At 30.7% G+C, this 60,948-nt stretch overlaps 1 protein-coding gene and 2 long non-coding RNA genes across 3 annotated transcripts; 2 read left to right on the forward strand and 1 right to left on the reverse strand.

Moving 5' to 3' along the window:
• Positions 1-24,418: 24,418 nt before the first annotated feature.
• Positions 24,419-25,719, forward strand: LOC140036999 (uncharacterized). Its single transcript, XR_011840756.1, has 2 exons — positions 24,419-25,097; positions 25,271-25,719. It is a non-coding gene; the product is annotated as an uncharacterized lncRNA (long non-coding RNA).
• A 13,561-nt stretch (positions 25,720-39,280) lies between these two features.
• LOC113732470 (cytochrome P450 87A3-like) lies at positions 39,281-42,368 on the reverse strand. Its single transcript, XM_027258246.2, has 9 exons — positions 42,088-42,368; positions 41,488-41,812; positions 41,230-41,379; positions 40,792-41,049; positions 40,507-40,596; positions 40,332-40,410; positions 39,975-40,081; positions 39,722-39,849; positions 39,281-39,548 (listed from the first exon to the last, which is right to left on the reverse strand). The coding sequence occupies exons 1-9, from the start codon at positions 42,282-42,284 to the stop codon at positions 39,455-39,457; spliced, it is 1,428 nt and encodes a 475-aa protein (XP_027114047.1). The 5' UTR covers positions 42,285-42,368; the 3' UTR covers positions 39,281-39,454.
• A 3,606-nt stretch (positions 42,369-45,974) lies between these two features.
• Positions 45,975-49,565, forward strand: LOC140037000 (uncharacterized). The gene is made up of 3 exons (XR_011840757.1): positions 45,975-46,249; positions 46,360-46,402; positions 47,191-49,565. It is a non-coding gene; the product is annotated as an uncharacterized lncRNA (long non-coding RNA).
• The last annotated feature ends 11,383 nt before the right edge of the window (positions 49,566-60,948 follow it).

Below are 60,948 nucleotides of genomic sequence, written 5' to 3' on the forward strand. Positions count from 1 at the left end.
GATGTCTCTCAATACTCAAAACTCCGATTCCTGTTCCATCTATTGTGTTTTAAACTTTGATTGTAACTCTAATTGAGTTCCAAATTTTAGAGGCTAGTTCGCATTGTGTGAATTTTGCCGAATTTCCAAACTTTGCCGAAAATCAACCCAAAACTGTCTTAATGGTCCAAAACAGCCATTTTGAACCACATTTCGAATGTCATCCATTTGGAATCATGGAAAAGTTCTTCTTGAAATTTTTAGTACTTTGGAAGTAGTTTCCAACGGTACCAAGTTTTCCAATTTTGGACTTGTAGAGAGTGAGATACGATTTTTCAAAGTACGTGTAAGAAATCTGAAAATTCCTAATTTAAAGGAAATGGAGTTTTTCAAACTCTCTCTTTTCCTTTGATATCACTTGATCATTTTACACTTGATTTCAAAGATGAAAACCAGATCTCTCTTGTGTTTTAAAACCCCACCTTTGAGCCTCAATTTACGATTAATTAAGGCTCACTTTCATGAGATTTTCGTAGATTGTACTCTAGTACAATCTTCTTCGATAAATGGGGTTTCTAAGTGATAGTTCAATATTAATTACTCAGGCATTCAAGAGAACATTCAAAAGGATCCCACAGTGGACACCTGAACCCTCAAGTGAACACTACTCCTTTGTTTTTGATTGGTGAGTGTCAAGTGTATGTAAACTTGATATGTGCTTAATTGTTATTAGTGATTGGAGATTTTGAAAATACTGAGTCGAGTGTGTATCTTACCACACTCGATCTCATTTGAATGATTCATGAATGACTTGATTGAATTGAAATAAATAAATCATGAATGACTTGATTGATGAAATGACTGAATCATGAATGACTTGATTGAAATGAAATGAATGATTAAATGTATTGAATGATTGAATGAAATGATAAATTATGCTATGGCTGTATAAGTCGATTGGAGCGATGCCTCATCGACCACTGAACGATTGTAAGTACCACACCGATTTGGTGGGAGGTAGCTCTCGAGTCGTCTCAGTATCCTTAACCTTTGAACGATAGCAAGTACCATTCGGGTGAGAGGTACCTCTCGAATCGTCTCAGAACCATTAAGCATTCTAAATCGATTGGAGCGGTATCTCATCGACCTCTGAACGATAGCAAGTACCACACCGATTTGGTGGGAGGTACCTCTCGAATCGTTTCAGACCTATAAACTGAGCGATAGTAAGTACCACACCGATTCGGATAGGAGGTACCTCTCGAATCGTCTCAGAACCATTAAGCATTCTAAGTCGATTGGAGCGGTGTCTCATCGACCTCTGAACGATAGCAAGTACCACACCGATTTGGTGGGAGGTACCTCTCGAATCGTCTCAAACCTATAAACTGAGCGATAGTAAGTACCACACCGATTTGGGTGGGAGGTGCCTCTCAAGTCGTCTCAGAAACATAAATGGAATATGTAAAGTGGTATGAATTTAATTATCTACCCGGGTGACGGGGTGTTGTCACGAGAAGGTATTGGATTGAACTTGGGCAAAGTAAACAAAGATTTAACTCTTGAGAGCTCCTACATCCTACTCAAGGGGGTTTATTATAAATTGTGAATTTCTTAAATGTTATAGTTTTCACTATTGTGTAAGTGCTATTGCTATTGAATTACTTGTCTTGCATGTTTTCTTGGCCTCACGAGCATCCGCTCACCCCGTTAGATTTGTTTTCCTTAACAGGAGCTGAAATGGGAGGAATTCTGGAGAAGCTTACTTGATGCTTCATTTGATTAGAATTGTGACTGTATTTGTTTAGAATTTGATTTTGGAAGCTGTATATTTTGGGAATGTAAAGTAATTGGGTAGATTATGATGTAAGACTTGAACGTTTATGGAGGAATTGACCTTCCTTTATCTCTTCGATTTTTAGTATCGATTGGTTATTATTGAGTGTAAATTAAATTAGTACCGAATCCTGGTGAGAGTTGGGCAGGCGTTCCGCCGATACCCTTGGATTCGCCCTTGGGAGAAGTGGGGGCGTCTTAAAATCTATTTGTTCTCTGAAATCTCAATGTGCAATCCCTCGGGGAAACGAATACCAGTAGGTGTCTGGATTCTCTCTGCTCCATTGGTAACTCTCCAGCTGAAAACTCAAATTAGACAAGCTTTTTGATCAGTTATCACTTTTTTCTTGCAATCATGCATATTAAAAAACCCTACAAACTATTTCATCACCAAATTCTCAAACCCTACAAACTATTTCAAGGTTCTCAAAGGGACCCCTTGGTTCTTAAATAAGACCTTCGTCATGGTTCAAATCTACCAACCTATTTTTATTGTCAATTAAAACACCTCTCGCTTGACTTCTACTTGGGTCAAACTGTCGCAACTCGCAACTACTGGTGGAATACTATGACTTCGAAGTCCTAGCACTAGTAAAGATTTCACTAGGTACGCTGATCAAAATTGATGCAAAAATAGCAAACTCATAAGATGAAAGATATGCCAGGCTATGCATCCAAATTGATCTCAGCAAATCTTTGAAGCATTCAATCAAGATTGATCATATTACCCAATCTCTTCAATATGAAGGACTTAATTTCTGTTTCTATTGTGGCTTAGTGTGTCCGATGAAGGCAAATATTGGAACCTAACCTTTGATCAGTCCAACTGCTATGATCAAAAACCCAAATATGGATCCTAGATGCTGGCCCCCAAATTTCCTCTAAAGTCCAGCAAAAAGATTTCTGTCTAGGCAGGCCAAACTTGGGCCTCAATCTCAAACAACGTTTCAATACCCCCAAATTCAAATTTCAAGTCCCCTGCCCATTCCTCCAAACTTGCTCTTAGTCAACCTAATGCCAGGACAACATCTCATACTTGTCAAACCTCATTATTTCCGATCTCTAACCTTTCAACCATCCTAGGAAAAACACCATGCAAAAAAAAAAAAAAAAAATTGCTTTCAATGCGGCTCCCTTCTCAACCTTGCCACATATAGGAACTAGCTTGCATCCAAGTGGAAAACATCCGTCCTGCAATTCCTAAAGTAAAGTCTCCTCATCCTCGAGAGCAACCCAAGATTCTAATAATAGGGTTAAAAACAAAAAAACCTTCTGTGATATACCTAATACACAGAAAAATCCTCCGTGATTTCAAATTATACAAAACGATATCTCATATTTTGAACTAAATTGTAAACTAACGGAATTCGTTAGACTTAATAGAATTCGGTAAATTTAACGAAAAACTTAACAGAATTTGGTAAATTTAACAGTAAACTTAACGGAATCCGGTAAGTTTAACGGCTGTGACGTCATTTTCATTAAGTTTAACGAATTCTATTAAATTACAATTTAGTTCAAAACATGAACTGTCGTTTTGTATGTTTTGAAACCATTTGGAGCTTTTCTGTACATTAGGTATACCACAGGAGACTTTTTTGTTCTTAACCCCTAATAATATGACGCCTCTCTCTTCACGCAATGTATCAAGGCTTGTCAACTGGTCGGATCCGGGTTGGAATTCATTATTCCGGATCCGGGCCTACCATACCATACCGGACCCAGGCCTGACCCGTTTACCCGACGGGTCTTTTACTCTATGTTCCGGATCCGGAACCGACGGGCCTCGGATCCGGGTAGGGTCTACTCGAAAAAATTTATCAAAATTTACAATTTCTAATAAAAATGAGAAAAAATATATATTTGTAAACTAATTTCTAACTAATACAAAAAAAACCAAATAAGAAAAGAAATCAAATTAAGTTTACTCAAATACATCACCCTAATCAAATTATATTAATAAATAAATATATTTTAAATTATTAATCCATTTATATCCGAATCCGGGTATAATACGGGTCGGAATACTATATTTCGTATCCGACCCGTTTTTTGTTTGACAAAACGGATTCGGATCCGGGTCCGGGTAACAGAATTAAATCCCTACCCGTACCCGCAATAATTTCATGGATCCGGTCTGGGGACCGGACCGTTGACAGGCCTAAATGTCCCACACCAACCCCTACTCACAAGCCAAATTACCAAAAAATTTCCAACCAAGAGAAAACCATCCCCACCCAAAAACTGACCTTCTTGCATGCTTATCACTGCCTTGGCCATAGAAACTGGACAGCAAATATTTGTTGGAGCCCACTGCCAGATCGATACTCAACATCTCGCCCCCAAAGAAGAAGCTCCAAAGGCAAGATGGGAGCCCCAAACTCACCTATTTTTTACCAAAGGAGGAGATGGATTCCTCTCTCACATCTCATCCCTGATCAATTAGTTCATCAGCAGTGGATCTCGAGATCCCAACTCTCAAAAGAGGACCCCCTCCCCGATGAGAGGAGGTTCTAAACCCCGCCCCTCCCCTTCAGAAAACCCCGCCCTCTTTAATAGCTAATTGTATTACTTTTGAATATATTTAACTTGTAATTTTTAGATGTTCTTAAGTTTCTTTATATTTGACATATTAATGTGAATTTAGTATTTTTATCATTATTATTATTTTCAATTAAATTGGTGCCACGATTCTTTTGTTCATTTTGAGTATAAATAGGGCAATTTGACTTCCATTTAGTCACCACTTCAAAAGAGAGGTACCCCTATTATTATTTAAATGTCAATTACATGCTCTTATGTGTTTATATATTTTTATATGTTTTGTTATTTGTTTGATTCAAATGTTTATTCCAATTTTCTTAAGTTTGTTTAGTTAAGTTTTTAATTATTTGAGAGGTGTTTAAATACCTCAAGATGTAATTGATAGGTAATATTTTTTACAAAAATTGTAATTAGATAGACCAATGTAATAGATAGAATATGTAGCTTTATCTCATACTTTACCCCATTTAGATTGTAGTTAGGCTTTCCGATGTAATAGGTAAGTTGTGTGTTTATGTGGCTTATGTGTTATATGCTTTATCCACTTTCCTTAGGATTTTTGCATCTAGATATTATGTTTACGTGTTACGTGCTATATGCTCTTATGTGTTTATTTGTTTTAATTTATACCTTATTCATTTTACTATGTATTATTAATGCATGATGTTACTACACTAGTCCAACGCTAGTTGTGGTTTCTCCCTCCGTTTACTTGCTAGTCCAACGCTAGTAAGGATTTTTTAGAAATGGACTAGTCCAACGCTAGACCCTTAGATTGTTCATGCGTTAGATTCATTTTTGTGTGATATTCATTACATTTTCATGCATATTTTCATTTTTAGGATCTTTTCTCATTTGTATAATATTCCCTATTATTTTACCCCCTATCCTCTATATGTGTTAATCATATCATTTAGAATTGTATCTTATTTAAGAAATTGTAGAATAAGTTAGTTCATTTGCTTGTTCATATAAGGAGAATTATTCTTTGAACATGGATATGGGTGATTATAACTTTTTAGTTTAAATACCCCATCGATCCCTGTATAAGAGAATTATGTCACGAGTTTTTGTCTACCGTACCCATTATATTGCATTCCAATTCTTTGGCCACTTATATCTATATATAATTTAATTTTCTTTTCTTTTTAATTTCATCATTTGCATACTCGTGACACCTTCAAGAAATTATTTTGGCTTTCGCAATTAATGCAATTGGTATCAATTAAACTCTTGAATGGATATTTTGCTCCTTTCGATATTTTATAAATTTAGATTTGCATCCATATAGGAAACATCAAAATGTGATAAATTTAAGGGTTAGATTAAGAAAATTTTTTGCTAAACCTTGCAACTAGTTTAGACTAGGTTGAAAGGATGCCTTAGGTTTTAGTTAATCGAACCTTTGCCTTCCCTTTCTTCAACTGTGACTCCCGAACTCATTTTCTCTTGTTTTTCAAAGACTTGGAATTGTTGAAAAGGGTTTTATTTTATTTTATTTTTGTTAAAAAAATACTTTTGGGTGACTTGGTACACCAAAACTCAATACCAAGTGGCGACTCCTCTTTTTTCTTAAAAATCCTTTTAGACTAAATTTTGGACCCAAATTGTTGCATTCTTTAAAGTCCCATTTTAGGTCCTTTTTCACTTATTTTTAAATAAATCACCTCTTTTTGTAAATACTTTTTATTTCCATCGCGAAAAATGGTGCGCGATAGTTATGAATATTACCACAGGTTGTTATGAGTAGTTATGTAGGCATAATTTCAACAATTGTTTATACCAATAATTGGCTCTATCTTTATATATTATATATTCTATAGATAATTTAGTTAAACACAAACATAATAATAAAAAAGATTCAAAAAATGGATTCATGGCACAAATGATTCCTTCGATTTTTTTTTGTCATTTTTTTGTTCTTATTTTGAGGAGTTTTCTAACAGAAGCTTGGGCGGCCGATTCAGAGTGATGCCCTGAATTTATCAGTAGCAGTACTTTTTCAGGCTTACCAGTTTATAGGCCTCGCAAGAGGGTGAACAAAATTTTTGGTTAAGCCTGTGATACAATCACACAAATTCTGCTACTTTTTCTGGCTTACCAGCTTATAGGCCTCGCAAGAGGGTGAACAAAATTTTTGGTTAAGCCTGTGATACAATTACACAAATTTATAAGATAAGAATTGCTTAGTGCAACCATAAATACAAGAGAAAATACTTATAATTATTTTATCAGCCAGTATAATAAGCTTATTTAACAAATTTTTTTGCAATGAGTTCCAACATAATTTAGTCAACATAAGTGATTCAAGACTTGATTGATCCCTATAAAATCCATAATTGCTAATCCACCTTAATAGATATTACTTCACAAATCTTTGCATGTTTAAGAAGGTAAGTTTTAACTACGTTGAAACCTTGCTTAAAAAAAACTACATTGAAACCTTCATATTCCCAATTTATAGTTCATGGCATATACTGATGAGCACATCAGTACAATCTGTAGAAGTAAGAGTTCACAAAACATTAGATGGTTTTGCTGTCTTGAAGTTCACCTATTTTTTTGGTCAATATAAAACCCAATAAGAGATTTCATTTCTTATTTCTGTTCTGTAATACATGCTGCTCCACCTTCTTCCTACTAAATCAATTGCATTTGCAATTGATTTTCACAATTGCCATTTGCATTAACTATTAAAGCTAAAACTAAATCAATGGAAATATTAGTACCAAAGACAGAACCGCGTGGGGTGGGAAAGGGCAACGGCCCCCAAGATTTTTGCAAATCTCATTTGTCCCTCTATAAATTTGAAAAATTATATTTTTATTATGAATTTAACTTTAAGAAATTATTATCATATTATTTACTTGCACCTCCAAGCTTGAGAATGTGGTAAAGTTTCAAAAATACTTGCAAATCGAAGTGTAAAAGAGTCTAATGAAGTCAAACACTAATCTTGTCTATTTATTTAAAGGGCTTAAAATATTGAACCAAGCTTGATTAAATATTACACATAATTTTCAAATATTACTTTAAGTGAGTCAAGCTTGTTTTGGATTTAAAATTTTACATGATACGATATGCTATTTATGTTTTGTTTGATTAATTGGGGAAACAAACTCAAATGAGCTCTTTGCAATTCGAATATTGAATAGTTTGGTTTCTCTTTCAATTTATTTGCAATTATAAAGTTCTAATATAAAAAATTCTTTTGATATTAAGTTTGTTCCCTCTAAAATTATATATTAATTTTCACCCCTTTCCCAAATTAGAAATCCTGGTTCCGTTATTGACCCCTACCAATATCTACCTTGTATATAAGAAAAGAGCAAGGTTTAGTGTTTTCCTTTCCTCTTGCCACATGGCTTCTTAATTATCTGACAAGTGGCAAGGTAAAATGTTTCTTGCAAATTGTCTAAATCTAAAGCTTCTCTTGTCCGAGGCCTTCTATTTCTTTTCCTTCTTTTGCCTTCTTTTGCCATTACACTGTTACTGTAGCATGCTGTCTCACTGACACATGGCACTCTTGGTGAATTTTTGAGCTTTCATTCTTTCCTTTTCTTTTTATAGGCAATGGTAGATAGATAGATTGGACTGCATTGCACAATGACCAAATTTGGTCTGGCCTTGGCATTCAAGTATGAGGTCCAATTATTTTTATTGGAATTTTCAATTTGTAAGCTTTTGATAGATGTAATTCAATTACAAATTATTATTATTATTATCATTATTTCAATTTATATTTATTATGATGTCAATTTGAGAGAGTATTTTTCAGATCATCGTATTTTCAAAAACAAAAAGAAATATTTAAAATTGATTTCAAGCTCTAGGTCTTGGACAGATGTAATCCAATTATAATATTATTATCATTATCATTATTTGAATTTATATTTATTACGATTTGAAATATCATTTAAACTTATATTTCACAGATTAACTTGATTTTATTAAAAATCATAGAATTCTATTCGTCTTTTCGAAAGTTTATATTTTTTTTACTTTTTTGCTATGCTATTAATATAACTTTTGCTATTTTAGAAGCCGTCAAAAAATGATAGAAAAATTGTCACATTTTCAAAAATTAAAAGAAATATCAAAATCTGATAGCAAGAATTTTATTATTTTAATCTACATGCTAAAAAAATATTTAAACTTTCTTAATCAAACCTTGGCTATTTTTGAACTCGGAGGAAAAGAAAAAGATATCTTCAAAGTGGGAAAATGATAAAAAAAAATAAAAAGAAAAGAAACTGGTTCCAATTTGTTATAAATGCAAAAATGAAATAGCCAACTAATAGAATATACACTTTCGAATCAATTTTATTTTAATTTATTGATATGTGAACATTTGTCTTTTATTTTGACAAAAAAAAATTTTGTTGAGCAAATGAATGCATTAATTTCTGAATGACAAAAAATATATGCATTTGTTTTTTTAAGGAATGGCAGGGTAAAATGTTTCTTGCAAATTGTCTAAATCTAAAGCTTCTCTTGTCCGAAGCCTTCTATTTCTCTTCCTTCTTTTGCCATTGCACTGTTTTTTTCTCAAATTGCCGTTGAATCACTTCGTAGCAGAAAAAAGGAAGAATTCACTGGTAAATTCAAACCAAGTACAATCCCTAAAAGAAGCTGATTCTTGGGGCAAGTGCAATCACGTGCATGTGGAGGGTTTTTGTGGTTCTAACCGAAAGAAAGTACAATGCTTTGTTCAGAAAATTGGTAGAACAGTAGCATCTTTTGCAGGTTCATATTCAGTTATCTGAGTGGAAGAAACGGAGAAGAAGAGATTTTGCTACCAAACCCAGCAGGCAACACCCCTCTTCAAGCCTTCTATTTCTTTTCCTTCTTTTGCCATTGCACCGTTTCTTTCCCAAATTGCGGTTGAACCCTTTTCCCTCCTTTCTCTCTACCACACGGCTCTTCTGAGCACAAATTCGGCGCATTTATCCTCAGCAAGTCCAATTCCAGCTGCCTATGCTGCCAAACCCAGCAGGTCAACAACCCTCTTCAAACATGTAAAAAGTTTGGATATGACAACAGATTATAGGGGGCCTAGGCTGTGCTTAGCACAGCCGATAACCTCCTAGTTGTTAGACATGTTTTAATAAACACAAGCAAGAATCTAACCCAAGAAACAGATTAAATTGACACAACAATCCAATGTACAGCTCATTTTAGCCCGTTACATAAATCAAGCCTAGTCATGGCCATTGAGACGGGCACATAACCCAAGAAACAGCTTAAATTGACACCAAAATCTAATAAATAGCACATTCTAGCTCATTAGATGAATTAAGCCTTAGTGGTTGTCAAAAAAAAAAAAAAAACCCTAGTCTTGGCCATTGAGAGAGGCATATAAATTAACCATCGAATGACAAATACACTTAAAACAATAAGCAATGACCAATAACTTGCACATAGAAAGTAAGTTTAAGTAAGGATGGCAATGGGGCGGCCACCCGCGGGCAGCGGGGGGCTAATAAGGCGGGGTTGAGGGGAATTTTTTTTGCCCCCACTTAGAAACGGGTCCACGGGTCCCCCGCCCCGCCACCCATTTTTAAAAAATAAATATATGTATATAATTATATATATAATATATAATTTAATTAGTTACAAACTTATGATAATGATATTATTAGTTATATGTATCATATAATGTATATTAGTATATGTAATATAATTGATATTATCAATTATACTAATAATTATATATGTGAACTAATACAAATTATTAATTGGTTATACTAAATTTACTAATACATTTATACTAAATCCGTAATAACACTTAATATAATAACATTTTTTTCTCAAAAAAAAGCACAAGCACAATAATGAATTAGTGATTGTATTTGTGCTAAAAGTGAAAACTTGACTACTTTAGTTGTATTAATTTCATCATGTTGGGTTGTATTCAAATAACTTTTGTTTGATTGTTTTTATAAGTATCAATTATGAAATTACAATGAATAATAATTTGGTGATGTGTTGATATTTTAGTAGTTGATTATTTGCTAAAATTTAACTATAATAAAATTATATAACAAATTTTTATTAGCCCTTGTGGGGAAGCCGGGTGGGCGGGGGGAGTGGGGGATGGGGGACGGGGCGGGGGCGGGGGAAATTTGTAGGCAACGGGGCAGGGGACCTATTGCCATCCTTACGTTTAAGTTGAACTCCACCACAACGCCTCTCTTTAAGAGATTAAATATTATATGGATTTTTTTTTCCAGCAACAATTTGGCATAAAAATGCTTTCAGATAACAATTTAGCATATAAATGCATGGTCGGCAAGATTACATACATAAATTCGTATGTAAATAGTATATACACTAGTATTTATATTTCAATTCAAAACAATACTTATATAGTATAGTATAGAATAAAGTATATGAAAAAGGTAAAAAAATTTATAAAAGTGTATTTTTAATATGTTAAAAAAAATTTATTTCGTAAATACAAAATGGACTTTCTTAATTTTAATATCTTAACTAAGTTGAAACCTAATTTTGTTAACCTATTGTTTTGTCAATATATGATAACAATTTGAATAAAATAATTTAATTTATAACCATTTACATGATAGAGCAATTGTAAACTTATTTATCAATATATCATGTTATACCTATATATCAAAATTTTTAACATTAAAAATATAAAGTATAATTAATTCATTTTCCTCAATTTTAGAAAATTATTTCTCCCATCTTTGTAATCCTAAAATTGTTGAGTGCTCATAGAATAACATTCTTCATAAACTTTAATATAGATTTAAAATAATCTTAGTAAGGTGTGTTTTTAAAATTTTCAAAATTATTAAAGACTATCATCCTTTCCATTCTCTTTTACCTGCTAACTAGCTATTTGCTGCATTCTATGACTTTCAAATCTTTTATCGCGGTGCCATACTTCCTGTCATATCCCCACAATCCCATTCTTTCTTCTCCCCACTCTTCGTGCAATGTTGTAATAGTTCACTTTCCTTTTTTGATTTTTCCTACCACTCTTTAACTCTTCGTTATTGTTTTTCCCTCGTCTATAGCTAGTCTCTAGTTTTCTATCATTGCCACCCAATTTCCTATTATTTTCCCTTCACCAATCTCCCAAACCCTTTAAATCCATAATTTGTTTTTTTAAGACTAGTAGTACTTTGTTTTTTATTCAATGATTTCATAATTTAGGATTCACTTATGGTACCATTATTGATATTTTAAATCCATGACCAATGACTATTATTTTCTTTTTGTTTTCTATATAATTTGCCCTTTCAGTTAGGATTACTAAGTTAAAGGGTAAAATATTGTTATATTTACTTTTTTACTTTTAGTAGGGTTGGTGTTTTTTCCTCTTTATTAACCCTCATTAATAGACTTCAAATCAAATACCTATATAAGGGGGTCACTTCTTACTATTAAATTCAAGCGACATGAATGGATATATAACAATTTAAAAAATCCAAAATTCTATAAAAAAAAAAAAGAATGAGGAGTTGTAAGCACTCTGATTTAACCATCCTAAAATCCCACCCTGCAATACATATAGACATAGATATTTAAAAGTTATAGAACTAAAAATAAGGATAAATTTGCTTTACGTTTCAAAGATTGTGCTATATTTATACGAATTTTAAACTTACTTTGTGTATGATACATTAAATTTATTAAAATTTTATTACTTAAATTTATTATAATGTGTATGATACGTTATTATTAAATTTACTTAAATTTTGTGTATGACACATTAAATATATTAAAATTTTATTATTTTGTTACTTAAATATGTATAATTTTCTAGTTATTTATGATGTACACTGCAATTATTTTGTATATAATTCAAAAGTATGTCATTATCCTTATTCAAATTTTAAATTTTTTCAAAAATTGAAATATAATTCATGAAGTATAATACGTTAAAAGTTTATTACATGCTTTATACGGTGAATTGAAAGGTACAAGTATTTTTTATAATATTTTTAAAATAATATATATGAACATGTATTATATAGGTATAATATGAGTATTTATTAACTATACTTAAGAATGGTGTCCATTATGATTATAATATGAGAAGGGTATATTTAGTGTATTTTTGGTTATCCTGACGTACAATACTAACTTTTATTCATCTAAAAATACCCTTGGTTCGTCCACTTGTTCTTTGCAATGCTAAGGTCAGAGAAGAAATTTTCACGGGAATCGTGAGTTTCGGAACAATTGAACACAATTTTGTATGTTTGGATACAGAATAATGCCATTTACTCTTTGTTCTTTTTTACCGCATAGTATAAAAGTTCTATGGTTCCATCCACATAAGAAGCCAAAAGGGTGAAGAGAACATTCGATAAATTAAGCCAAAACTGTTTAAGTGCAAAAATACAATTTAAAAACATCTAGGGGGTGCAATGTCTAAGAAAAGTTTTCGAAAATTTTTGGTTATTTTAGTTGCAATCTTTGTAGAAATGTATTGCCTTCCTCAAGGTAACCTGGTCTACTCCTCCGTGATCAATCATGTGGACTGAAGTTCGTATGCTTCTCCACCTTGATGATGAATTATTGCTCGTATTCTTTCCTTGAATTTATAAATAATTATCTAGCTTCCTATTTATCTTTTTAAATAGGGGAAAATTTTAAGCTTTGTATTTGCTTGATTGGTTTTTTATTTTACCATACACACGTGATTGTGAAATTTGAAATGTGAGTTGGAACTTTGTATATCCAAATGAAGCTTTTATTAATTTGTCCTACGTACCAAGTAGTTGGTTATGTCTAACATAAAATTTTTCATGAAGCGAGTACTTGCAAATAAATTAGAGATATAGTAATTCTAATAGGATAATATTCTAAATACTCTCTGCATCCCCAATATTCGAATAGGATAATATTTCTCAAAATATTGTTAAAAATTTTTAAAAGAAAATCCGGAAAATAAGGGAGGTGGTGGATCTTTTCTTCATTTAGGGGTGCCGATTTTGGCAAAATCAACAAAAATTGGCACCGCTTACATGCAGCTACTAAACACCTTTCTTTATTTTTTTTGAACTTTTTTAGAAATGTTATTTTTTAGAAAAATTTTGGAAACTAAGGGCCGCATGTACTGCATGCAGCCCCCTATTTTACAATAGCCCTAATTCCTTATCTTGAGGGTGTGAAATCATTAATCGTTCAAATGTCGACAAACCCTTGATCAACTTCTTCATTTAGCCATTTGAGAAGGCACCACTTTTCCTACATTTTTAATACACTATTCACTAGCATTCTGATCCATGCAATGCATTGATTTATATTTCAATTCAAAACAATACTTATATATTATAGTATAGGATAAAGTATATGCAAAAGGGGAAAAAATTTTCAAAGAAGTGTATGCTTAACATGTTTAAAACAAGTTTATTTCATAAATACAAAATGGACTTTCTTAATTTTAATATTTTAAATAAGTTGAAACCAAATTTTGTTAACCTATTGTTTTATCAATATATGATAACAATTTGAATAAAATAATTTAATTTATAACCATTTACATGATAGAGCAATTGTAAACTTATTTATCAATATATCATATTATACCTGTATATCAAAATTTTTAACATTAAAAATATAAAATATAACTAATTCATTTTCCTCAATTTTAGAAAATTATTTCTCCCATCTTGTAATCCTAAAATTATTGAGTGCTTATACAATAATGTCTTTCATAAACTTTAATATAGATTTAAAATAATCTTTATAAAATGTGTTTTTAAAATTTTCAAAATTATTGAAGACTATCACCCTTTCCATTCTCTTTTATCTGCTAACTGATTATCTATTGTCTTCTATGACTTTCAGACCTTTTATCACAAGTACCATCTTTCATGTCATATCCCCACAATCCCATTATTTCTTCTAGATTTTTCCCATCTCTCCTCTCTCCGTCTAGATTTTTCCCATCACTCTTTTAACTCTTTGTTACTATCTTCCTCTCGCCTATAGTTAGCCTATAGTTTTCTATCATTGCCACCCAATTTCCTATTATTTTCCCTTCACCATTCTCCCAAACCCTTTAAATCCATAATTAGTTTTTTTAGGCTAGTAGTGTTTTGTTTTTTATTCAGTGATTTCATAATTTAGGATTCACAAATAGTACCATTATTGATATTTTAAATCCATGATCAATGAATATTATTTTCTTTTTGTTTTCTATATAATTTGCCCTTTCAATTAGAATTACTAATTTGAAGGGCAAAATATTATTATTTACTTTTTTACTTTTAGTAGGGTTGGTGATTTTTCTTTTTTATTTACCTTCACATTAATAGATTTCAAATCAAATTCCTATATAAGTGATTAAGTGGGCCACTTCTTACTTTTAAATTCAAAAAACATGAAAATATATATAACAATTTAAAAAATTCAAAATTCTATATATAAAAAAAAGGGAATGAGGAGTTACAAATATTCTAATTTAACCATCCTAAAAAGCCTACCTACAATACATATAAACATAGATATAGACATAGATGACTTAAAATTTTGAATTTGTTTAGTCAAATTTTAGATTCATCCAAGATCGTCTCTTCCGGACAAAATGGTCACATGATTCCGTACAGTCTTGCGTTAAATTTCTGCTCTATCATCCAACGAGTAGTTGGTTCGCGTTCAATCAAATGGTTTGTTTTGACTGATGGTCCAAAATCTATGGGATATGCCAAAAATTTAGTCATTTTTCCTTTTTTCCAACAAACGACCAAAAATTTAGTCAGGTATGGGCGCTTTACTCCTTTAGTTAGATGTAGTTGTCAAATTGGACATTGCTACGAAATAATTAAATATTATGGATGTATATCATATTTATCTCATTTTCTAAATAGTGACAAGTTTTTCACATTTTTCAGAGTATCATGACTTTTGAGGTGACAGAGACGGTACGACTTTCGATAAAATTATCACCACTTTTGATAAAATTGACACGATCGTCAGCAAAACTATGATGACTTACAAGAAGATGTTATTACCATCTTGAAAATGTTTTTGATGTACTTTAAATTCCCTTGTAAATAAGGGTAAATCCTCTAGTATCAAAGTAATAGAAAATAGAAATTTCATAAGAATAGTTCTTTTCTTACTTTTTTTTATCTCCTGAACTCTTTAATTTTTTTTATTTTTCTTAACATACTATTCACATCATAAATAATTCAAATCTATATCTATATAAATTTGAGAAGGGATTTTTAGCAACAAGCATCCATACATCTTCCCACTATCAATTTCATTTTTCTAGCATTTCATATTTAATTTAATTTATAAAATATTTTCCTCTTAACTTCCACGTCTACTCTTCACATTTGAAATTGTTAGTTGCTTTTTAAAATCATTCCATTTCAAATTGTTGGTTAATGTACATGTTATCCTATTTGAACTTCAACCCATCACGTTTCCAATTACCTTACATTATTTATGATTCTACTCCAATTAAAACTTCTATAAGACTATAACAAGAGATAACAAATATAACATCCTTTCATGCTTTCTTATTAATTTAAATAAGTAAGATTATTTACACTCTATTTTTGTTATGCACACTTCAATAATCATTTTGATCATATAATTTTCATTAATTAGACTATATGATAAAACAAATGGTGGAATTGCAAATAATAAAAAATGAATTGCAAATAACGTTTTCCTAAATAATAAAAAATGGAGTGCAAATAACATTTTTTAAGTAAGAAGTGGCTTCCGTGCCTTTCTAATTTAAATAAGTAAGGAGTGGCTCCACTTACATAGTAATTTGGTTTGAAGTTTATTAGTGGGAGGGTAAATAAAGAGAAAACATTGCCAAACTTAGTAAACGTAAAAAAATAAATGATAATATTTTATCTTTTAACTTAGTAATCCTAAGTAAAAGAACAAAATTAAATAGAAAACAAAAAGGAAATAATGTCGTGGATTTAAAAAATCAAGAATGGTACCATTCATTGAAATCTAAATTATGAAATCACTAAATAAAAAAAAAAAAGTACTACTGACCTTTTAACATGGAATTTGTTTTTTGAAATATTCATTTTTGATAAAAAATAATGATAACAACAACACCAATCCTACCAAAAAAATTTTAAAAAGTAATATTATAGTTTAAGAGAAAAATATAGAACATTCGACCCTAAAATACTACTTAATTTGTATATATTTGATCCAAGTTTGACCCTGATTAGATTTGAATAAGAGTGCATAACCCAAACACTAAGGATAACTTTTGATATCATTAATTATTTTATATATTCTTATTGCTGTCTTCATATGTAAATAATAATAGAGATGACAAAGATGAAAAAATAATAATAATAGAGAGAGTGGTACCATGATAGAAGATACGAAAGTCGTAGGAGGCCTCTGATGACTAGCTAACGGATAAGAGAAGAGGGAAATAATAGTGATTTTTAATAATTTTGAGAATTCTAAAAACATATATTACAGAGATTTTTTTTAAATATACGTTAAAGTTTATGAAAAATGCTAATCTAAATGCAGTCAACAATTTTAGCGATACAAGATAGGAGAAAGTTTTTTTTTCTAAAAATGGAAGAAAATAAATTGGTTATAATTTTTTTTATTATAAGTTTTGATATATGGGTATAAGATAATATGTTTTGTCGGATGCTGATAAATTGATTTTTTTTTTTAGAAAACTCTTTTCACCTTACCACCCAATCTAACCCTTTCCTTAAATGAGTTAACAATTCCTCTATCATGTAAATCATTATAAATTAAAATTTTTTTAACATGTTAAGCATACACTTCTTTAAAATTTTTAGTCTATATATATATAAATATATATAATATTATTTTGATTTGAAATATAATCATAGCACGGGTCAAAATACTAGTTAGTCTTAATTCTATAACAGACATTCTTTCTTTCTTTCTTTTTGTCAAATTGGACATTCACTGGCCTCGATTGCGTCTACTCTCCAGTTTGGAAATGGGGCAGGGACGGTCAGTATGACCGTCCTGAACGGTTAATGGCCATGATCTGACCTCAAAAATTTGTGTGATTGAAATCACAAGTTGTAACTCGATTTCCACGTCATGTATGGAACCTACAAAAATTTGCTTTAAAGTTATGCGATGTGTAAAAAAATTACGCGATGTACAAAGAATGTTACGCGCAATTGAAAATATGCAAAATCGTCAAGTTTCATCCCCTCGGGCAAAGAACGGACAAGCGGGCGACTAATCCGAAAACCACGTCAGTGACAAAGGATCGACAAATGGTAGGAGCTGTCCTAATAGAGCGTCGCATCCGCTGAAGGATTGGGCTCTTTGCGACCGTTTGCGTGTCGTAGTTGTGGGTCCCGCAACAAACTTTTCTCCAAAATCCTTTTTTTTTCGTCGGTACGAAAGATAATATATTAAATTAAACAGATTTTCTAGAACTAAATTCAATTAAATTAATCATTACGCTGCATTAAATTAAACAAAGGATTGGGCTCTTCACAACCGTTTGCGTGTCGTAGTTGTGGATCTCGCGATAGATTCTTCCCCAACATCATTTTTTGTCGGTATGAAAGATAATCATTACATTAAATTAAATAGAGTTTCTAAAACTAAATTAAATTAAATAGATCACTAGTATTTTGCCCGTGCCTTAACACAATCTTTTTTTATTTATTGCAAATTTATATAAATATAAATAATATAAATACAAAAATTAACCACAATCTTACATGTTCATATAAATATTAACTTTAAAACATTAATGTATTCTAAATTTTCAATTGTTCACTAATTTTTAAAAATGTGTTTACATATTTTCACTATAATACGATATTATATATCAAATCATGTACCACATATCAAAAACTTGGTAGATATTCTTTCTTTTTATCAATATTCTTTTAGATAATATAAATTTTTATAATGACCATAAATCTAAAACTATATATTCATATTTCATTAAGTAGAAAAATCCCGCAGTTCATTTTTCTCGATTAATAAATATTTAGTTTTCAACAATATTGGTAAATTTATCGGTGTAATAGTTAATTCTTTTTTTTAAGTAAGTTAATTCAAAATTAAGGGAATAGATGATGAACAATTTGAATACTAATCAACAGTACGGCTGTAAAAGAAAGTAATTTGGGATATGTAAGATTTCAATAATTATGATTAAGAAAGTAATTTGAGATATATAAAATTTCAATAATTGTGATTTGAGGTTTTACTCTAACTCTAAATGTAATAATTTGATAGAAAGTAAAATCATTAAGATAAGGTTGGTTGTTTTTAAAACAATATCTTTAAGATAAAATTAGTTATTTTTTAAAGTTATTTTAAAATTAGAGATAATTTTTAAATATATAATATAATCTAATTAGAATTTAATGTATATAAAACTCAAATGACCTATAACTCGTTAATTCTTTTCAATTAAACATGCCATATCGGAGTGAGAAATAATTCTAATTAAAATAATTATTTTCATATATATATATATATATATATATATTACATTACCGTAAATTAAACAAAGGATTGGGCGCTTCATAATCGTTTGCGCATCGTAGTTGTGGGTCTAGCAATAGAATTTTCCCCAAAATCATTTTTTTTTATCGGTATGAAAGATAACCATTACATATCTAGAACTAAATTGAGTTAATTAATCATTACAGTACATTATAAATTAAACAAAGGATTGGGCTGCTCGTAACCATTGACGTGTGGTCGTTATGGGTCCCGCAATAGATTTTTGCACCTGATTCTTTCGTTGTTTTATCGGTATGGTGCAAACGAGCTGAGTCGAATCGAATTTTGACCTAATCAAACCGAGCCTCCAGTTAATTTTGTGAAACTCGAACTCGAGCTTGAACTCGACTCAAATTCGAGTCGAGCTCGAGCTTAAAAAATAAAATAATAATAATAATAAATTTATTTTAAAAATGAATAAAATAATAATTTTTTAACAAATAATAAAATATTAGGAATATATGTGTAATTTTACTATTAAAATAAAAAATAAGAAATAAATATATAATTGAGCTCGCGAGCCAACCAGCCTAATGTTTTTGAACTCAAACTCGAGCTCGAACTCGATTTAATTAGTTCGAGCTCACAAGTGATTCGATTCGTGAATATCCCTAGGTATGAATGATAATCATTACATTAAATTAAGCAGAGTTTCTAAAAATATCTTTGCAATCGTTGATGAAAGATAATCATTACATTAAATAAAACAGACTTTCCAGAGAAGTCCTTGCAAACGTTTTCAACAAATTTAAGAAATGCTCATAGGCTCACAAGGAAACAAGAGCTTCTTTCAACCGTCAGCTTTCCTAAACACGTGCTTAAGACTAGTTGTTGGAAAGCTGTGCAAGATGCTCTTGCAATCATCTTGACAATCCTGCCAATCCCTTCCTGCCATGTTGCCCTCTTCCTTCAAATCATATAATACAAAGGGATAATTGCAAAAACCTCCCCTGAGATTTCTAACACTTGCACTGACCTTCCCTGTGGTTTGAAAAATTGCACTGACCTCCCCTAAACTTACCAATTCTTTGCAAATTCAGTCCAAACGATTAAAATATTGTTTTAGGGAGTGAAATTAGAATTTTATATCAGATTTGCCCTTTGTGCTACATGTCCAATAAATGACAAAATACTACAAATCAATTAATAATTAATAAACTTTAAGGGATATAGTTTATAGGCAAATATGCATTACCCATTTAAAGTACCGTTTCTTTATGGATATTTTACTTTCAAATATTTAATTTATGATAAATATATCAATGTTTGAAAGTAAAATATAAAAAGTGTTACAGTAATATTCTTACAAAAAAAAATCGATATTTTAAGAATAGTGGTTTAATTGTGATGTTTTGTACTTTTCTTTTTAATTTTACTATAATAAATTTAAATTTTAAATTTGAATAGTAATATGCATGTGATTAGAAATAAAGGTTATATTAAAAAAAAGATTAAAATGTACTTTGACTTTTGCAATATGATAAATATTTTAATATATTTTAAAATAAAAAATCTGACACTTTCAATGGGACGAAAGGAGTATAAATTATATTACAAAAGCGATGCCATATTATATCGTATGATTGATTGTCTTAATCACGAAACGATACTTAAAAGAAATGTTGTTTTCGTAATTTGCCAGCCTGGATTAGAACAACTAAAGCGGCAAAATTTAGTGCGGTAAATTATGACTATCCCCAGCGTCGTGCCCATCAAAATCAAATTGTGCGGTGTGGCCAAGAGAATTTTTTATTCTTTTATTTGTTTATATCAACATGCCGGAATCCCGTACACAATATTGCTTTGGTATTTGTGGGGAAAGAGAGAAGAAAAAACAATAATGTCAGCGTTTTTGGAGCAGCACATGCGTTGTCTGGTGCCCTCCAGAATTGAGCTACGTGTCGTGCTTAAATGGCACCAGATTGACGTTCCTAGGGTGGGAAAGCCCATACCATTCTTACCATATACAATTCCATGATAAAGAGGGTCAGGTCATAGAAAAATCCACTCCATCCGTTGATATTGCCATTCTTTGTTGGATTGTTCCAAATTATTTGTGATTTATATAAATTAGATGATATATTTCTATTTAATTTCTCCATTTAGTCATTTACTCCTGAGACACTCCGTAAAAGTTTAATGCATGAGTCTTTTTATGAGTTCATATACTATTATCAAGGAAACTAAAACAACAATTTTTGTAGTACGTAACAGTTATTAAATACTTGAGATCACAACAATCTAAGACTTGGTAGAACTTTCAAATATCTAAGATTCTGTTGTTTTTCAAAACCCAGGGTTGAACAAATATCATGGCCCCACAATTCTTTAAGAGCTAGACACTACACATGAAGTTTCAAATTCTATCCACTATTAATAAAAATTGCAATTTTTGAAGTGCAACAAACTTTATAAGATGAAAGGAAGGAGTAATACTTACCGTGTATATATATATATATATATATTGTTTCTTGGCTTGATTTGTCCCTGTAAATAAGATCATTGTATTGATTTAGTGAAGAAAAACAATTAGTCGAAACTCAAGCTGCAACTATTATAAAATCCTCAATAATTATAATAGTGTCAAGAAAGACACCACTTAAAATGTTGTTTATTAGGACACTTACAATATTACAATGTAGTGAAACTCAGCTAGAAGGTAAAATTACAATATGACGGTAAATTGCTGTATCATAAATACACTTCTAAAATTAGCCCCTGCGGAGGAAGCGGGGCGGGGCGGGGGGAGTGGGGGATGGGGGACAGGGCGGGGCGGGGGCGGGGGAATTTGTGGGTCCCCCGGCCCACCCCGCCCCGTTGTCATCCCTAAGTTTAAGCTGAACTCCACCACAACGCCTCTCTTTAAGAGATCAAATATTATATGGAATTTTTTTTCCAGCAACAATTTGGCATAAAAATGCTTTCAGATAACAATTTAGCATATAAATGCATGGTCGGCAAGATTACATATATAAATTCGTATGTAAATAGTATATACACTAGTATTTATATTTGAATTCAAAACAATACTTATATAGTATAGTATAGAATAAAGTATATGAAAAAGGCAAAAAAGATTTATAAAAGTGTATGTTTAACATGTTAAAAAAAATTTATTTCGTAAATACAAAATGGACTTTCTTAATTTTAATATCTTAAATAAGTTGAAACCAAATTTTGTTAACCTATTGTTTTGTCAATATATGATAACAATTTGAATAAAATAATTTAATTTATAACCATTTACATAATAGAGCAATTGTAAACTTATTTATCAATATATCATGTTATACCTATATATCAAAATTTTTAACATTAAAAATATAAAGTATAATTAATTCATTTTCCTCAATTTTAGAAAATTATTTCTCCCATCTTGTAATCCTAAAATTGTTGAGTGCTCATAGAATAATATTCTTCATAAACTTTAATATAGATTTAAAATAATCTTAGTAAGCTGTATTTTTAAAATTTTCAAAATTATTAAAGACTATCATCCTTTCCATTCTCTTTTACCTGCTAACTAGCTATTTGCTGCATTCTATGACTTTCAGATCTTTTATCGCGGTGCCATACTTCCTGTCATATCCCCACAATCCCATTCTTTCTTCTCCCCACTCTTCGTGCAATGTTGTAATAGTTCACTTTCCTTTTTTGATTTTTCCTACCACTCTTTAACTCTTCGTTATTGTTTTTCCCTCGTCTATAGCTAGTATCTACTTTTTTATCATTGCCACCCAATTTCCTATTATTTGCCCTTCACCAATCTCCCAAACCCTTTAAATCCATAATTTGTTTTTTTAGGCTAGTAGTACTTTGTTTTTTATTCAATGATTTCATAATTTAAGATTCACTAATGGTACCATTATTGATATTTTAAATCCATGACCAATGACTATTATTTTCTTTTTGTTTTCTATATAATTTGCCCTTTTAGTTAGGATTACTAAGTTGAAGGGTAAAATATTGTTATTTAATTTTTTACTTTTAGTAGGGTTGGTGATTTTTCCTCTTTATTAACCCTCATTAATAGACTTCAAATCAAATACCTATATAAGGGGGTCACTTCTTACTTTTAAATTCAAAAGACATGAATGGATATATAACAATTTAAAAAATTCAAAATTCTATTAAAAAAAAGAATGAGGAGTTGTAAGTACTCTGATTTAACCATTTTAAAATCCCACTCTGCAATACATATAGACATAGATATTTAAAAGTTACAGAACTAAAAATATGGAAAAATTTACTTTACATTTCAAAGATTGTGCTATATTTATACGAATTTTAAACTTACTTTGTGTATGATACATTACATTTATTAAAATTTTATTACTTAAATTTATTATAATGTGTATGATACATTATTATTAAATTTACTTAAATTTTGTGTATGATACATTAAATATATTAAAATTTTATTATTTTGTTACTTAAATATGTATAATTTTCTAGTTATTTATGATGTACACTGCTCTTATTTTGTATATAATTCAAAAGTATGTCATTATCCTTATTCAAATTTTAAATTTTTTCAAAAATTGAAATATAATTCATGAAGTATAATACGTTAAAAGTTTATTACATGCTTTATACGGTGAATTGAAAGGTACAAGTGTTTTTTAGAATAATTTTAAAATAATATATATGAACATGTATTATATAGGTATAATATGAGTATTTATTAACTATACTTAAGAATGATGTCCATTATGATTATAATATGAGAAGGGTATGTTTAGTGTATATTTGGTTATCCTGACGTACAATACTAACTTTTATTCATCTAAAAATACCCTTGGTTCGTCCACTTGTTCTTTGCAATGCTAAAGTCAGAGAAGCAATTTTCACGGGAATCGTGAGTTTCGGAACAATTGAACACAATTTTGTATGTTTGGATACAGAATAATGCCATTTACTCTTTGTTCTTTTTTACCGCATAGTATAAAAGTTCTATGGTTCCATCTGCATAAGAAGGCAAAACGGTGAAGAGAACATTCGATAAATTAAGCCAAAACTGTTTAGGTGCAAAAATACAATTTAAAAACATCTAGGGGGTGCAATGTTTTGTTGCTCGTATTCTTTCCTTGAATTTATAAATAATTATCTAGCTTCCTATTTATCTTTTTTAATAGGGGAAAATGTTAAGCTTTGTATTTGCATGATTGGTTTTTTATTTTACCATATACACCTGACTGTGAAATTTGAAATGTGAGTTGGAACTTTGTATGTCCAAATGAAGCTTTTATTAATTTGTCCTTCGTACCAAGTAGTTGGTCATGTCTAACATAAAATTTTTCATTAAGCGAGTACTTGCAAATAAATTAGAGATATAGTAATTCTAATCGGATAATATTCTAAATACTCTTTGCATCCCCAGTATTCGAATAGGATAATATTTCTCAAAATATTGTTAAAAAAATTTTAAAAGAAAATTGGAAAAATAAGGGAGGTGGTGGATCTTTTCTTCATTTAGGGGTGCCGATTTTGGCAAAATCAACAAAAATCGGCACCGCTTACATGCAGCTACTAAACACCTTTCTTTATTATTTTTTTTTGAACTTTTTTAGAAAAATTTTGGAAACTAAGGGCCGCATGTACTGCATGCAGCCCCCTATTTTACAATAGCCCTAATTCCTTATCTTGAGGGTGTGAAATCATTAATCTTTCAAATGTCGACAAACCCTTGATTAACTTTTTCATTTAGCCATATGAGAAGGCACCAATTTTCCTACATTTTTAATACACTATTCACTAGCATTCTGACCATGCAATACACTGATTTATATTTCAATTCAAAACAATACTTATATATTATAGTAAAGGATAAAGTATAGGGAAAATGGCCAATTTAGTCCCTAAACTTTTTCGTCCTTATATATTATTTGTAGCCAATTTGATCCTTAAACTTATATTTCAGTTCCAATCAAAGAACTCAGTGGCAGAGCCACCGTATAATTTCCTTCAAACTCCTAATTGAGCAACCCAAAGGGGTATTTTAGGGATTTCGATGGTGGGGTTGTAACAAAAATTAACCGACAGATAAGTTTTGTGAGAAATATCCAAAACCCAAAACAAAAACAAAAAATTTTTCAAAGCTGCCAAGCGGTGCTGGTGGGGTTATGCTGTTTTTGTATCTGGGAGGAAATGATTTCCAAGGTGTTTACCACCTTATCTGTCTGATTTGTGTCCAAGCTTGGTGGAGTTGGTGTTGTCCTGCAATAATTTGTCAGGTAATGTCCCTGAAAGCTTTGGTGCATGCCCTGTTTTGGAACTATTTGATAGCTCAAACAATAAATTTTCTGGTGAATTACCTGTTGATACCCTTGTGACGATGAGTAACTCGAAGAATTTGTCCTTGTTATTCAATATTTTCATTGTTTCTTTGCATGAATCTTTGTCCAAGATGGTCAGTTTGGAGACTTTGGATGTGAGTTCTAACAATCTATCTGAGGTGATTCATTTGGGATTTGTCAGGACCCCAGGAACAATTTGCAAGTGTTGTATCTTCAGAATAATTTGCACACCGGTTCAATACCAAAGAGTTTGAGTAATTGTTTCAAGTTGGAATCCCTTGATCTCAGTTTTAACTTCTTGACTAGGACAATCCCATCTAGCTTGGGATCATATCTCAGCTTCGTGATTTGATTGCTTCGTTAAATCAGCTTTATGGAGAAATCCCACAAGGGCTAATGTACTTGCTTAGAGAATCTGATTCTTGATTTCAATGATCTGAATGGATCAACCCCTGCTAGTCTCAACAATTGTACGAATTTGAATTAGATTTCACTCTGAAATAACCAGTTGAGTGGTCAAATCTTGTGAGTCTTGGAATATTCCTGCAGAATTAGAGGATTGCCGTAGCTTGCTTTGGTTGGATCTTAATACCAATTTTCTTAATGGGACTATCCCTCCCAGTCTATCCAAACAAGTTGGCAATATTGCTGCTGCACGGCTTACAGGGAAGTGGTATGTGTACATCAAGAATGATGGAAGCAAGCCGTGCCATGGAGCAGGGAATTTGCTAGAATTTTAAGCAGTGCCATGGAGCATGGAAGCAACCCCACCAGCACCGCTTGGCAGCTTTGAAAAATTTTTTGTTTTTGTTTTGAGTTTTGGGTATTTCTCACAAAACTTATCTGTTTGTTAATTTAGCCCCATCATCGAAATCCTTAAAATACCCTTTTTGGGTTGCTCAATTAGGAGTTTGAAGGAAATTATGCGGTGGCTCCGCCGCTGAGTTCCTTGATTGGAACTGGAATATAAGTTTAAGGATCAAATTGGCTACAAATAATATATAAGGTCGAAATCGACAAGAAAAAAAAAGTTTAGGGACTAAATTGGCCATTTTTCCCAAAGCATATGCAAAAGAGGAAAAAAATTTCAAAGAAGTGTATGCTTAACATGTTTAAAACAAGTTTATTTCGTAAATACAAAATGGACTTTCCTAATTTTAATATCTTAAATAAGTTGAAACCAAATTTTGTTAACCTATTGTTTTATCAATATATGATATCAATATATAATCAATATAGGATAATATTTCTCAAAATATTGTTAAAAAAAATTTTAAAAAATCGGAAAAATAAGGGAAGTGGTGGATCTTTTCTTCATTTAGTGGTGCCGATTTTGGCAAAATCAGCAAATATCGGCACCGCTTGCATGCAGCTACTAAACACCTTTTTTATTATTTTTTTTGAACTTTTTTAGAAATGTTATTTTTTAAAAAAAATTGGAAGTTAAGGGCCGCATGTACTGCATGAGCCCCCTATTTTACAATAGCCCCCCATTTGTTGGAAAAAATTGAAAATATGTGTAAGCGTTTGAATGTGGTCAAAAAATGTAGGTATGTGAAACATATATATATATATATATATATGTATGTATGTATATGTATATGCATGAAAGGACATGTAGCACTCATGATGTCGATTCTGCAGATGAAGAAAAGATCCACTACTTTTCTTATTTTTATCAATTTTTTTAACAATATTCTAAGAAATTAGTCTAATTCCTTATCTTGAGGGTGTGAAATCATTAATCTTTCAAATGTCGACAAACCCTTGATTAACTTCTTCATTTAGCCATTTGAGAAGGCACAACTTTTCCTACATTCCAGCACGCTATTCACTACCATTCTGACCCGTGTAAGATACGGATTGTATTTCAATTCAAAACAAAACTTATATATTATAGTATAAGATATAGTCTATGAAAAAGGCAAAAAAAAAAAAAAATCAAAGAAGTGCATGTTTAACATGTTAAAAAAAATTTATTTTGTAAATACAAAACAGACTTTCTTAATTTTAATATCTTAAATAAGTTGAAACCAATTTTTGTTAACCTATTATTTTGTCAATATATGATAACAATTTGAATAAAATAATTTAATTTATAATGATTTACATGATAGAGCCATTGTAAACTTATTTATCAATATATCATGTTAAACCTATTTATCAAAAATTTTAACTTAAAAAAAATGAAGTATAACTAATTCATTTTCCTCAATTTTAGAAAATTATTTCTTCCATCTTGTAATCCTAAAATTGTTGAGTGCTTATAGAATAATATTCTTCATAAAGTTTAATATAGATTTAAAATAATCTTTGTAAGATGTATTTGTATAATTTTCAAAATTATTAAAAACTATCATCCTTTTCATCCTCTTTTACCTGCTAACTGACTATCCGCTGCCTTCTATGACTTTCAAACCTTTTATCACAGTGTCATTCTTTCTGTCATATTCCCACAATTCCATCCTTTCCTCTCCCCTTTCTTCTCCCATCTTATAATAGTTCACCTTCTTTTTTCAATTTTTTCCACCACTCTTTAACTCCTCGTTATTATCTTCCCTAGCATATAGCTAGCCTCTAGTTTTCTATCATTGCCACCCAATTTCCTATTATTTTCCCTTCACCATTCTCCCAAACCCTTTAAATCCATAATTTGGTTTTTTAGACTAATAGTACTTTGTTTTTATTCAGTGAGTTCATAATTTAGGATTCACAAATAATACCATTATTGATATTTTAAATCCAAAACCAATGAATATTAGTTTCCTTTTGTTTTCTATATAATTTGCCCTTTTAGTTAGGATTACTAAGGCTCCGTTTGATAAAACTGAATCTGAATTCTGAATTCTGAATTCTGAATGCTGAATACTGAAACAATTAATTTGCTGAATATTAAGCACTGAAAAAAGATATATGAATATCTGAATCTTAATGCTGAACATATTTATACTGTTTGATAAACATTTATAACTTAATGCTTAATAAGCTAAATTGTACAATTTTGCCCTTCTATCTTTTAATCCAAAAAGGAAATGGAACCTATGATTTAATTAGCTTAAAATTGTTAGGTATGAAAATGACAATATTTATTTTTAAATCAAAGTAATATAAAAGAATAAATATATTATGAAAAAGTCCAAATATCGGTGCAAATATTTTTTTAAATCAGAGTTTGATAAGAAAAGTCCAAATATAAGCAAAAGGAAGCTGCAATAAACAAGTTTTAAATTCATACCAAATTATTTAGAAATTTAATTACTTCAATGGAAAAATGTTGAAGCAAAACAACAAATAATCAATGTCACTTACCTTGGAAATAATGAATTTGAGATCGGTGAGTACGGTAGCAATAAAAAAAATTGGGAGGAAAAAAATGACAAAATTATGAAAGAGTAGAAAGATGGAAAAAAAATAAGGAGTACACAGATGTGAGGAGCATGGAGAAATTGTAAAAAAGTCATTAAATAGGGAAAAAATAGAAGTAGAAAGCCATTAGACAGAGAATGGCATGTTGTTTAATTAGATAAGGATTTTGGATAGAAAATATTAGGTTGTTTAATTAGATAAGGATTTTGAATGTAATTAACAAACAAGGATAGATTTGGTAGATAAAATAAAGTAATTGAAGTAAATCTCTTGATTCTTATCAAATTAAGCATTCAGTTACGATTCTTGTGCTGAAAAAAATACATACAAATTCAGCACCACTTAATAAGTTCAGCAGAAAAATTTTTATTTATCAAACACCCAAAACATCTGAATGTCTGAATGAATTCAGTTTCAGCACTTTTTTATGTTATCAAACAGACACTAAGTTGAAAAGTAAAATATTATTTTTTACTTTTTTACTTTTAGTATGGTTGGTAATTTTTCCTCTTTATTTACCCTCACATTGATAGATTTCAAATCAAATTCCTATATAAGTAGACCACTTCTTACTTTTAAATTCAAAAGGCATAAAAGAATAAATAACAATTTAAAATTCAAAATTCTATATATAAAAAAGAAAGAATGAGGAGTTACAAACATTCTGATTTAACCATCATAAAAATCCTCCCAACAATACATATAGACACAGATGACTTAAAATTTTGAATTTGTTTAGTCAAATTTTAGATTCATCCAAAATCATCTCTTCCGGACAAAATGGTCACATGATTCCGTCCAGCCTTGCGTTAAATTTCTGCTTAATCATCCAACCAATAGTTGTTTTGACTGGTTGTCCAAACGGTCTAATTCTTTGGGATAGTCTTTTTTTTTTTGTTGCAACAAACGACCAAAAGTTTAGTCAAGTATGGGTGCTTTACTGCTTTAGTCAGACGTACTTGTCAAATTGGATATTTCTACGAAATAATTAAATATTATGAATGTATATCACATTTATCTCATCCTCTAAATAGTAATAAACTGTTCAGGGGTGGATTTACACTGGGACACTGAGGGCCCCCTTAAATTTCTATAATACCCATTAAAATTTGATGTAATTTTGAGTGTGCCCTCGAAGTTTTGTGTATTCATTAATTTATATACTCCTAAAGTTGTTTTTTATTTTACATGTTATTACAGCTACCATAAAAAGAGATTTTTCAGTTATGAATATAGTGAAAAATTGGTTACGAAATAGAATGGAAAACACTTGGATGAATGATTGTTTAGTTACTTTTATTGAGAAAAATATATTTCGTGAAGTTCAAAATGAAAAGATTGTAAACCGTTATCAAAATATAAAAACTCGTCATGAACAATCGTAAATGGTTTAACTTGCTTTTTGAAATAAAATTATTATTACATTAATATCTTTGAATTCGTCTTTTTATGTTTTTCATGGAATATATGCATCATTTGTACTTGTTGGTGAAAATTTTTTTTCTTAAAAAACTAGAAAAAGAGAGTGTAAAAACTTTTAGAATTATTTTTGCCCCCGCTGAAAATTTTTTCTGGCTCCGCCACTGAAACTGTTCACGTTTTTAAAGTTCATGACTTTTAAGGTGATAAAAATTATTTGACTTTTAATAAAGCTATCACGACTTTTAATAAAATTGGCATGACTATGAATAAAACGATGAGGACTTACAAGATAATGTTATTACCATTTTGAAGATGTTTTTGATGTACTTTGAATTCCCTTGTAAATAAGGATAAACCCTCTTGTATCAAAGTAATAGAAAGTTAAAATTTCATAAGAATAGTTCTTTTGTTACCTTTTTTGTCTCCTGAACTGTTTAAATTTTTTTGTTTTTCTTAACATACTATTCACATCATAAATAACTCAAATCCTATATCAAATTAGTCTTAATTTTATGAACATTCTTTATTTCTTTTTGTCATATTGAACATTCCTGACATTTTCTTACGAAAGTAAGAATTCGACAAATAAACCTAGATTCCCGAGCAATCTTCAAAAATCGGCAACTTTTGAAGACGCTCAGGAGACTTATCTACCCAAACCCATCCCCCAAGACCGATGTTGGACATTCACTTGCCTCGATTCCGTCTACTTTCAAGTTTCAAGTTTCATCCCCTCGGCCAGAGAGCCTGACTAATTTGTAACCACGTCAATAACAAAGGGATCGACAAATGGTAGGTGCAGTCCTAACAGAGCGTCGTATCCGCTGAAGGATTAGGCTCATCGTGAGTTTCCGTGTCGTAGTTGTGGGTCGCGCAGCAAACTTTTCTCGAAGATCTGTTTTTTTTTCGTCGGTACGAAAGATAATACATTAAATTAAATAGAGTTTCTAGAACTAAATTCCATTAAATTAATCATTATGTTACATTAAATTAAACAAAGGATTGGGCTCTTCGCAACCGTTTGCGTGTCGTAGTTGTGAAGCTCGCAAGAGATTCTTCCCCAACATCATTTTTTATCGGTACGAAAGATAATCATTACATTAAATTAAATAGAGTTTCTAAAACTTAATTAAATTAAATTCATCACTAGAATTTTGTACATGCGTTAGCATGATCTTTTTTGATTTATTGCAAATTTATATAAATATAAATAATTTAAATACAAAAAATAACAAAAATCCTACATGTTCATCTATATTAACTTTAAAACATTAATGTGTTCTAAATTTTCAATTATTTACGAACTTTTAAAAATGTGTTATTATATGATATTATACATCAAATCATGTACCTTATATCCAAATTTTGGTAGATATTCTTTCTTTTTACAAATATTCTTTTTGATAATATAGATTTTTATAATGACCATAAATCTAGAACTATATATTCATATTTAATTAAGTAGAAAAATCCAGCAGTTCATTTTTCTCCATCAATAAATATTTAGTTTCCAACAATATTAGTAAATCTGTCGGTATAACAGGTAATTCTTTTTTTTTTTTACACTAAGTTAATTTAAAATTAAGGGAATAAATGATGATCAATCTGAATACTAATCAAAGATACGGTTGTAAAAGAAAGTAATTTGAGATATATAAGATTTCAATAATTGTGATTAAAGAAGTAATTTGGGATATGTAAAATTTTAATAATTGTGAATTGAGGTTTTACTATAGTTCTATATGTAATAATTTGATAGAAAGCAAAATCATTAAGATAAGGTTGGTGTTTTTTAAAACAGTATCTTTAAGATAAGATTATTTATTTTTCAAAGTTATTTTAAAATTAGAGATAATTTTTAAACTTATAATATAATCCAATTAGAATTTAATATGGGTAAAATTCAAGTGACCCATAATTCATTAATTTTTTTCAATTAAACATGCCACGTAGGAATGAGAAACAACTCTAATTAAAATAACTACTTTCATATATATATATATACATTACATTACATTAAATTAAACAAAGGATTGGACGCTTCATAATCGTTTGCGCGTCGTAGTTGTGGGTCTCGCAATAGAATTTTCCCCAAAATCATATTTTTATCGGTACGAAAGATAATATCTACAACTAAATTGAATTAATTAATCATTACATTACATTACGTGTGGTAGTTGTGGGTCCGCAATATCCTTGCAATCTTTGATGAAAGATAATCATTACATTAAATTAAACAGACTTTTCTAGAGACGTCCTTGCAATCGTTTTCAACAAATTTATAAATGCTCATAGGCTTACAAGAAAACAAGTCTTCTTTCAACCGTCAGCTTTCCTAAAGGACCTAAACACGTGCTTAAGACTAGTTGTTGCCTTGTTGGAAAGCTGTGGAAGATGCTCTTGCAATCATCTTGACAATCCTGCCAATCCCATCCCTTCAAGTCCATATTGCGCTCTTCCTTCAAATCATATTATACAAATGCGAACACCACGTAGCGGTGCTGCGTGTGCCTTTGGCGGTTTACCCCAAAGTTGCTTTGATAAAATTTACGAATGCACGGGCCTACTTTTTTATTTTCCTAATCTTTATAAAAGCAATCATAATTAATGGATAGCTGTGTTTGGATATAAAATTATTTGAAATATTATTTGACTTGCGTTGTTATGGATACATTTTTCAATAATTTTTTTATATTTTTTTTATCTTTATATATATATATATTCCATTCATTTCAATTATTTAGTCATGTTTAGAGAATCCAATATTTTAAGAATAGTGATTTAATTGTGATGTTTGTACTTTTCTTTTCAAATTTACCATGATAAATTTAAATTTTAAATTTGAATAGTAACATGCATATGGTCAGAAAGAAGGGTTATATTAAAAAAAAGACTAAAATGTGCTTTAACTTCTGCAATATGATAAATATTTTAAAACATTTTAAAATTAAAAGTATGACACTTTCAATGGAATCGAAGGAGTATAAATTATATTACAAAAGCGATGCCATATCTATATCTATATGTATTGCATAAGGGGTTTTTAGCAAGAAGCCTCTCAATGACTTCCAAACTTCTCATTCTTTTTTTCTAGATTTTTGTATTTATTTTAATACATAAAATCTAATTAAAACTTTAAAATAATGGGTTATAACTAATCCTATTACTAGTCAAATTTAAAATTTAAAACTTTCCCACTATCTCCTTCATAAACCGTTTATAGTTTATTATTTATACTTTAAGTCCTTTTTACTCCTTAATTAAATAAAATACATTTGTCAAGCCAAAATTTTCAGGGATAATTGATTAGTCTCATTTTAAAATTATTTACCCTATTATATCTTTATCACTTTAGTCCCATTTATTCCTTCATTAAAGAGGATTAATTTATCTAGCCAAATCCTCGAGATAATGTGATTAGTCCTATTTTTTTAGTTATTCACCCAATGATTTCTTTATCACTTTCCTTCTGGATACAATAATCATTTATCAAAATCTTCTAATGATATATTCAATTACTCTTATTTTTTAATAATTTATGTTACAATTACTAAATCAATTTTCTTGCAGTCTTAAACTTATCCTTTTTTTTTTTTGTATTTAGCAAGCTTAAGGCAATTTAATAGGTTTGATTTTTATAATTTTCATGTTGGATTTTATTCAATAGGTTTGTATTTTTAAAGTTTTAAAATTTGAATGTTGAAATTATACTCTAACATTAAATTTGAGTATGAAAATAACAATTATGACATTTTATTTGCACTTAGAATAAATTCAATATTAATATCGTGCAAGCATCTAGATGACTTTTCATTTAGCACATGTACACCAAAAAGTTCATGTAAAGAAAAATTTATGTATGAATTTTAAATTAATAAAGGTGTATTTAGAAGGTTGCTTTTGGTGGTAATTTAGCAAAATTTTGATAAAAAGATTGTATTTCACCAAATTTACATCCGAAAGTTTACTTTTTCTCGATGATTGCAATTCTAGCTTTTTATTTGATTAAAAACACTTAAAAATGAGGCAGCAACTTGGAAAAATAATTCTAACTTTTTATATGTCCAAAAACACTTAAAAAGTGAGATAATGAATCCTAAATAATGAAAGGATTAAAAAGATAGGACTGTAGAGTTAGGAAAGGTAAATTTTAGGGAAGAGTTATCAAATTAGATGATTCATGTGAGTTTGGGTACGTTATAATTAGGTTAACCTATATATTCCTACTTAGTTAATGGTTCAAAATAGACGAGTCATCAATGAATATAGTTTTATATGAGTTTGAATTATCCAATCACCCATTCACATCCCACTGCTAAATTTTATTTACTTTTTCATCCACATTTTGTTTAGCAACAAAATAGTAAATCATATCAACATATCAAGTCAATAAATCAATTTTTACCTAAAGAAAGAGAAAAAAACATAAAAAATTGCTTAAATTAGCCTAAAATGGTAATCCTAGTGAGTTTCAAATTTTGTCACTTTACGACAATCTAAAAATAATTTAGGTATTAATGCAAACAATCAATTAACATTCACGAAATTTATTAAACTTTTATGAAAGGAATGGAGGAAGTAGGATAAATTTTAAAAAAATAAAATAATAGAAATTAAAGAAGAGGAAAACGATGAATACATCTTTGCAAATTTTAGAATATAATTATTAGAGTAATTTAGATTTACCCACTAATGATTGATTTGAATCTACGTCTAATTTAATTAAGTCAAAATAAGTGATCCAAATCTGTCAATTTCATACCCACTAATTAATGAGTTAATTTGGTCACCCATTTGAATCCAATTAAATTACATACGCAAACTCATTTGTTAATAGGCGAACCAAGTAAATAGGTTACCATTTACATTTATAAATAGATGAAAATAATAGTAGAATAGGAGACAAGTGACGTGTAAAACTGGGTAAGAGATAGGATCATTGGGTGGGAGCGAGATAGAGCAAAGGGAAAATAGGATTTGGTGAAACGAGAAAGGGTTGTAGAGATACAAGAAAATTGAGTAGGAAATGAAGGAACGAAAAAAGGTTATAAGGATACGAGAAAGTTAGATTCAGAAAGTGAAAAGAAGAGTAGGAGAAATATTGAAAAGAGAGGAGATTGAGAGGTGAAAAAAGTGATACGAAGGGAGAGAATATAAGATAAATGGATAATAATGTCGTGTTTGACCATATTTTTCCGCCCGTGCATAGCATTGGTTAAAATACTAGTTTTATCGTATGATTGATTGTCTTAATCATGAAACAATACCTAAAAGAAATGTTGATTTCGTAATTTGTCAGCCTGGAGTAGAACAACTTCTTTTTTTTTTTCCAACTAAAGCGGCAAAATTTTAGTGGGGTAAATTATGACTATCCCCAGCGTCGTGTCCATCAAAATCAAATATGAGGTGTGGCCGAATAGATTTTTTATTCTTTTATTTGTTTATATCAACTTGCTGGAATCCCCGTACACATATTGCTTTGGTGTTTATGGGGAAAGAGAGAATAAAAAACAGTGTCAGAGTTTTGGGAGCACCACATGCGTTGTCTTGTGCCGTCCAGAATTAAGCTACGTGTCGTGCTTAAATGGGACCAGATTGACGTTCCTACGGTGGGAAGGCCCATACCATTCTTACTATATACAACTAGTATGAATATCCGTGCTAGCACGGTACTGATATTATTAAAAAAAATAAAAATAATATGATAAATAAAAAAAGATTAAAAAATTATACCAACATAATTAAAATGTAATATTTGTCTAACAATAGTTTGAAATATGATAGAATGTGTATATCATTTAAGAACTGCCTTTTTTCGAAAAATAGATCCTGAAAAAATAATAGAAATTTATATTAGAAAATGAATGATATATGAATAAAAATAAATGTAGTTGAATATTGTTAAAATGAAATACTTACAAATATTATGTATTCGATTTGATAATCTTGCATGAAGGTGCGAACACTCTTCACACCAATCAACTTTTAGTACGAAAGTCAAAATTGGTGATTTAATTAATTCTGTTGAATTTTGTGGAGTGCGTACTACAAATAAAAATGAACGATCTTTGCATGAATTGATTGTTGGTTGAACAACCTATCACCATTTTCCTGAGAATTAAGTACGTACGAAATTCAAAATTAGTGTATTTTTTACATAGTTTATAAATAGCATTATAAAAAATAAATATATATCAAGAAATTCTACTTTCCTTTGTAATTTTCTGAGATAAGAAACATCACAATCAAATACGAATCATGCATGTCTGTATTGTAAATTAAGATGTATGTTACCACTGGAATCTCTGATTTATATGTTAACATTGTACCTATTTGACAAATAAAATGTTATATACAATACAAAAAAATATGTTGAAATTAAAAGTACATGAATTAATTATCTAACAATAGTGTCGACCACGTCATTACAATACAGACCAAAGTGACAAAGAATTAGATAATGGCAATCTTTTTGTGATAAAAAACACTAACTCTTTTGGCCTAAAGGTACAGAAACTGTCATCATGACAATATCAAATACTATACATAATTATCGAACTCCAAGAATCCAAACTAAGCCGCAAACAATTTGAAGGTGTAAATTTTTATCGTAACAAATTTCTCATATCAAATTCCATCATTTTTGTATCTGGAGGGAACTTGGTTCCATCAAAAGTCAAATACCAATACTTGTGCCATAGGGAAAAGATGACATAAAAACAGTGATGGACATCTATTACTCTGACCATAAAATAAATTTTTATGCTTACTGTTGCGTAAGTTGTTATTAAATCATGAGAAAATAAGTCTAAAATGATGACCTATTACCTAACATTTCACTTCTATTTAAAGACGAAAGACAATAATAGCAATAATCAATCGAAAATATTACATTATTGGGAATAATATTTAAAAAAATAATGGAAATGCAAATGTTTAAAGAATAAACAATACCAGAATTTCTAATTTGATGCGAACGATGTTTTAATCGGTGTAGTTGAGATTTTGTCCTTCGAATTTGATGTGAAATTTCTCTTTAGTCAACGCAAAGTTGCTAAAACTTTTCGAACTGCCATGTGGAATTGTTGCAGTGTACATTTCGTTTTCTAATCAAATGTTTCCTCCTTGGCAATCTTGCGAGTTTGAAATTTAGATGTCGTTGAAATGCTTGTAGGCGGACATGTTCCATAGTGAAATTAGGTTAAGGCTAAGATGGATACCATAAAAAGGTTGAAGGAGATAATAAGTTCTTGGGAAAAATGCAAGAAAGTTCTCTTAATTGGAGTGAGTATGCAAGAAAGTTGAATGAGGATATTATGTTTTGGAGGACTTTTAATTGGAGTGAAATTCTTAAATTGGAGGACTCTTAATTGGAGTGGGAAAGTGGGAAAAATGTAGGAAAAACTTGAGCATGATTATAGGATTTTTAGGAGCAGTTATAGGATTAGTTAAGAGATAAACATTTCTCCAATTGGAAGACTCTTAATTGGAGTGAGAAACGTGGGGGAAATGTGGGGAAAATGTGAGCATGATTATAGGATTTGTAGTATACTCAATAACTTGATAATATACTCAAATCACCGATGAGATAAAGTTTGCCTGAATAAGCTTTACAATGTCCTAATTCCTTGTAAAAAAAAACGCTAAATAGTCCTAATAGTCATTGCAAGTTACGGTAACGTGCCAGTGGCATCTAGTCCTAATTTTTTTTGGGGGTCAAAATTTAGTCCTAATTGGTTCTGCTGTTTCTTGATCATGTTGTATGCTTCCGAATTCTACTTAGCGTGTAATAATTGATAATGGCTTATTATATTCTTTCATGGTATTGGACAAACAAAAACTACACCAGAAATGTGGTAAATTTACTATAAACTCCTAATATTATCTCCCCTAATTTTTGCATATTTTTAAAAAAATTTAAACTTTTGTCAACAATAGACTGGTCACGCAAATAAAAAAAAAAAGGTCTGGTCATACATCTCATTCTTTGCCCTAAAGAACTCAAATTAGCAAATTTCTTAGAATAATGGTGAAAAAAATCATAACAATGGAGGAACCTGGGTTTATTTTTTTTTGGGATCTGAAACAACCCTATTCATTTTTAAAAAATAAATAAATTGGCCATCTTACGTTCATTAAGAAAGGGAAAATTTTTTGGTCACTGCACATGGATGTCAGGCCTTCCTAAAGGGAAAAAAAAACAATTGTTCCGTTCTTGCGATTTTTTATAGGGTTAAATATAGTAAACCCCTTAACTTTACATTTAGTCACACTTTACCCCCTCAACTTTACATTTAGTTGCACATTTGTGATTTTTTTGAAACGTGATTGTAATTTGCAAAGCTCATTTGTAGGGGTGGTTATAGGATTAGTTTAGTGATAAATATTTCTTAATTATAAATATGTAAAATTGTATTAAAATAGCATACGAATGAGCATTTGTCTTTAATTAAGGAGTAAAAAGGATTTAAAGAATAAAAAATAAACTATAAACGGTTTATGAAGTAGATAGTAGGAAAGTTTTAAATTTTAAATTTGACTGGTGATAGGTTTGGTTATAACCCACTACTTTTTATGTATTAAAATAAATACAAAAATCTAAAAAAAAGAATGGGAAGTTTGGAAGCCATTGAGAGGCTCTCTTTTAAAAACCCACTCTGCAATACATATAGATTCCATGATAAAGAGGGCCAGGACATAGAAAATCCCCCTCCATACCATTGTTATTGCCATTCTTTCTTTGTTGGATTGTTCCGAATTATTTGTCATTTATATAAATTAGTTGTTATATTTCTATTTAATTTCTTCATTTAGTCATTTACTTCTCAGACACTCCGTAAAAGTTCAGTGCATGTATCTTTTTATGAGTCCGAAACTAAAGCAACAACTTTTGTAGTATAACAGTTATCAAATAATTAAGACCACAACAATCTAAAATTTGGTAAAACTTTCAAATATCTAAAAGATTTTCAACAAAACCTAGGATTGAACAAATATCATGGTCCCGCAATTATTTATGAGCTACAAACTACACATCAAGTTTCAAATTCTATCCACTATTAATAAAAATTGCAATTCTTGAAGTGCGACAAACTTTACAAGATGGAAGGAAGGAGTAATACTTATCGTGCATATGCGCGCGCGCGCACACACACAGATATATATATATATATATATATATATATATATATATATATATATATATATATATATATATATATATTTTGTTTCTTGGCTTGATTTGTCCTCGTAAATAAGATCATTGTATTGATTTAGTGAAGAAAAACAATTAGTCGAAGCTCAAACTGCAACTATTATAAAATCTTCAACAATTACAATAGTGTCAAGAAAGACACCACTTAAAATGTTATTTATTAGGATACTTGCAATATTACAATGTAGTGAAACTCAGCTGGAAGGTAAAATTACAATATGACAGTAAATTACTACATCATAAATATGCTTATGAAAGTACAAGCTTTATTCGTGCATGCCCGGTTTAAAATCTATTTGTTCTCTGAAATCTCAATATGCAATCCCTTGGGGAAACGAATACCAGTAGGTGTCCGGATTCTCTCTGCTCCGTTGATAACTCTCCAGCTGAAAATTCAAATTAGACGAGCTTTTTGATCAGTTATCACTTTCTTCTTGCAATCATGCATATTAAAAAACCGAAGAAGTTAAGTGGACATCAATTTATAATATATTGGAATTAGCTTCTTCTATATGTATTTAAGCGAAGATGGTGGGAATTGTGATTTGGAAATCCTTACGTGTATTTTGTGACCAAGTAATGCAGAAAAATTGACATCTGCACCTTTGCATAGTCAGCACCAACACAAAGCCTCGTACCACCAGCAAATGCCATGAAACTTTTGGATCCCGCATGTAATTCTTTGCCCTTTTGATTGAAAAAAAACAGCAGAAAAAACCTGAATTATTTTTACTTGATTTTATTTAACTTTTGTTCTGTAAGTTTATGTTTCTTGTGCGTAAATTACTCAAATTTGTCGATGATCAAATTACCTCCCATCGCCATGGGTTAAATTCAAGGGGGTCTTCATATAGATTAGGATCCAAATGAACAGATGGTGGACAAACCATTATCGTCCAGCCAGCAGGAATTGTATAACCTACAAATCATTCGCACTTGTTAGTCGAAACTGTAAGTTATAATGGAGGAAAAGAAGAACAGAGGAAGCAAATCATTTATTTTCTGTATATTTACTCCCATGAAAAAATGCCCAACCCAAGTAGTTACTAAAGAGAGTTTTTCTTTTTTTTTTTTCTTTTTTCTGCAGGAGAAAGGCATCATCGGTCCAAAATAAAGAAAGTGTGACAAATGATTTTCAAGAAGATGCCAAGTGACATATTGAATTATACCTTTTACTTCAACTTCCTTGACAACTTTGCGCAAAATCCCAGGGGCAATATTTGCAAGCCTAACTGTTTCATTTATAACCTACAGCAGACAACAAAACTTAAGATGTAAATGGTCTAGCTCACTATATGATTCAAATGATAGATACAATGAAATGTCTGGTTAATTGAAACATACCATGTGCGTGAAAGTCATAGACTTGTACTCTTTCCATGAAACAGCAGAACCTTCTATTTCTCGAATTTTAAGAATATTTTCATGCTCTCTCTACAAAAACGATTGACTGTTTAAGTATGAAGTAATCTTACATATTCTGTTAGTGTAAACATCCAATCATAACAATGTATACTGTCAGTATATATAGAATATTAATCATTTAAGTATTGAACTTGCACAAGAATTGGAGGATTAAAGGGTAAATACAGATGACAACGCGAGAAATTGTTTCGGAAAGTCACGGACCTTTAGTTCAGCCATAACACGTGGATTGCCATCTAGATACCTCAAGGCCACAGTCAAAGCAGTTGAAGTCGTTTCATGGGCAGCAAATAGAAACAAAAATACCAGGTCCCTCGCAATTTCTTCATTCAAAAAAGTGTCTTCTTTCTTTATTTCCTCGAGTAAATGGTCCGCAAAATCATAGTCATTCGTAGCGCCATTATTGCCTGAGCGCTTCTTCTCAAGGATGTCGTGGATGACCTTCATTGCTTTCTTACGTCCCTGGAAAATGAAAATCATATCGTTCGTTCATTCTGATACAGCATATATGAAAGCATATATATTTTACTTAGTCATATATTTATAATCAATATGGTTTTTTTCTTGTAGGTATAGTGAACATCGATCTTTCAATATAAAAAGAATTCCAAATGACGAACAACAACAATAACAATTGATTACTTGTAAGCAAGCATGGAACGGTGTTCCAGGGATGTTGAGAGGAAATGAGATCAAGCCATCCATGAATGCCTTATAACTGTCTCTCAGTTTTTGCTGATCCTTGCTTTCTTCATAGCCAAGCATCTTCCTGGCAGCATATTTAAATACCAACTGGAGAAAATGAGATTGTTAATTACTACTTTTCAGCAATGCTCTGTACGTATAGTCCGAATTCATCCTGATTAATATAATCAAATAGTAGGATGCTAATGAATTTACCTCTGCAGTTCCATCTTTAGCATCTAATTTTCCAAGTTTACTCCAAGATCTTAGAGATTCTTGAGTGCTCTCATCCATTTCATATATTAGCTTCTCTCTTAAGGCTTCGGGGCTAACAAACTTGAACGTTAAGCTCTTGAGGTACTTGTGGAAGTCTCCATGATGGGCAACTACACTTTGTTTCCCAATTATCTGGAAGAGACTCTGAGTATACCAAATTTGGAAAGCATTACCTTCTTGCTGGAAGACCCGGTAGTTGACGTCAGCATCAGTTGATACAATGATTGGCTCCCCAACTATACTCGTGCGAAAAATTGGCCCGTACCTGAAAATTCCCAAAAAAAAAAAAAAACAAAGAAAAGCTAGTTAAGATAAAATATCCTTAACTATTACTGCTTTAAGAATGTTAAAATTTATATGTGATAGCTGATTAAGAAGTGGTTAGATAACCACTGGAGCACTGAGGTTGGTCGAATGATTAGAAGAGGTTATTAGAGTTTTCTTCATAGTCTAGTTCAAGATTCGAATTTTGTATCAGATAGTTAAAAATGAGAAGAGCGTGAAAAAAATAAGAGGTAAAATAAAAGGAGGTAGACATACTTAGCCGCTCTTTTTTGTACGAATGGTGGAATATCATCTGATGCATAAGGGGTGAAGTATTGAATTGTTTCTCCTATAATTGGCAGTCCCATCGAACCTGGTGGTAATACGCCGTTGCACTTGGGGTTTCTCCACCTATATACCCAGTGGCTGAAAAGCACAATAATGAGAGCAATAATAGCACAAGCAAACAACATGGTCCTTGGTTAGTGTACTGGAAATGTAGGGAGAAAAGGAGAAGAGAGTAGCTAAAATTGCTGTTGTTTGCTATGAAGGAATCTCGGATTGGAGCTGCTTAAATAGATGGAGAGCTCAAGCTCTGACAAGGACGCGCTGTAAGACTGTTGGCGATAGACATATAACCTTTTTTTTAATAATAATAATATTTTTATAATTTAATCTATCCTATTTGAGACGAGAGGAAAGACTAAAGATGCTATATATAAGGAATTAATAGATATAAGAATCTATTAAATCAAAGGAGTAGTTTGACACGTCTTTTAAATTTTTTTCACTATAAATAGGATTCGAACACCTAATCTACAACTCAAAAAAGGACTTTAGTTTCCATTTTGGTGATGACCATGAGCTCTTGACTCAGTGGCTCGGTTAATAGTATAGGTGGCAAACCAACCTAATTAACTAAATATACCTATACTCGTCCATGAATATATAGGTATGGGTATCTTAAATTTTTGTATATGGGTATAAATGTGTTACCCAATAATACCCATTTAACCTAATTAACCCATTTAGAATTCTTTTCCCCCACCTCTTTTTTTTTCAAATTTTTTATTTTGTCATGATGTTAACTAATTTTGTTTCATTATTATTATTATTATTTGTTGGTTTTATTTTATTATTTTATTTTCTCTTAGTTTGTTAACTTGCTCATTTTTTAGCATTACCAATTTATGATAAGTTTTAGCCTCTTTTCTTATCTTTCTAAAATGAAATTTTAAATTTTATATATGAAAAAAATGTTAGGGGTTCAAAATTTTTGGATTAAGTTTTTATATTAACTTTTATAGTACTTAGTTCAAATTTTTATATTCTTATTATTCAATTATTAAATAATATGTAATTGTGACATAGAGTATAAATGAAAAAAAATTGGTAATTAGGCTAATTGAGTATTATAAGTAAATATTTAAAACTAATGATGGGTACAAAGAGCGGTATAAATTGATAATTTAGTTTGCAAAAATGAATTTAAATGAGTTTGTAAAAAGTTAAAATAAATAGGTTATAAATGGGTAATTGGGTTATCCAATTCATTTTTTGATTTACCAATTTATACCCATCTAATTTAAATGGGTATAAATGAATTGAGCTACTTATACCCATTACCCATTTTATCCAATCCAAACCCACCCAAGTCACCCATTTTGACACATCTAGTTAATAGACATATTGCCTGATGACACAAATTTCACCTGTAATTCATAAAGAGTCAAAAAGAAAAATCGGCTACGGTGAAAGTCAATGTGAGGCCAATAGCGCTTGGTCACGGCGGCCAGAGAGGCCAAAAAGTCTATCTTGCACAACGCTGGCTACAAATTCAAGCCATGTGCGAGGTAGAAACCTCATGAAATTACCAAAGTGTTTTTGGAATGCTAGATTATTTCACGTAATATTTCATTTGTATTATAAACATATTTTTTAATTCATATTTTTATATTTTTTAACTATCTTTTTATGTCACATATATCACATTATAAAAATTATTATAATATTTATTCTAAATAATATTTCAAATAATACTCTATCCAAATACACTAAGGAAAGCTCTGGCACTATTTTTGGTAAGAATGATTTTAAATCTCACTGCGGTGATTTTTGGTAGCATGTTATAGATATGTCAAGCTCCATGAAAGTTGCTACAAGTGAGGATACAATGTCTTAGCGACCCTCAAAGCTAGCCCCTCACCATCTTAGGAAATAGTCTGAGTAGATCAGGCTTATCAAATTATATTGTTATAGTTCGAGGAGATTGGCGAAAAAAAAAAAGAATCGGGAACCTGAATATCTTATTCATTTTAGCCAAAAGGGAATACGTCTATGCTTTCTGGAAGCCAAATTTGACTCTCCTTGTTGAAATAGTGAAAGAATGGAGTTGTGATTTGGCATTTCTGTCTCTTCTTTACTAACAAAAGTCTTTTTTAATTTGTTTATCAATTTTTGGGTAATTTAGTCATTACAATTTGCTGTTTTTTAGTTCACTTAGTTAGATTTTTTCATTATTGTAGTTTGTTCTTAGTTGTTACTCATTTTTTTTTCTTTGAAGCAAAAATTTGAAACTAAAACTAATAGGAAAAATAGAAAACACAAATCTCTACTCTCAGGAAAAGTCAAGCGGGAAAGAATGACGAAAAGAAACATATCACCATACCTGGATGATAGTGCTTCATTTCTTGAAAAGGATGATCATTTGTGGTTTTAAATAACTACTTAGTCCAAAAGAGTTTTCATAAAGTATATGCTGATCAAGTGGTTGAGGAAAATCTAAGAAATAGACAAGTGAAGCCACAAAAATTGGTGAGAAGATACTCGCGACAAAGAATAGGCTTACATACATGAATAAAATAACTTTGTCAAGGTATCTAAACATACAAGAACAGGACAAAACAATTTTGCATGAGACGTTCTTCACATTATGTGTCACAAGAATGGAAAATAAACAAAATTATCCTTTGTCGTTGCAAACTAGAAGCAAATCTCAAAGTGTGCAGTTTAAAAGTAGGGGGATGTATATCTATGGAGACAAAGTAAAATATTTATTAATTCAAATAAGATTTCTATTATTACAAATCTCTATCCTGTATATTGTTATATATTTTAATATTATAATACTTTTTGTGATGTAATATATGTAAGAAAAAAGGTAGTTCAAAAGATAAAAATGTGATTAAAAACATATTTATAATGGAATTAAATTTTTTTTATAAATAATCCCATATCTAAACAAGCCCATTGTGTGCATGTTACCTTAAACTATATTAGATTTTTTTGAGTATTTTGAATATGCATCATTAAGTAATTGTCAATATCAACTAAATGAAAGAAGGAAAAAAAAAAAAGAAGTGGAAACAAATAAGGTGAAAAGAAGTCCCATCTCGCGTGTAATTGTCAATATCAACTAAATGAAAGAAGGAAAAATAAGAAGCGGAAACAAATAAGGTGGAAAGGAGTCCCATCTCCCGTGTAATAGTTCGAATCATTTACAAAAAAAAAAAAAAAAAAAGGGGTTCTGACTGTTTCTTTCTCTTGTGGATAGTGAACTGTTTGTCAGTTCATCGCCTTACCACATTCAAATGCAATGGGTTTTTATTGCTTTAAAAATAACTCATTTTATCTACTACTAAACTATACTATAACAAAACCTAAAAAAGGACATGAACAGATCCAAGATCAACTAAGATAGGAGATAACTAAAGAAAAGAGAAGAAATTAAATCAATTATTAAGTGATTTACCTAATTGGAAAAGCAATTTATGATAAATTACACACTATGCATGTGCAATGCATGTGCATTTTGTGAGGCTCCGAAATTTTACTTATCTTTATACCTCTTGTTTGAACATACTTGCCTTAAATTCTTGGTTGTTTTAATAGTTGTATCATGGTTTTTCCCTTATTGTATTATTTACCTTGGTACATGTTTAATTTGGTGCATGTTAAGTTTCCTAGTGTAGTATACTAGTGTGACCAACTAGTGAGGTGTGTGCAATAAATTTGGAGGATTAGAAGGAGTTTTGTGCAAAAAGAACTATGTGACATGAGGTGTTAAGAGTTAATTGAAGAAACCCTAGATATCTTGGTGAACTAGAGACAAACAGAGAGATAAAGAGATAGACATCTCTTTTTTTCTTGCTATTTGTCAAGTAGTCAACCAAAGTTGACTACGACCTTAACCAAAATAAGCTTTTATTTCTTCACTATTCTTTCCTTCTTTATCTTGTCTTGGCCAAAATTCTTGAGGGGAAAAGAGGTGAAAACCAACTCCAAGTTCAAGCCTTGATTTCTTGCTTGATTAATGAGAGAAAACGTTAGTCTACTCTGACAAACCTTGAATTAGGGTTGGAAGGAAGCTATTAGAGAGGTTTTGGAGGAAGAAACCCTTGAGTACTTCTTGCTTGGCTATTCATCTAAGGTTTTGGAGGTAAAGACATGAACTTTGTTAAAAATATTCCCTTATCTTTGGGTTTATTTGATGTATGATGTTATAGAAGTTAAACGAAGGACTTGTATGGTGGATTTTATGATTTTCAGGTTCTGTTGTGAATTTCCAACTTTGTTTTGTGGGATTCAAGAGGTAAACTTGATAGCAACCTTATCTTTCTTCACTTGTCTTTGCATCTACTTGATGGATGATATTCTATAAGGTAAAATGCATGACTTTTATGGAAGATTTCATGGTTTGTCAAGATTATGTTGCAATTTCCAACTTTGGTGCATAATCTAGTTAGTTTAGTTTAGAGTTTTGAATATGTGAAATTTTGATGGGTTTGTTTGCTAAGAAGATGGTTCATATATGTCATGACATGATATCTTGATTGATAGTGGTTTCACCAAGAAAATAAGGTTGAAAGTTGGAAGTTTTGTTGGAAAATTTGGGAAAAACTTGCTGTAATTTCTATTAGAGTTGGCCGGCTAGAAAAGAGCCATTTTCTAGCTTTGATTTCCAGAATTTTGTGGTGATTTTGGCAAGGTTTTGCTCAAGATACTTTGTTAAACCTAAATTTTCACCTGTATGTTGGATTTCAGTCAAAACAAAGAGGACAAGAGAAGGAAAATGAGTTTTCTCCAACATGTTTTTCTTGCTCGAAATTTCTAGTTTTGTACCTCGAAAATCTTGTCCTATTGTCTTCAAAATTCTTGGTTATAATCAACAAAATTCTTGCTCCATATTATACTTGAAACATGGACCTATCATACATATAGTTTTCCCTTGATTTGAACAAGAAATCTTGGCCCTTTCGGAAACTATATTAGGGTTAAACCTGAAATTTTCTGTGTTTGTCAAGTGAAGCTTCGAACTCATATTTTCTCATTTATCTTGGATTTAAATGGATAGACTCTTGATAGCTTATATGACCACAGGACTTGAGAAGACGAATCAGGGTTTGAAGTGGAAACATTGAGGTCAAGTGGTGAGTGTTCCTTATGTTTGTGAATTGAATGCCTTGATTGTGTGTTATTTTTTGACTGTTAAATGTATTTCAAAAATCACTTTACTATTGATAGGCGAGTGTGTACCTTATCGCACTCGACCTAAGTGAATATGAATTTTTAACGATTACATGATTGAATGTTACTTGTGCATGAATGCAAGTCATTGGTTGAATTGGACCCTTATCCTTCGTCGCTAGCCTATTCAAATCAGAAGCAGACTCGGTCAGGTAGGTTGGTAACCCTGAGCCACTGTTTTGGTATACTCGAGTATAATCACGAAATCAGGTGAAGTACTGACCAGTGAATGAAATGCAATAAATAAATGATTGAATGAAATGATCAATGTCGGGGTTTTTGTTTTCAAATGTGTTTTCAAATATTAGAAGTTATAAGGAAGAAATGGACGGAGACAGAATGACTAAATGAATGAATGGTTCCAAGTGAGTTTGTATCCTTTAAATGATTACTTTTTGAATGACAGGTAAAAACACTTTTAGCGACTATTTGGTTACCTGTTGGACTGGTCACATAAATAAGATAATACCTAAAAATTTGGTTAGTAAGTTTCACATAAAAAATAGTAAGTTAACTCGATAAATTAGTAACTTTTATGTCTCAAAAAGTAAATTGAAATAAATAGGGAACTTACTTTTTTTTGACATAAATTACTACTCTATATCCACAACTGACTTTTTGGAGAGTAAGTTTAGTTCAAGTAATAATCAGTTTTTATAGATTAATAGTAAATCTTGTTGATAAAATAGTAAATTTGGTTAATGATCAAAACTTACCAGTTTGTGGCATAAATTTACTATTTTACTTAAAAAAATTTTATGAAACAAGTATTAGGAAGTTTATATGAAATAATGCTAAGATTTTTTTATTAATGATTGAAACTTAGTATTATAGTTAGTAATTACTCGTCGTGTAAATGTATGATACACGAATGCACGCATCATTTATAAATTTTACGTTTTAAGCATTTTAAATATACTAAATATACTATGAAAACTTTTTTTTTTCACATGACCTTATAAAATATGTAAGAATAATTTGTCATGTTACAAATTCTGAATTATTTTTGAATTTGTGAAAGGTTAGAAAGTTTGGATGACAATACCAACAAATATTTCGAGTTATATATAGAATAGCACTTATCTATACATCACAATTTCCATATATTAATACCTATGAATATAATAATATGGTAAAGTTTTAATAAATATATTTTTTGGGTCACAAGTATAAAAGTTAAATTTATATTACAATAACAACAAATATAAAATAGCACTTATTTATACATCACAATCTCCATATATTAATACCTATGAATTTAATAAAATGGTAAAGTTTTAATAAATTTATTTTCTAAGTCACAAGTATAAAAATTAAAGTTGTATTAACATAGTATAATCTTTGAAAATTATAGTGAATTTATCCATATGTTAAGTTCCATGGCTTTCAAATATACTTTGTATCATTTACATCGTGGATTTGTATGCATATTTTTTCTATCAAACTCCTTTTTTATTGGCAAATGGTATGTAAATCATTATAAAATGTCATTTTATAGTAATCATAATTTTTTATAGGTGAATGTTATGTAAACTGCTAAAATTGTCAATTCATAAATGACTAAATCTTACTATTTTATAGCATATATTAGTCTGATCGACTAAAAAATTACTGTAATCATGTGTACGTTGATTGTTGATTTGAAATTTGCACCATTGTCACTAGTTCCATTATTACTAGTACAAATTCTTCTAATCAAAGTAAAATCAAATCAAATATCTTTTCCTTTTGTATGCAGTAGTTATGGTTAATAGAAAATTATTAAACCATTCTTACAATACATAATTTCTCTTGGAATTAGTAACATTTTCTAAATAAATTGGAATAATTTGTAAAATATTCCAATTTATTTTTTTCACCAATATAATCAAAAGAATTTTGCACTATTAAAAGACAAATGGAAAGAATGAACGATGGTATAAGTATAAATGTGAGCAACTACATACGTATCACACCATGAGTTTAGGTATGATTTGTTTAAAACATAAGTAATTTACAAATGAAAATACAATTTAGTATATACTAATTATCCAATCCACGGACGGATCCATGACCAGCGCGGGAAATCGTAAAGAACTTCGTGCCGAACTTCTTCAGATTCTTTGGGTCCAGTGGAGTATTCGAATTGCTTCTGTAATTTTAAGTAGGTGGCAACGATCCATATCAATTCTTGCTCCACTTTACTCGGTCTCCATTCTATAGAAACTTCTCTTTGACATTTCACCAAACACCTTATAAGCATTTCCAAATTATGCATACAAACTTTTCTTTGAATCATAGTACAATTCAATTGTGCATACCGAAATTTCAAATAACCAACTAAAATTGTAGATTACCAATTTCTTGCAATTATAGAACATCAACAACCATCAATGAACTTCAGATTAAGCCTTTAGCTAACAAATGCACCAATTGAATCCTAAGGGATGAGTGAATGATCAAGATGCTGGCATCACCCTAAAATTATTGAAACCAATCTCCATTCCATAGGGGAAGTCCATGACCTCTAACCTTATCAATAATACTAACCACCGACATGCAGATAATCTTAAGAGAAAAAGCCATCAAAATGATAAAAAGAGAATATTTTCGTGCTGAACGAAAAAATTGCGATTCTATATAGAATTAAAGAAATTCATCATGAATGAGAATGAGTTGCAAAGTTATCACATTTCTAATTTCATATGTATCCAGAATTTGATGTAGCACTACTTTAGAGTAACTCTCTGACGGGTATTTTACATACGTGCAAGTTAAAAAAAACCGAATTACACCCGTTCACTGCAAGTATACAGGTCAACTAATAGTTTAGGGTATATATCGGGTCGATCCCACAGGGAAGAGTGAACAATTACCGATATTACTAAAGCTTCTCTATTATTTAGACTATCAATGAATTATAACAAATTTAACCTACTGAAATTATACAAAACAACAAATAAAAGCTCATTAGATTGTGGTATCCCCAACTACTCATGCAATTTCCATTTTTGGATTATTGAGTACTATTATCTAGGCTAGTTATGGTGTAATTTCCTTATGCATTTGAAACCTACTTTCGTAGTGAATCAACTATACTTATAACTAATCCATACCTATTCTCATGGTTATGAAATTAGCTACAAGTTCATTTCTTCAATGAAATTACATGAAATGAATCACTAAAAACCACATAGGTGCACCTCTACTTTCGTGAGTGCACTCCCTATGTTTAGCACTTCTTGAACTAGTGTTAAATCTCAATTTTCATTGCAGAAACAACACCTTGGATAATCACAGTCAATGGTACCGGATTAATCATGATTTAAAGAGCCAAAGTACTAAATAACTTGCTCAAATCATAGCAATCAAATAACCAAATAATAAACACTAACAATTATAGAAGGTTCAACCAAACCAAGGTATAAACTTTAGAGACACATATTAAACACAAAATCCAGAACTTGCATATTAACTAAATTTGGAATCAAGTACAAAAGATAAAGAGTTGGAAAGGAATGTAACCCATGTCACTTGAGCTCATCACCTTGCCTTCTTCATCTCCATCTTAATCCTAGTCTAGCAATATACAAGAGTGGATGAACTACACTAGCTAAACTATCCTACACTAAGGAAATGGAAGAACTACATTTCTGCACTCTTCAAGCTTCTCCCGTATGATAATTCTCTATCCCTCTGATTGCTCTCTGTATAAAACTGATATGAGGTGCCTTTCCACTGGTCCAAAATTTCTGCTATGATTCTCCAAATCTGAATTTGTTAAGGAATTAAAAAATAATGGCTTTTGACTTGGAATAAGCCATGTTGTATGCTCTTTGTCTTCTGAAGCATGTGCACCGAATTCCCTTGCAACTTATAGCTGGAAAGTAGTCTGATCACAAGAGAAATGGGTGAGCAACTTGCAGAATTTCGGCCAGAAAACGCGCCTACACAAAACGCGCTTACAGTCGCGTTTTCTTCAACTCGCGTATTCAACTTGGCCTCACTTAAACTGCAATTTTCTCCATGATGAAAGCAGAACTGGCTTTTGTGTAAAACACAAAAGTTGTAGCCCCTTGAATTAGATTTCCAATGATTCAAGAATCATCCAAATCGGATCTTTGTATTCTGAGATATGATCGAAATACCATAAACTGGTCAATTCTGGGCTACAGTTTTTGACCATCCAGATAAGTTTCTGTGTTTCGACTTTTTGACCAAGAAAACAGCTGAATTGGACTTTGATGTCTTCATACCAAATGTATATATATCTCTTAGCTTCAAAATGGTACCAAGATCACCTTGATCCGATCTGTGTAGCTCCAGATATAGTCAAACTATGAAAATATGTCTGAGTTGTCAAAGCTGACTTTTTCTTGATTCTTTTGTTCTCAAATTGCATTTCTCCTTTTATACTTCATATTTTATTTTCACCACTTTAATCCATCTTCAATCATCCAAATATCTTCCTAATGCACTTCATTTGATGATTGAATCATTAAACCTACAAAATATGAAGTTTTTACCATAAAAATCAATAGAAATGCAATGTTAGCCACTTTAACATAAAATGTAGATTTTTACCAAAACCTTAGTTATTTTAGTTATAAAACTAAATAATAAAACCAAAATTAACTAATAAAATGTACTTAAAAATACGTAAAATAAACCCTTATCAAATACCCCCACACTTGAACCATTGCTTGTCCTCAAGTAATAAGAAATACAAACCAACAATGATCCAAAATTTGAAAATAAACATATGTAGCATTTCAACTTCATTTCCTCAAAACAAAGTAAATAACCATTATGTAATTATTCAATTAAGTTCAAGTACTCATAATATCAAGTAAAGGAGAGCCAATTATACCGTCATTATAACAAATTCAAATCAATTTTTCATCCTTACCCAATCTTACAAGTAAGTAACTCATATGGTCAATAATATGCTTCCTAAACCCATGATCATCTTCTTATTTAACTTAAAGAGGGATTTATTTATATAATATAGCTAAATATTACTTAAGTTCTGAAAGTATCTTTTTACGCGAGGATCGACATTTTTAGATGAAGATCACCGGTTACTCAACACTTCATATACTCAAGTTGCTTTGCATACTCTTAATTCAAGTACCGTTTTACGCGAAAGTCGACATTTTTAGATGAAGACACCCGGTTACTAAGTACAAGAATCATTGGAGTAGAACAAATCTTCTATTTTCGTCTTTTTCTTTTTTTTTCTTCATTTTTTCATTTTTCATCATTTTTTTATTTTATTTTTTTTAGTAAAGATAATAACATTCCCTTGAAAGCATAATCATGAGAAGAGTATTGCAATTATTGACCATATTTATCACTTAACTTATAAAATCAAATAAAGCGAAGAAATTTCATCAAATATGCAAAAAAAAATATAGGCATAATTTTCTCCACTTTAAAAGATATACTTTCCTACAAATGCAAAAATTATAATCACATAATAGTCATTTCCAAGTTGAATGAGAAAAGAAGTTTTCAAATCACATATATTTATCTCAAATGTAGAAGGAGTTTGAACTACTAATGGTATGGAACTTGTTACCCCTTGGATAAAATTGAAAAAATTTAAAAATTTTTGGGGCAAGTTTGCAATTTTGGACAAGATTTTAGAAAAATTTTGAATTTTAACACAAGTCCAATATTTGCAACTAATAAGTCAATCACATACAATGTATATAATCTCAATTCTCCCCCCACACTTAACATACACATTGTCCTCAATGTGTAAAAAGGAAAATCAAGATAAAGAAAGTAATACTCCCCTATGATGTGATTGAATATAAAGCTTCAAAATCCATTGTCCGTGTATCTCCAATGCTTCATGAGTTCCATTGGATAACCATTAGTGATGTAATCCTAAAAATGAAAAATGAGAAACAAAAGTGATAACAAAGGTTTAATAAACAAAATGGTGATCCGTAACTTCAATCCCTTGTTTTGGTGATGTACTCAAATCGAGGGGTTGAGTTCCTTGATCAAACTTCGCCTTTTTCACCTCATTTGGTCACTTTTGCTTTTATTTCCAATACCTATAAATGAAAAATAACGAAATAACTCAAACACATACTTTAAACATAAAATCACACCAAAATAACATAAATAGCCAAAACATTGGGTTGCCTCCCAATAAGCGCTTTTATTTATAGTCGTTGGCTCGACTATTGAACCTCATTTTTCAAGGAGGCTTGATTAAAGAATAATCCACCATTTTAGGTCGTGGTGGATCATTAAAAGGTGACTTTATAGCAAAAGTCACATGTTCTAATAATGTGAGAAATGGAAGTGACTTACATATTCCAAGTGTTTCATAGATATTACTTTGAATATGCACCACTTGAGAACTTACCAAAGGAAATGCCATGAAAGTATCTTGAGCAGGAATATCTTTAAAACCTGTACTTTTTATACACTCCTTAAGAGGGGTGAAAATTGAGTCCTTAAAACTCACCTCTTGAGGCTCAAAGTTAGTTCTAAAAATATTATCATGTGAAATGGACATTTTCTCATTGAAACACAAGTTAGAATCATCATTTTGATCAAAATGTAACCCATTTTCACATACAACATTCCCACCATTTATGCTAGGATCTTTTTGCAAATTGTTAGAGGAAATAACTTCACACAATGCACTCAATTGCTTATGTATTTGACCAAAGTGAGAAGCTAATCCATCTATTCTTTCCTCAATCCTATCAAAACGGTCGGAAGTTGCATTTGCTAGCTTTTCTATTGCTAAATCAAATTGATTAGAAAAATTTCCTACAGCTAGCTCCCAAGATGCATTAGAATCATTAGCTAATGGTTCACTTTCTAACTCCCAAGGTAGAGGTGTATTAGCTAACTTCTCTATTGCCAACTTCCAAGATGGTTTTGATTCATATTGGACAATTTCAAATTGGTAATCATAAAAATATGGATAATCACTATATGCACATTGATTTTCCCAACCATAAGAAAGAGAATTGCTCCAATTAGCACTGTATTGATCAAAATAAGGATTGTAATGCTCTAATTCATCATAATAATCCACATTTTGTGCTTGCATACATGTGTTAGTAGCATGATAACCTCCACACAAGTCACAAATCACATGATAAGAATTAAAAGCATTAACATTCCTCCCTTGCTCAATTTCATGCATAATTGTGTCCATTTGAACTTGTAGCATTATAACATCAAATTTAGCCTTTAAGCACCTTAAACCATCTTCAAAAGACTTACATTCAGTAAATTCTTGGTTACCTCTGTTGAAGGAGTTTTGCACTTGGTAACCATCCATTGCCAAACTTCCACTTCTCAAGCATTGTCCTCCAAATTGACATATCCTTCTCATCACCTAAAATTGCTTTTAAACAATCTCAAAAGCAAAATTAGTAAGAAAAATAGGTAATGAAACATATATACACATAAAACACAAAAATAACAGAAAATAACATTCACACTATAACTAATGAAATATCTAAACTAATAAAGTTGCTCTTCACACTAATATTGCCAAATCTTCCCCGGCAACGGCGCCAAAAACTTGACGGGTATTTTACATACGTGCAAGTTAAAAAAAACCGAATTACACCCGTTCACTGCAAGTATACAGGTCAACTAGTAGTTTAGAATATATATCGGGTCGATCCCACAGGGAAGAGTGAACAATTACCGGTATTACTAAAGCTCCTCTATTATTTAGACTATCAATGAATTATAACAAATTTAACCTACTGAAATTATACAAAACAACAAATAAAAGCTCCTTAGATTGTGGTATCCCCAACTACTCATGCAATTGCCATTTTTGGATTATTGAGTACTATTATCTAGGCTAGTTATGGTGTAATTTCCATATGCATTTGAAACCTACTTTCGTAGTGAATCAACTATACTTATAACTAATCCATACCTATTCTCATGGTTATGAAATTAGCTACAAGTTCATTTCTTCAATGAAATTACATGAAATGAATCACTAAAAATCACATAGGTGCACCTCTACTTTCGTGAGTGCACTCCCTATGTTTAGCACTTCTTGAACTAGTGTTAAATCTCAATTTTCATTGCAGAAACAACACCTTGGATAATCACAGTCAATGGTACCGGATTAATCATGATTTAAAGAGCCAAAGTACTAAATAACTTGCTCAAATCATAGCAATCAAATAACCAAATAATAAACACTAACAATTATAGAAGGTTCAACCAAACCCAAGGTATAAACTTTAGAGACACATATTAAACACAAAATCCAGAACTTGCATATTAACTAAATTTGGAATCAAGTACAAAAGATAAAGAGTTGGAAAGGAATGTAACCCATGTCACTTGAGCTCATCACCTTGCCTTCTTCATCTCCATCTTAATCCTAGTCTAGCAATATACAAGAGTGGATGAACTACACTAGCTAAACTATCCTACACTAAGGAAATGGAAGAACTACATTTCTGCACTCTTCAAGCTTCTCCCGTATGATAATTCTCTATCCCTCTGATTGCTCTCTATATAAAACTGATATGAGGTACCTTTCCACTGGTCCAAAATTTCTGCTATGATTCTCCAAATCTGAATTTGTTAAGGAAGTAAAAAATAATGGCTTTTGACTTGGAAGAAGCCATGTTGTATGCTCTTTGTCTTCTGAAGCATGTTCACCGAATTCCCTTGCAACTTATAGCTGGAAAGTAGTCTGATCACAAGAGAAATGGGTGAGCAACTTGCAGAATTTCGGCCAGAAAACGCGCCAGCACAAAACGCGCTTACAGTCGCGTTTTCTTCAACTCGCGTATTCAACTTGGCCTCACTTACACTGCAATTTTCTCCATGATGAAAGCAGAACTGGCTTTTGTGTAAAACACAAAAGTTGTAGCCCCTTGAATTATCTTTCCAATGCTTCAAGAATCATCCAAATCGGATCTTTGTATCCTGAGATATGATCGAAATACCATAAACTGGTCAATTCTGGGCTACAGTTTTTGACCATCCAGATAAGTTTCTGTGTTTCGACTTTTTGACCAAGAAAACAGCTGAATTGGACTTTGATGTCTTCATACCAAATGTATATATATCTCTTAGTTTCAAAAGGGTACCAAGATCACCTTGATCCGATCTGTGTAGCTCCAGATATAGTCAAACTATGAAAATATGTCTGAGTTGTCAAAGCTGAATTTTTCTTGATTCTTTTGTTCTCAAATTGCATTTCTCCTTTTATACTTCATATTTTATTTTCACCACTTTAATCCATCTTTAATCATCCAAATATCTTCCCAATGCACTTCATTTGATGATTGAATCATTAAACCTACAAAATATAAAGTTTTTACCGTAAAAATCAATAGAAATATAATGTTAGCCACTTTAACATAAAATGTAGATTTTTATCAAAACCTTAGTTATTTTAGTTATAAAACTAAATAATAAAACCAAAATTAACTAATAAAATGTACTTAAAAATACGTAAAATAAACCGTTATCACTCTCCTTTTCCGCACCAAAGAACCAACCCCAATCTCCACTTTCCTTTTATTTTTCCTATAGCCATTAAATGGTGTCAAAGTCGTTAGCATTAAAATACTAAATAAATTTCATTCCATTTCAAGCTCTAGTTTATTGTATCCTAATATTTTACACACCACACCCCCCAAAAAATGATGATCAAGTTGGCTAGCGTAACTGAAATTCGTCAACTGTGGTTTTAATCAAGTTGCTTGGTGCTTTCTTACCCCGTATAGGCATCAATCATAGCATACAAATTTCTTTTTGATATTTTACCAAACACCTTATATGCATTCCCAAATTAACCATGTTTCACATAAACGCCTACACACTACTATGTTTCACATAAAGGGTCTAAGATATTTCCCACATATTTTTCAACAAACTATTGACAATCAAATCAAATGAAAGATAAATAAATTAAAGCAATATAATCAAACGATTTTCAAGAAAACATGATGGTCTAACCTCTTGGCTGCTATTTTTCATCTACTCTCTTGCCAGCTACCACCACCGCAGCCCTAATCAAAATCTCAACCCTTTTGTTGGGTCTGCATATGCCAGCATCCAAAACCGATTGATCAGGAAGGAAAGAGGGAAAGTGTGGACTAAACAGGAAAATTTTGCGAGGAAAAAATTTCCATTCCATCATATTGTGAGGTGAGAAGAAAATAAGAAGAAGGCAAGCGACTTTAGAGAGATGTGATAACCCAAAATTGTTTCAGAAACCGGTGATTTTTTTAACTTAAGTATGTAAATTTTTTACTTTTAGTATTAGTAAGTTTAATTTTAAAAAAGCAAATTTTGTCAAATTATAAGTAAATTATATTACTCAAAGTGTAAATTTCTATTTCTTCTAAAACTTACTCTTTCAGGTATATACTTACTAATTTTAATTAAAAACTTACTAACGTTAATATTAATTATTTTAATACAATATTTAAAAAGACGCTAAAAAACTTGATTTGTCACTGAAGTTAATAGAAACCTACTTAGGTTTCCTTAATATTGTTACCATAACTATAAGCACTGTAGCATTAGTTTCCCAATTATCTGGAAGAGACTCTGAGTATACCAAATTTGGAAAGCATTACCTTCTTGCTGGAAGACACGGTAGTTGACGTCAGCATCAGTTGATACAATGATTGGCTGCCCAACTATACTCGTGCGAAAAATTGGCCCGTACCTGAAAATTCCCAAAAAAAAAAAGAAACAAAGAAAGGCTAGTTAAGATAAAACATTCTTAACTATTACTGCTGTAATATTGTTAAAATTTATATGTGATAGCTGGTTAAGAAGTGGTTAGATAATCACTGGATTATTGAGGTTGGTCCAATAATTAGGAGAGGGTATTAAAATTTTCTCTATAGTTTAACGCAATATTCAAATTCTGTATCTGATAGTTGAAAATGAGTAAGGTGCGAAGAAAAATAAGAGTCGAAAAAATAAAGGGTTAGACATACCTAGCCGCTCTTTTTTGTACGAATGGTGGAATATCATCTGATGCATAAGGGGTGAAGTACTGAATTGTTTCTCCTATAATTGGTAGTCCCATCGAACCTGGTGGTAATTCCCCGTTGCACTTGGGGTTTCTCCACGTATATGCCCAGTGGCTGAAAAGCACAATATTGAGAGCAATAATACCCGTCTATGAATAGATGGGTATGAATATCTTAAATTTTTGTATATGGATATAAATGGATTACCCAATAATACCCATTTAACCCATCAAATCCAATTAATCCATTTAGAATTCTCTTTCCCAACCCATTTTTTTTTTCAGAATTTTCATTTTGTCATGATATTAACTACTTTTGTTTCATTATTATTATTATTTGTTGATTTTATCTTATTATTTTATTTTCTCTTAGCTTGTTAACTTGTTCATTTTTCAGCATTACCAATTTATGATAAGTTTTAGTTTCTTTTCTTATCTTTCTAAAATGAAATTTTAAATTTATATATGAAAAAAAATGTTAGGGGTTCAAAATTTTTAGATTAACTTTTATAGTACTTAGTTCAAATTTTATATTCTTATTATTCAATTATTAAATAATATATAATTTTGTGACATAGAGTATAAATGGAAAAAAAATTGGCAATTAGGCTTATTGAGCATTATAAGTAAATATTTAAAACTAATGATGGGTACAAAGAGCGGTATAAATTAATAACTTAGTTTGTAAAAATGAATTTAAATAAGTTTATAAAAAATTAAAATAAATAGGTTATAAATGGGTAATTGGGTTATTCAATTCATTTTTTGACTTACCCATTTATACCCATCTAATTAAATGGATATAAATGAGTAGACTCACTTATATCCATTATCTATTTTATACAATTCAAACCCGTCCAAATCACTCATTTTGACATCTCTAATTAATAGACATATTACCTGATGACACAAATTTCACCTGCAATTTATAAAGAGTCAAAAGGAAAAATCGGCTGCGGTGGAAAGTCAATGTGAGGCCAATAGCGCTTGGTCACGGCGGCTAGAGAGGCCAAAAAAAAAAGTCTATCTACAAATTCAAGCCACGTGCAAGGTAGAAATCTCGTGAAATTACTAGAGTGCATTTGGATTGTTGAATTATTTTACATGATATTTTGCTTGAATCATAAATATATTTTTTAATTTATTTTTTAGTTAAGTATGTCGTATCATAAAAAATATTATAAGAATTATTTTAAATAATATTTTATTCAAATACACTCAGGGAAAGCTCTGCCATATTTTTTATAATAATGATTTTAAATCTCACTGCGGTGACTTTTGGTAACATGTCATAGATATCGTCTCAGCGACGCTTATCAAATTATATTGTCATAGTTCGAGAAGATTAGCAGAAAAAAAAAAGCGAGAGAGAGAGAGAGAGTCAGGAACCTGAATATCTTTATTCATTTTAGTCAAAGGGAAAACGTCTATGCTTTTTGGAAGCCAAATTTGACGCTCCTGGTTGAAATAGTGAAAGAATGGACTTCTGATTTGGTCTTTCTCTCTCCTCTTTACTAACAAAAGTCTTTTTTAATTTGTTTATCTATTGTTTGGGTAATTTAGTCATTACAATTTGCTGCTTTTTAGTTCACTTAGTTAGATCTTTTGATTATTGTAGTATGTTCTGAATTGTTACTCATATTTTTTTTTCTTTGAAGCAAAAATTTGAAAAATAGAATACACGAATTTCTACTCTCAGGAAAAGTCAAGCGAGAAAGAATGACGAAAAGAAACATATTACCATACCTGGATGATAGTGCTTCATTTCTTGAAATGGATGATCATTTGTGGTATTAAATAGATAATCAGTCCAAAAGAGTTTTCATAAAGTATATGCTGAGGAAAATCTAAGTGGTTGAGGAAAATCTAAGAAATAGACAAGTGAAGCCACAAAAATTGGTGAGAAAATATTCACAACAAAGAATAGACTTACATGCATGAATAAAATAACTTTGTCAAGGTACCTAAACATACAAGAATAGAATAAAACAATTTTACACGAGACGCTCTTCACGTTACGTGTCACAAGAATGAAAAATAAATAAAATTATACGAGTAGATGATAATTTACACACATTAAAGTCCAAACTCTCAAACGCTGGAAAATTAATTTCATCCCATGCAGGGACGAAATCTCAGGACATCCTACCAAAATATGCTTCTTTCTGTCTCTATTGAATGCTTCTTTCTGGTCAATTCATGCAAACCCTCTAGCTATTTGCAAGTTGGGACGACGTATTGCGTGACAATTTCAATGAGCAGTACACTATCAAATTCAACTTTCGCCTTCAGAAATTCAAACTCTGTAAAATTTTTCCCTTTTAGAAATGGAAATTTGTCATTTTATCAAAGACTTTGACAAAAACCCCAATAGCTTTGCAATAACTTTGACAAAAATACATAAATAAGGCAGGCTGCTCGAGTACGTAAATTACGACCAAACAAGAAGAAGGGTTATTGCACCAAAGAGGGCAGGCTGCAAAGAGTACGTAAATTAATTTAGAGTAATGATGTTTTATATATATATATATATATATATATATAAATTGAAAGATCTTGAATTCAGTATCTTTTATATACAATATTATCTATCTTACCATCTAACTCAACCATTCTCG

Source organism: Coffea arabica, chromosome 2e, assembly GCF_036785885.1.
Source record: "Coffea arabica cultivar ET-39 chromosome 2e, Coffea Arabica ET-39 HiFi, whole genome shotgun sequence".
Classification (NCBI taxonomy): Eukaryota; Viridiplantae; Streptophyta; class Magnoliopsida; order Gentianales; family Rubiaceae; genus Coffea; species Coffea arabica.

Bases quoted from the DNA above. Each gene is read 5' to 3' on its own strand.
- LOC113732470 (XM_027258246.2), bottom strand. From the start codon at position 42,284: ATGTTGTTTGCTTGTGCTATTATTGCTCTCATTATTGTGCTTTTCAGC. The intron at 41,813-42,087 runs GTATGTCTACCT...GGGAATTTTCAG, and splicing joins GTACAAAAAAGAGCGGCTAA to GTACGGGCCAATTTTTCGCA. The intron at 40,411-40,506 runs GTATGTTTCAAT...TGTCTGCTGTAG, and splicing joins CTATGACTTTCACGCACATG to GTTATAAATGAAACAGTTAG.